The sequence below is a fragment of the Mustela erminea genome, chromosome 5 (assembly GCF_009829155.1).
Source record: "Mustela erminea isolate mMusErm1 chromosome 5, mMusErm1.Pri, whole genome shotgun sequence".
Taxonomy (NCBI): domain Eukaryota; kingdom Metazoa; phylum Chordata; class Mammalia; order Carnivora; family Mustelidae; genus Mustela; species Mustela erminea.
In genome coordinates, this window is record NC_045618.1 from 53,093,034 (window position 1) to 53,165,122 (window position 72,089).

General features: G+C 37.4%; 1 protein-coding gene and 1 pseudogene across 1 annotated transcript; both read left to right on the top strand.

Annotated features, from left to right (window-relative positions):
• Positions 1–16,443: 16,443 nt before the first annotated feature.
• On the top strand, positions 16,444–17,492 carry LOC116590113 (annotated as a pseudogene).
• Positions 17,493–27,718: 10,226 nt separating this feature from the next.
• On the top strand, positions 27,719–33,229 carry LOC116589952 (olfactory receptor 4K14-like). The gene is made up of 2 exons (XM_032341683.1): positions 27,719–28,638; positions 33,119–33,229. The coding sequence occupies exons 1-2, from the start codon at positions 27,719–27,721 to the stop codon at positions 33,126–33,128; spliced, it is 930 nt and encodes a 309-aa protein (XP_032197574.1). The 3' UTR covers positions 33,129–33,229.
• The last annotated feature ends 38,860 nt before the right edge of the window (positions 33,230–72,089 follow it).

Below are 72,089 nucleotides of genomic sequence, written 5' to 3' on the forward strand. Positions count from 1 at the left end.
TACAAGTTCTAGCAGCTTTGGAATAGAGTCTTTCGGGTTTTCCATATATAGTGTCATATCATCTATGAAGACTGATAGTTTGAATTCTTTGCCAATTTTGATGCCTTGAATTTCCTCTGGTTGTCTGATTGCTGAGGCTAGGACTTCTAGTACTATGTTGAAGAGCAGTGGTGATAATGGGCATCCATGCCATGTTCCTGACCTTAGCAGAAAAGCTTTCAGTTTTTCTCCATTGAGAATGATATATGCAGTGGGTTTTTCATAGATGGCTTTGATAATATTGAGGTATGCACCACACCCAGTGGTCCAGGCAACCCGTGCCCTCTATAATACCCACCACCTGATACCCCAACATCCCATCCACCCGCCACTTCACACCCCTCAGATTGTTTTTCAGAGTCCATAGTCTCTCAGGATTCACCTCCCCTTCAATTTACCCAAACTCCCTTCTCCTCTCTAACACCCCTTGTCCTCCATGATATTTGTTATGCTCCACAAATAAGTGAAACTATATGATAGTTGACTCTCTATGCTTGACTTATTTCACTCAGCATAATCTCTTCGAGTCCTGTCCATGTTGCTACAAAAGTTGGGTATTCATCCTTTCTGATGGAGGCATAATACTCCATAGTGTATATAGACCACATCTTCCTTATCCATTCATCCGTTGAAGGGCATCTTGGTTCTTTCCATAGTTTGGCGACAGTGGTCATTGCTGCTATAAACATTGGGGTACAGATGGCCCTTCTTTCCATGACATCTGTATCTTTGGGGTAAATATCCAGTAGTGCAATGGCAGGGTCATAGGGAAGTTCTATTTTTAATTTCTTGAGGAATCTCCACACTGTTCTCCAAAGAGGCTGCACCAACTTGCATTCCCACCAACAGTGGAAGAGGGTTCCCCTTTCTCCACATCCTCTCCAACACATGTTGTTTCCTGTTTTGTTAATTTTGGCCATTCTAACTGGTGTAAGGTGGTATCTCAATGTGGTTTCAATTTGAGTCTCCCTGAGGGCTAGTGATGATAAACATTTTTTCATGTGTGTGATAGCCATTTGTATGTCTTCATTGGAGAAGTGTCTGTTCATATCTTCTGCCCATTTTTTGATATGTTTGCCTGTTTTGTGTGTGTTGAGTTTGAGGAGTTCATTATAGATCCTGGATATCAACCTTTTGTCTATACTGTCATTTGCAAATATCTTCTCCCATTCCGTGGGTTGCTTCTTTGTTTTCTTGACTGTTTCCTTTGCTGTGCAGATGCTTTTGATTTTGATGAAGTCCCAAAAGTTTATTTTACTTTTGTTTCCTTTGCCTTTGGAGACATATCTTGAAAGAAATTGCTGTGGCTGATATTGAAGAGATTACTCCCTCTGTTCTCCTCTAGGATTCTGATGGATTCCTGTCTCACATTGAGGTATTTTATCCATTTTGAGTTTATCTTTGTGTACGGTGTAAGAGAATGGTCAAGTTTCATTCTTTTACATACAGCTGTCCAGTTTTCCCAGTACCATTTAATGAAGAGAATGTCTTTTTTCCACTGTATATTTTTTAATGTTTGGTTAAAGATTAATTAACCATAAAGTTGAGGGTCCATATCTGGGCTATCTACTCTGTTCCACTGGTCTATGTGTCTGTTTTTATGCCAGTACCATGCTGTCTTGGTGATCACAGCTTTGTAATAAAACTTGAAATCAGGTAACGTGATGCGCCCAGTTTTATTTTTGTTTTTCAACATTTCCTTAGCGATTCGGGGTCTCTTCTGATTCCATACAAATTTTTGATTATTTGCTCCAGCTCTTTGAAGAATGCTTTTTCAGCATCTATTGAGAGTAGCATATGGTTCTTGTTCTTTCTTTTATTAATGTATTGTATCACATTGATTGATTTGCGGATGTTGAACCAACCTTACAGCCCTGGAATAAATCCCACTTGGTCTTGGTGAATAATCCTTTTAATGTACTGTTGAATCTTATTGGCTAGTATTTTGGTGAGAATTTTTGCATCTGCGTTCATCAAGAATATTGGTCTGTAGTTCTCTTTTTTGATGGGATCCTTGTCTGGTTTTGGGATCAAGGTGATGTGGGCCTTTTTAAATGGGTTTGGAAGTTTTCCTTCCATTGTTATTTTTTGGAACATTTTCAGGAGAATTGGAATTAGTTCTTCTTTAAACGTTTGTAGAATTCCCCTGGAAAGCTGTCTGGCCCTGGGCTTTTGTTTCTTTGGAGATTTTTGATGACTGTTTCAATCTCCTTACTGGTTATGGGTCTGTTCAGGTTTTCTATTTATTCCTGGTTCAGTTGTTGTAGTTTATATGTCTCTAGGAATGAATCCATTTCTTCCAGATTGTCAAATTTGTTGGTGTAGAGTTGCTCATAGTATGTTCTTATAATAGTTTGTATTTCCTTGGTGTTGGTTGTGATCTCTCCTCTTTCATTCATGATTTTATTTATTTGGGTCCTTTCTCTTTTCTTTTTGATAAGTCTGGCCAGAGGTTTATCAGTCTTATTAATTCTTTCAAAGAACAAACTACTAGTTTCATTGATTTGTTCTATTTTTTTTTTTTTTTTTGGTTTCTATTTCATTTATCTTTATTATTTCTTTTCTCCAGCAGGGTTTAGGGTTTCCTTCTTGTTCTTTCTCCAGCTCCTTTAGGTGTAGGCTTAGGTTGTGTACTTGAGAAATTTCTTGTTTCTTGAGAAAGGCTTGTACTGCTATATATTTTCTTCTCAGGACTGCCTTTGCTGTGTCCCATAGATTTTGAACCTTTGTGTTTTCATTATCATTTGTTTCCATGAATTTTTTCAATTCTTCTTTAATTTCCTGGTTGACTCATTCATTCTTTAGAAGGATGCTGTTTAATCTCCATGTATTTGGGTTCTTTCCAAAATCCTCTTGTAATTGAGTTATAGCTTCAGAGCATTGTGGTCAGAATGCAGGAAATGATCCCAATCTTTTGATACCGGTTGAGACCTGATTTAGGACCCAGGATGTGCTCTATTCTGGAGAATGTTCCATGTGCACCAGAGAAGAATATGTATTCTGTTGCTTTGGGATGAAATGTTCTGAATATATCCGTGACATCCATCTGGTCCAGTGTGTCATTTAAGGTCTTTATTTCCTTGATCTTTTGCTTGGATGATCTGTCCATTTCAGTGAGGGGAATGTTAAAGTCCCCTACTATTATTGTACTATTGTTGATGTGTTTCTTTGATATTCTTATTAATTGGTTTATATAGTTGGCTGCTCCAATGTTTTGGGCATACATATTTAAAATTGTTAGATCTTCTAGTTGGACAGATCCTTTGAGTATGATATAGTGTCCCTCCTCATCTCTTATTATAGTCTTTAGCTTAAAATCTAATATCTGATATAAGGATTGCCACCCCTGCTTTCTTCTGATGTCCATTAGCATGGTAAATTGTTTTCCACCCTCTCACATTAAATCTGGAGGTGTCTTCAGGTCTGAAATGAGTTTCTTGTAGGCAACATATAGATGGGGTTTGTTTTTTTTATCCATTCTGATACCCTGTGTCTTTTGTTGGGGCATTTAGCTCATTAACATTCGGGGTAACTATTGAGAGATATGAATTTAGTGCCATTGTATTGCCTATAAGGTGACTATTACTGTATATTGTCTCTGTTCCTTTCTGATCAACTACTTTTTGGCTCTCTCTTTGCTTAGAGGACCCATTTCAATATTTCCTGTAGAGCTGGTTTGGTGTTTGCAAATTCTTTCAGTTTTCGTTTGTCCTAGAAGCTTTTTATCTCTCCTTCTATTTTCAATGATAGTCTAGCTGGATATAGTATTCTTGGCTGCATGTTTTTCTCGTTTAGTGCTTTGAATATATCATGCCAGTTCTTTCTGGCCTGCCAGGTCTCTGTGGATAAGTCTGCTGCCAATCTACTATTTTTACCATGGTATGTTACAGACTTCTTTTCCCTGGCTGCTTTCAGGATTTTCCCTTTGTCACTAAGACTTGTAAATTTTACTATTAGGTGACGGGGTGTGGACCTATTCTTGATTTTGAGGAGGGTTCTCTGCGCCTCTTGGATTTTGATGCTTGTTCCCTTTGCCATATTACGGAAATTCTTTGCAATAATTCTCTCTAATATACCTTCTGCTCTTCTCTCTCTTCTTCTTCTTGAATCCCAATTAATCTAATGTTGTTTCATCTTATGGTGTCACTTATCTCTTGAATTCTCCCCTCATGGTCCAGTAGCTCTTTGTCCCTCTTTTTCTCAGCTTCTTTATTCTCTGTCATTTGGTTTTCCATATCACTAATTCTTTCTTCTGCCTCATTTATCCTAGCAGTGAGAGCCTCCATGTTTGATTGCACCTCATTAATAGCTTTTTTAATTTCAACTTGGTTAGATTTTAGTTCTTTTATTTCTCCAGAAATGGCTTTTATATCTCCTGAGAGGGTTTCTCTAATATCTTCCATGCCTTTTTCAAGACCAGCTAAAACCTTGAGAATTGTCATTCTGAACTCTATATCTGACATATTACCAATGTCTGTATTGATTAGGTCCCAGCCTTTGGTACAGCCTCTTGTTCTTTTTTTTTTTTTTTCCGTAGGGAATTTTTCCGCCTTGTCATTTTGTCCAGATAAGAGTATATGAAGGAGCAAGTAAAATACTAAAAGGATTGCAAAGACCACAGGAAAATACACTTTAACCAAATCAGAAGACACCCCAAATCATAAGGCGGGGGAGAAAGGGGTTAAAAAGAGGTTCAGAGAAAATAAGAAACAATTAAAAAAAGAAAACGAATAAAGACAAAAATATAAAAAAGAAAAAATATATATATATTAAACTAGTTAAAAAAAATGTTAAAAAAGAAAAGGGTAAAAGTTAAAAAAATTTAGCAGAAGAAAGAAAAAAAAATAGAAAAAACAAGTTAAATTAACTGCAAGACTAATGAATCATGGGGAGAAAGCCATGAGTTCAGTGCTTTGCTTTCTCATCCTCTGGAGTTCCGCTGCTCTCCTTGGTATTGGACCTGCACTCCTTGGTAGGTGAACTTGGTCCTGGCTGGATTTCTTGTTGATCTTCTGGGGGAGGGGCCTGTTGTAGTGATTCTCAAGTGTCTTTGCCCCAGGTGGAATTGCACTGCCCTTACCAGAGACCGGGCTGAGTAATTCGCTCGGGTTTGCTTTGGGGAACTTTTGTTCCCTGAATGCTTTCCGTAGAGTTCCAGAGGACGGGAATGAAAATGGCGGCCTCCCAGTCTCGAGCCCAGAGGAGCTGAAAGCTCAGGGCCCCACTACTCAGTGCGCCCTCAGAGAATAGCGCCCAATAACTCCCGACTCCCTGGCCTCCAGCCACGCTCTGAGTTCACCCAGGCTGCGACCGGTTCAAGGTATCCCCAAGCTGAGACCTCACTCCTCGGCTCTGTCTCTGTAGCTGGCTTCCCCATTCTAGTACCTGCAAGCTCTGTGACACTCAGACACCCCCAATCCTTCTGTGACCCTGCAGGACCTGGGGCCACGCTAACCCCATCTGGGCTTCACCCCCGTTTAGTCTCTGGAGCAATGTCCCTCAGCGAAACAGACTTTTAAAAGTCCCATTTTTGTGCTCCATTGCTCCACCGCTTGCCAGGAGCCGGCCCCTTCCCCCAAGGTCTATCTTCCCGTCGCTTTGGATTTACTTCTCTGCCAGTCCTACCTTTCAGAAAGTGGTTGATTTTCTGTTTCTAGAATTGTTGTTTTTCTTCTCTTCGATCTCCCATTGGATTTTTAGGTGTTTGCAATGTTTAGATAAGCTATCTAGCTGATCTCCTGCTACCTGATGTAGCCTCAGCCCGCTACTTCTCTGCCATCTTGACTCCAATCCTGATATATAAGTATATTAAATTATATTTACCTGTATATAATTATTAATACAGATATATTAATATATCTATATTACATATATAATTATATACATACATAATTTTATTTCTGAACCTTGAGAGTAAGTTATAAACATAGTGTTCTTTTAGCTCTGGCTACCTTGGTGAGTATTTCTCCCAAAAAATATAATTTTCAAATTTTTAATTTTTAATTTTTAATTGTCAATGTATTTGAATTCAACAATGTAATTTTTTCTTAATTTCTTTTCAGTGTAACAGTATTCATTGTTTTTGCAACACACCCAGTGCTCCATGCAGTCTGTGCCCTCCCTAATACCCACCAATTAGTTCCCCGAACCTCCCACCCCACCATCACTTCAAGACCCTCAGGTTATTTTTCAGAGTCAATAGTCTCTCAGGATTCACCTCCCCTTCCAATTTCCCTCAACTCCCTTCTCCTCTCCATCTCCCCTTGTCCTCCATGTTATTTGTTATACTCCACAAATAAGTGAAACCATATGATAATTGACTTTTTCTGCTTGACTTATTTCACTCAGCATAATCTCTTCCAGACCCATCCATGTTGCTACAAAATTGGGTATTCATCCTTTCTGATGGAGGCATAATACTACATAGTGTATATGGACCACATCTTCTTCTCCGTTCGTCTGTTGACAGACATCTTGGTTCTTTCCACAGTTTGGCGACCGTGGCCATTGCTGCTATAAACATTGGGGTACAGATGGCCCTTCTTTTCAAGACATCTGTATCTTTGAGACAAATACACAATAGTGTAATTGCAGGGTCATAGGGAAGCTCTATTTTTAATTTCTTGAGGACTCTCCACACTGTTCTCCAAAGTGGCTGCACCAACTTGAATTCTCATCAATAGTGTAAGAGGGTTCCCTTTTATCCACATCCTCTCCAACACATGTTGTTTCCTGTCTTGCTAATTTTGGCCATTCTAACTGGTGTAAGGTGGTATCTCAATGTGGTTTTAATTTGAATCTCCCTGATGGCTAGTGATGATGAACATTTTTTCATGTGTCTGATAGCCCTTTTTATGTCCTCATTGGAGAAGTGTCTGTTCATATCTTCTGACTATTTTTTTTTATATGATTATCTGTTTTGTGTGTGTAGAGTTTGAGAAGTTCATTATAGATCCTGGATATCAACCTTTTGTCTGTACTGTCATTTGCAAATATCTTCTCCCATTCCATGGGTTGTCTCTTTGTTTTGTTGACTATTTCCTTTGCTGTGCAGAAGCATTTGATCTTGATGAAGTCCCCAAAATACCTTTTTGTTTTTGTTTCCTTTGCCTTTGGAGACATATCTTGAAAGAAGTTGCTGTGGCTAATATCGAAAAGATTACAGCCTATGTTCCCCTCTAGGATTCTGATGGATTCCTGTCTCACATTGAGGTATTTTATCCATTTTGAGTTTATCTTTGTGTACGATGTAAGAGAATGGTCGAGTTTCATTCTTCTACATATAGCTGCCCAGTTTTCCCAGCACCATTTATTGAAGAAACTGTCTTTTTCCCACTGTATATTTTTTCCTGTTTTGTCAAAGATTATTTGACCATAGACTTGAGGGTCAATATCTGGGCTCTTTCCTCTGTTCCACTGGTCTATGTGTCTGTTTTTATGCCAGTACCATGCTGTCTTGGCGATCACATCTTTGTAATTAAGCTTGAAATCAGATAATGTAATGTCCCCAGTTTTATTTTTGTTTTTCAACATTTCCTTAGCAATTCGGGATCTCTTCTGGTTCCATACAAATTTTAGGATTATTTGCTCCAGCCCTTTGAAAAATACTGGGGGAATTTTGATCAGAATGGCATTAAAAGTATAGATTGCTCTAGGCAGTATAGACATTTTAGCAATGTTTATTCTTCTGATCCAAGAGCATGGAATGGTCTTCCATCTTTTTGCGTCTTCTTCAATTTCTTTCCTGAGTGTTCTGTAGTTCCTCATTGCAAATGATTTATATGTAGAGACTTCTAGGGTTTGTGGCTTCTTTTTGTTTTTTTAAGATTTCACTTATTTATTTATTTGAGAAAGAGGGACCACGGCATGGGCAGGGAGGGGAGAAGGTAGAGGGAAAAGCAGACTCCCCACTGAGCAGGGAGCTAGACATGGGTCTTTATTCCATGCCAGAACCTGGGATTGTGACCTGAGCCAAATGCAGATGCTTAACCAACTGTGCCACCCACGTGCCCCTGTGGCTTCTTAAAAGTTTTGAATACCTTCACATTTTGGTAATCCCACTAGAATAACAGTGACTTGCCAATAAAAGATTTTTTTTAAAAGATTCATTTCCCATAACAAATATCATGGAGGACAAGGGGTGTTAGAGAGGAGAAGGGAGTTGGGAGAAATTGGAAGGGGAGGTGAACCATGGGAGACTATGGACTCTGAAAAAAAATCTGAGGGGTTTAAAGTGGCGGGGGGTGGGAGGTTGGGGTACCAGGTGGTGGGTATTATAGAGGGCACGGATTGCATGGAGCACTGGGTGTGGTGAAAAAATAATGAATACTGTTTTTCTGAAAATAAATAAATTGAAAAAATTTTAAAAAATCTAGCTTCCAATCACTTTCAAAAAAAATATTCATTTCCCAAAGTTACTCATTGCCAAGGTATAGGCTGAAAATGAGTCTTATAAATAAGAAGGCTGGAAACAGTCATTCATTTTGCTGGTACCAGCAGCAACAAAATTTATTTAATATGATTATTTTACAACCAACATTTTTAAAAAAGTTAATGGTCTCACAGCCACCTGAAGACAAGAGAAGAAAAAAAAAAAAAAAACCACTAGATCTAAAAATCTCTTTAATCTCTATAGTGGGTGGAACTTTATCCGTCCTTTCAAGCTGTTATTGATTCTAAAAGACAAAACCACCACAAAACACTTTTTGTGTGTTTATCCTCTTCCAGACAGAATTCCGTATTAGAATCACCTATTGAGTATTCCCAAAACTTACTAGACACTACCGAATATTAACAGAAACTGAATTAGGAAGTCCCTGCACTGATACATCTTAGCGATCTGTTCCTTCTTAAAGCACTATGAATTCAGAACTCCTGGCCATCTAGATATTTTCCCATCTGAACACACTCCCTATAACTGCTTCTGGACTGGTAGGCAAAGGAGATGTTGCAAACATAATACAGTCAATACATTTGCCTGTTAAGCTCACACAAAATAGCAAATGTTAACTGAGTTTGTTACAATCAGCAGTGAAAGGCACAATCTCAGGTTTGGGAAAACATGTCATAGGTTATGGATAATAAGACAGGAAGAAAATTTCACTTAGAGTTATGAAAATTAAGAGAGATGTTTTATATTCTGGATAATAAGCCAGAAAGAAAATTGCACTCAGAGCTATGAAAATTAAGTGAGATGATTTATGTGAAGTTCCTAAAAATGTAATCTGACAAATAGCAGAACCCCAATAAATGACTGCATTTATTGTCACAAGATTTTTCTGCCAGGCACTGTGCTAGGTCCTAAGAGGACAATAAATAAATTTTAAAAATTCATAATCTTGTGAGACAGAAATATATAAAAATAACTACATCACTATTAAAAAGGCAAGTAGATACCATGAGGGTACACAGAAGCTGGGTAATTCCAGCTTGGCCTGTTGGAAAAAATCTACTGAGAATCTATTATTTGATACAGGCATTAATGACAAATAGAAGTGAGAATGTCAAGTGGATTCATATATGCAGATGCATTTACTTCTTGATACGGAGATAAATTTTCTGACAACATCCTTTCTAGAAGGCTTTGCAAAAAGTGCACCTGCATCTAAATTAAACTATTAAAACATATAGCCAACTCTCAATAACCCATGTTAATTTAAGAAAATCTAAGTATTTTCTATCCAACAGGTATGTGGGGTTTTGTTTTAGTGCGGTTGCTTCAGTTCTACCAGCTCCAATAAAAAAAAAAAAAATGCTACCATTGCTGATCTTGGACTATTTTTTATGACACTGGAAAGAATAAAGAAGAGCTTAGAAAATATAAGAATGTGCTAGACAAGAAATACAGACCTTTCCTGAACTACTGTTAGAACATGCATAAACACCAGCAATGAGATCACTTGAGATCAGCTGTATTCCAGGGACCTCACCCATAATTACCTCTACTTCTCTAAGCATGGGCTTCCGTTTTTGTGTGTGTGATCTGCTCAACAGCCCTGTCCATTCCTCTCACTAATGGGAAGAGCAAAATTTCATTACTTAATTTCTGTTCATTATATCTTGGGCTAGGAAACAAAAGAAATGGGGCTCTGGTAAGACTGGCTAGGTCGAAGTAAGGAAAAGAAATTAGACCTTACCGTTTATCTAAAGAGGAAAACAATGGGAGTCAATAAGTGGGCATATAATATTTATAGTTGGGTGAGCTTGGTGGGAGGCAGAAAGGGAGAGTTACTGGGAGTGGAGAAGTTCTAGTAAGGAAAGGGATTGAGGAATCCTGAACACTGGTAAGTGTTAGTTCCTTCTTTGGAAACTATGAATTCAGAAATAAAATATTAATTCCTACATTTAAAAACAATACACTAGAGAACACATATAAGATTATCTTAGAGATCCTGAGGTATGGTTCCAGATGACTAAAATAAGCAAATATTATAATAGAGTCACAAGAATTTTGTTTCCCAGTGCATATAAAAGCTATGTTTATATTACAGACTATTCAGTGTGCAACAGAATTGTGTCTAAAGAAAACAATGTCTATACCTTAGTTTAAAAAAACCACTGCTAAAAAAATAATAACCATTATCTGAGCTTTCAGCAAGTTTTAATATTTTTGCTGGTGGGCAGTCCTGCCTGCATGTTGATGGCTGCTGACTGATCAAGGTGGTAGTTGCTGAAGGCTGGGGTGGCTGTTACAATTCCTTAAAAAAATACAATAGTGAAGTTTGCTACATCAACTGATTCTTTCATTATCAAATTCTCCATAGCATACAATTCTGTTTGATAGCATTTTACCCATAAGAAGACTTCTTTGAAAATTGGAGTCAATTCTTCCCAACTCTGCTGCTTTATCAACCAAGTTTATGTAATATTATAAATCCTTTGTTGTCATTTCCATAACCTTCACAATAGGTTATGTAGATCTTTATCAGGAATACACAGTAGATAAAGTAGATCTTTACCAGGGGTGGATCCTTATCTAAAGAAACCACTTTCTTTGCTCATCTAAAAGAAGCAACACCTCACCTGCTAATGTTTTATTAAGATTGTAGCAATTAATTCACTTTTTAAGACCCCTCTTATAATTCTATTTCTTTTGCTATTTGTATAATATCTATAGTTACTTCCCCCACTGAAATCTTAAACCCCTCAAAGTCATCCATGAGGGTTGGAATCGACTTCTTCCAAATACATGTTCATGTTGCTCTTTTGACCTCTTCCCATGGATCACAGATATTATTAATGGGATAAAGAATGGTGAATACTTTCCAAAAGGTATTCAATTGACTTTGCCCAGATCCAACAGAGGAATCAATATCTACAGTAGCTATAGGCTTATGCAGTATATTTCTTAAATATTAAAACTTGACACAGAAGGGAGGAGGGTGGCGGATAGGTAACTGGGTAATGGATATTAAGGAGGGCACATGCGGTGATGAAGACTGGGTGTTATATGCAACTAGTGAATTGTTGAACACTACATCAAAAACTAATGATATACTATATGCTGGCTAATTGAACATGATAATAAGAAAAAGACTTTAAAATTGAAATTACTCCTTATCTGTGAGCTGCAGAATGCATGTAGATCTAACTAGAGAAATGTGACCAAGATCTAAGGTAACAGACTTATGATTGAAAGTGAAAACAATAAAGCAGAGACAATCTGTCTCCCATGGGATATTTGGCAATCTCTGGAGACATTTTTGGTAGCCACAGTGAAGAGGAGCTGCAGGTAACTAGCAAGTAGAGACTAGGGATAGTATTAAGTACCTTACAATGTAAAAGACAGCCCCTGTAACCAACAATTATTCAGCCCCAAATGTTGTGAGAAATCCTGATGTGTAAGAATATAATAGAGTGAGGCATGAAAATATGGGTATACTGAGCTGTTTTAGGTGGAATCTTAATTAAAATACTAGTTAGGGTTTCACAATCACATTATATCAGAGAAAAAAATTTGTATTTTAAAGAAGTGGATTATACATTCGACATCAGCCACAGCAACTTCTTTCAAGATATGTCTCCAAAGGCAAAAAAAAATAAGTCAAGCAGACAGAGTCAATTATCATATGGTTTTGCTTATTTGTGGAGCATAACAAATAGCATGGAGGACATGGGGAGTTAGAGTGGAGAAGGGAGTTGGGGGAAATTGGAAGGGGAGGTAAACCATGAGAGACTATGGACTCTGAAAAACAATCTGAGGGTTTTGAAGGGACGGGGGGGGGGGGTGGGAGGTCGGGGTACCAGGTGGTGGGTATTATAGAGGGCACGGATTGCATGGAGCACTGGGTGTGGTGTAAAAATAATGAATATTGTTACGCTGAAAATAAAAAAATAAATTAAAAACAAACAAACAAACAAAAAACAAAAACAAAAATAAACTTTTGGGACTTCATCAAGATCAAAAGCTTCTGCACAGCAAAGGAACAGTCAACAAAGAGGCAACCCATGGAATGGGAGGAGATATTCACAAATGACACTACAGACAAAGGGCTGATATCCAAGATATAAAGAACTCCTCAAACTCAACACACAAAAAATGAATAATCATGTCAAAAAATGGGCAGAAGACATAAACAGACACTTCTCCAAAGAAGACATACAAGTGTCTAACAGACACATGAAAAAATGTTCATCATCATTAGCCATCAGGGAGAATCAAATCAAACCCACACTGAGATACCACCTTACACCAATTATAATGGCCAAATCTGGGGAGCCTGGGTGGTTCAGTGGGTTACACCTCTGCCCTTGGCTCAGCTCATGAGCTTGGGGTCCTGGGTTCAAGCCCTGCTTCCCCTCTCTGCCTGCCTCTCTGCCTATTTGTGATCTCTCTATCTCTGTCAAATAAATAAATAAATCTTAAAAAAGAATGGCCAGAATTAACAAGACAGTAAACATGTGTTGGAGAGGATGTGAAGAAAGGGGAATCCTCTTACCCTGTTGGTGGAAACGCAAGTTGGTGCAGCCACTTTGGAAAACAGTGTGGAGATTCCTTAAGAAATTAAAAATAGAGCTACCCTGTGACGCTGCAATTACACTACTGAATATTTACCCCAAAGATACTGATGCAGTAAAAAGAAGGGCCATCTGTACCCCAATGTTCATAGCAGCAATGGCCACAGTCGCCAAACTGTGGATAGAGAACCAAGATGCCCTTCGACAGACGAATGGATAAAAAAAGATATGGTCCATATATACTATGGAGTATTATGCCTCCATCAGAAAGGATGAATACCCAACCCAGCTTTTTATCAACACGGACGGGGCTAGAAGAGATTATGCTGAGTGAAATAATTCAAGCAGAGAGCGTCAATTATCATATGGTTTCACTTACTTGTGGAACATTAGGAATAACACAGAGGACATGGGGAGATGGAGCAGAGAAATGAGTTGGGGGAAATTGGAGGGGAAGACGAAAGATGAGAGACTGTGGGCTCTGAGAAACAAACTGAAGGTTTTGGAGGGGAGGAGGATGGGGGTTGGGTGAACCTGGTAGTGGGTATTATGGAGGGCACGTATTGCATGGAGCACTGGATGTGGTGCATAAGAAAATGAATACTGGAACACTGAAAATAAATAAAATAAAATAAAATGGAAAAAAATTAAAAAAAATAAAGTAGTGGATTATAAAAAGCATTTTTTAATGATTTTGAGTTGCCACAGATACTTGTTTTGAAGTGCACATGCAAGTTGGCAGAATGAAGACTCTTCAGAAAGGAAGTCATTGTGCACAGCCACACTTGAAGTAGATCCTCTATGACCACCAGTTAGGGTAAGGGAGTATAGACAGGTAATATGGGACACATACAAAAAAATGTGTCAACCAAAAATCTGTGTTAATTATTATTATATTATATTTTATTTATTTATATTTATATTTTTATTTATTTATATTTTATTTTATTTTATAATAATTCTATATGTAAATATTTCTAATTACACTTAATGTCTACAAAGTAAGATTATACTATGCAAAGTGCATTGTAACTTGCTTTTTTTTTTCATTTAAATAATAAAATAAGTCCACTCCCTTTGCTGGATCTTTCTCCTTCACTTACTGGGTAGAACTGAAATGGAACTTTTGGTCTTCATAGCACATGAGAGATATGTGGCTATTTGTAAACTCCTACATTGCACAACCATCATGAACAGGAAGGTGAATGTTCTGCTGGTAGTGACCTCATGATTCTTAGGTCTTCATTTAGGGCTTTAGATACTCTGTTGTGAATTTGCCTTTCTGTGGTCCCAATGTGGTGGACAGCATTTCCTGTGATCTCCCTCTGTTTACTAAGCTTGCCTGCATAGATACCTACAGATTATCATTGTTGCCAGCAGTGGGATAATCTCTGAGCCGGTTCATGAGTTTGCTTATCTCCTCCAGTCTGTTCCTCATAACCACTAAGAGTGACTCTTCTACCAGAAATCCAAAGCTCATTCCACTTTGATCATATCACAGTGGTAATTCTCTTTCTTGGCCCATGTATCTTCACCTGTATCTGTCTCTTCAGCAACCACTCTGAGGATAAGTTCCTTGCTGTATTTTACACCACTGTTACCCCATCTTGAATCTAATTATCTACACTGTGAAACAAAGAAATGAAGACAGCCATGAAAAAATTCTGTCATGATTTTGTGAATTCAAGAGAGAATAGTTAGATTAAAATTTAATTTTTAAAGGAAACTTTAGATCTTTTAAAAACTGTTATTGATATGATACAGAGTATATAAGACTTAAAAAAGTCAGACCTTCAAGGATATTTTAAATCTAGTACCAACAACAACAACAAAATAAATTAATGGCATTAGATATTTTATACAATTCCAAATAATTATTAAAATTGTCCATTAAAAATTCACTCTTAGGGATGCCTGGGTGGCTCAGTCTAAGTGTCTGCCTTTGGCTCAGGTCATGATCCTCAGGTCCTGAAATCAAGTCCCACATCTGGCTCCCTGCGCGGCGGGGAGCCTGCTTCTCTCTCTGCCTGCTGCTCCCCCCTGCTTGTGCTTGCTCACTTTCTCTCTCTATGACAAATAAACCAATAAAACCTTAAAAAAATTCACCTGTATTTAAGATATATCATATATATGCTTCATTTGGGTATAAGAATGGCATTGGTTGAAAGGGAAAATAAAGCAAATCTCCAGAAAGTCTACCATATTTTTCTGTATAGTCAGAATGTTTTGGCACTTACTGTGCACCCAAGGTTGGTTCTCTGTCTCCTCAAGAATTTTAAGGTCTGAGTCAGCACTTACACGTGGTGCTTCCTAAGAACACAGTAACTCTGAGTTTCAGTATCTATGGATATACCACCACAGTACACTCATTTTTCTTGTGCCTCCAAAATGAGTTTTCATAGATACTTTTAAGGCTCCTAATATCATTAAAATTTATTTCCATCTTCTCACTCCAAAATTTCTCAGTTTCAGAATCTATGTCCCTGACTCAAAGAAAAAAAAAAAAAAGTTACCAAATTCAGGATACACCCATGGTTTCCTTAAGAGTAAACTGAATTTACAATATGATATTAAATAATAAATTACATTTTGCATGTTACCATTCTCCAGGAAACTAATGTAACAACATTTGGATATCATCACATCACTACTAATTCCCACTGATAAGACACAGTTCAGTGGAGTTTCTGTAGCTGTGAATTTGAATAGATTCATTCACAACTTGTCATTAGTCCTCTTTATAAAACATGCATTGACACATGAAATTTAAAAAAAAAGTGGCTATAAGAAGTTTTGTTTGTTTGTTTGTTTGTTTGAGGGAGAGAGGAGGGCAGGGGAAGGGCAGATGGGGAGAGAGAATTCTGAAGCAGACTTCCCACTAAGTGCAAAGCCCAAGACAGGGCTTGCTCTCAGGATCCTGAGATCATGACCAGAGCTTAAATCAAAGGCGCTTAACTGAGCCACCCAGGTACCCCAAGAAGTTGTGTTTTATGTTTTCAACAAATCTAATGTAGACACAAGTAGAGTTTTGACAACAAAGAAGATCAATAGCTATCTTTAGACAATTTTCTCCAACTTACATATCATATAACCACAATCACAAAAACCAGAATTTAATGATTACCAAAAAAAAAAAAAAAAAAAAAAAAACTTGAAATCATGGGGAAGAAATTTAAGGTAGTGGCAGCAAATGTGGTTACAGAGACAAAAAGAAATAGGAAAATAACCCTGTGTATTCACTCAATGAAAACTAATAATATGAATAACATGACAATAATCAAATGTTTTATTTAGCTTTAATGATGTCAAGTTGAGAACAAGACAATGTTTATAATAGGTAAGTCTATTATACAATGGTAAAACTGTCTCAAAATATATTTCTGATAAATTCCAAATTTCTCAGAGATTATTTCCTTATGTTCTATTGTGGAGTGGAGCCATGAGGCCATGTGCAGTGTGGCAGTCACTGGTATCACCTGCCTACCACCAGCTCCTTCACCTGCAGGTTTGTGCCCTTGCCTGGCCTGCCTGCACTGCTCCCACAGCAGCTTCAGCACCTGGGCCAAGAACAGTGTGTAAAGTAGTTGTGCTAGGACTTTTGGAGGAATAGGGCAGGCCCTTTCACTTCTCCCCAAAACATACCCTTGGTAAGCCTCCTGAATGTCTACAGTGTTGCTCATTTACCTGAGTAGCCACAGATCAAAGCCACATTGAGATCAAAGCAACTATGAAAGGCTACCTTGAACCTAAGCAGTTGTCAGACTGCCTGAAAGATTGTGATGTGGTAGTTATTCCAGTAGGAGTCTTGAGAAAACCAGGCATGACATAGGATATCTGTTCCAGACCAATGCCACAGTTGTGGCTACCCTGACTACTGTCTGTGCCCAGCATTGCCCTGAGACCATGAGCTGCACCACTTTAAATATGATTAACTCCACCATCCCAATCACAACAGCATTTTCAAGAAACATGGAACATACAACCCCCAAAAAATCTTTGGGGTGACAACCCTGGGAATTATCAAAACCAACACTAATTATAGAACTGAAGGGTTTTGGATCCAATTCCAGTCATTGTTCATGTCACTGGTGGCCATGCTGAGAAACCATCATCCCCCAACCACTCTACAAATGGACCTTTCCCAGGACCAGCTGACAGCTGTCATTGGGAGGATCCAGGAGGCCAGCACCAGGGTAGTAAAGGCCACAGATGCAGCAGGCTCTACCACACCGTCTGTGGTGTATGCTGGAGCCCAATATGTCTTCTCCCTTGTGGATGCAATGAATAGAAAGGAAGGAGTTGTCAAATGTTTATAAGTCCCAAGAAATGGAGTGCCCCTATTTCTCCACACCATTACTGCTGGGGAAAAAGGGCATCAAAAAGAATCTAGGCATCAATACCACTTTCCTTTCCCAGAGAAGATGATACTCGAAGTCATTTCTGAGCTGAAGGTGTCCATCAAAAAAGGAGAAGAGTTCATGAAGAACATGAAATGAGAAAGCAGTTAGTGATTAGTCTATTTCCCCAACTTATTAAGGCATCATGTCACTGTAAAGACATATCAGACCCCTTTGTGTTTCAGTTGTGTTAATGATGAGTATTATATTAATGTTGCTGTCCCTTCCAAATCACAGGTCTATCTGTTGATGGATCAATAAAAGTAGGCTTTATCTTTTCTTTTTTTTAAAGATTTTATTTATTTATTTATTTGACAGACAGAAACCACAAGTAGGCAGAGAGGCAGGCAGGGGGGCGGCGGGGGGGTGAAGCAGGCTCCCTGCTGAGCAGAGAGCCCGAGGCAGGGCTCGATCCCAGGACCCTGGGATCATGACCTGAGCCAAAGGCAGAGGCTTTAACTCACTGAACCACCCAGGCACCTTGCCTTTATCTTCTTCAAAATGAAACAAAACAAAACATACATGCACACACACACAAATGTAGACATATTTGCTGATGTGTTCAGTGGGACCTGAAAGAGTCCCTTGCCCAAAATCTTCACTCAGTATAGCTTGTCACAGGACCTGAAATTACACTATATTTTTTCATTCTTTTAGTGATAAAACCATTTGCTTTTAATAAATTCATTATTTAAATATACAAAAATACAAATGGTAACATACCTGCTTGTTTTCAGTCATGTGTATCATACCATGAATGAGTTTAATTATTCTCTTCTATGACAACCAGCTGAGGTCAAACCCTTGCAGAAATGGTGGCCTGATGGGGGGTAGATACTAAGAACAGGGAAAAGATAGAGAAAGACAGGAAAAATGGCCTAGGAAGCACAAAGGTTTTACATATTTTCTAACTTTTTTAGACAAGCTTTGCTCATAGTATAATGAATTGAAGAGCACTGGCCAAGAGGTGAGAACAACTTTGAAGTTCTATTTGTGTAACAGGAAAATGAGTCTAACTCTAAGAAACTGCACGTGAAGATCTGGGGTCCTAGTGAGAATCCCAGACTCTGCAGACACTGCTATTTGGCACATTCACATTAAAATGTACTGATTACAGCTGACCCTTGAACAACATGGCTTTGAACTGCCTGGGCCCACCTATATGCCAATTTCTTTTGAAAAATAAAGTATGTTACTATAAATATATGTTCTCTTCCTTATGGCATTTTCTTGTGTTTAGCTTACTTTATTGTAAGAATATAGTATATAATGCACAAAACATACATGATACATGCTAATCAACATTTTATGTTATTGGTAAGGCTTCCAGTCAACACTAGGCTACTAGTTGTTGGTTTTTAGAAGACTGAAAGTTATACATGGATTTTTGACTATGCAAGGGGTTAGCACCCTTAATCCCTGCTTTGTTTAAGGTTCAACAATATTATATTGCCTCTATTCTACACAAAGACTTTGCAAATGTTGATAGAAGCTCAATTCATAATCACCAACATCTGTAAAAACATAAATGGATAAGCAAACTGTGACATATCCATATGTTGAGCAATAAAAAGGAATAAAATAGGATTTGAAAATCATCTTCCAAGAGAAACAGCAATAAAACTGGAAAAAGTTTTCAGACAAAAGTACCCAAAACAAAATAAAACCCTTAAACTTTTTCAAGTCTAAGGAAAATACCCAGATGGCATACAACAAATTGAGAAATATTTATTCAAGAATCTCAGTAATAACAGAGGAAGTCTCTGACATTAAGCCAGATTCTGCACCTATTTCTCCCATCTCTACTGTCAAAGTTCTCTGCTACATAGGTGCTGCATCCCATAAGGAAAAGCAGCTCCCATTATCCTTCTAAGCTCCAGAACTGAGACAAAGAGATTATATCCCAGATGGTACTAAGGCTGGCCATGATAACTGATGGCTCCCATCTCCCCAACTTGGCTCTGGCTCCACACTGTGGAGATATGCCCATGGTGTGGAGATATGCCCAGGTGAGCATTGCAGGAAAGAAAAACATGGAAGCCCTGCCTGAGGAAGGTGATTTTATTTGGAGAGCAATGCAAAAAATCTATGTCTGTGGCCTACTATTTGAAATGATTGGGTCACAGTGGAAACATCTCTAATGATCCTAAAAAATTAAAAATATATATATATTTTAAAGGAATACTCTGGAAAACTATGTACCAACAAATTAGATAACTCATATGAAAGGGACAAATGCCTAAAAATATACAATAATAGAAAATCTAAAGAAACATATAAGAAATAGACATTGTTAGTATTTTTTTAAATTTCCCAAAGGAAAACTCCAGGCTCTGATGATGGCTTCATTGGTAAATTCTGCCAAATTTTTAAAGAAATAGTACCAATTCCTCTAAAACTCTTCCAAGAAATGGAGAAAGAGGAAACATTTTACAACTCATTCTATGAGGGCAATTTTACCCTGATACCAAAGCCAGACAAAGACAGCATAAAAATAAATAAATAAACAAACAAACAAACAAACTATAGACCAACACTTCTTACCAATGCACATTCAACTATATACTACAGACCAGAAACACATTTTAAATGTAAAGTCATAGATAGGTTAAATCTGTGAGGATGAAGGAAGAGAACGAAGTCAAAGAACAAACACTACTCACATTCAGAACTTAACTATAAAGCTACAGTAACTAAGATAAAGTGGTATTGACATATATCAATGGGATGAGATAGAAGGTCCAGAAATAGACTCACATAAATTTAGGCAACTGATCTTTGAAAGGAGCAAAAGTAATGCAGGGGAGCAAAGAGAGTCTTTTCCACAAATGCTACTTGAGCAACTGGACATCCATGTGCCAAAAAATAAAATATATATATATATATATATATATATATATAGAGAGAGAGAGAGAGAGAGAGAGAGAGAGAAGAAGAAGAAGAAGAAGAAGGAGGAGGAGGAGGAGGAGGAGGAGGAGGAGAAGAAGAAGAAGAAGAAGAAGAAGAAGAAGAAGAAGAAGAAGAAGAAGAAGAAGAAGAAGAAGAAGGGAGAAAAAGAAAAAAGAAAAGAAAAGAAAAGAAAAGAAAAGAAAAGAAAAGAAAAAGAGAAACCAACATACACCTTACACTTTTCACAAAATTTAACCCAAAAGGATCACAGACATTTTGTGAAGTGAAAAATATAAATCTCCTAGAAGATAACATAGGAAAAAGTCTAGATGACCTTGTATGTGGCAGTGGCTTTTAAAATACACCACCGAAGGCACAATCCATGAAAGAAATAACTGACAAGCTGTACTGCGTGAAAATTTAGAACATTTTCTCTGCAAATGACAATGCCAAGAGAATGAGAAGAAAAGCCACTCTGGGAAAAAATATTTACAAGAGACCTATCTGATAAAGTGTTGCTATCTAGTATACTCAAAGATCTCTTTAAACTCAACAACAAAGAAACAACCTCATTAAAAAAAAAAAGTCATCAAGACACCTGATTAAAAACCTCACTAAAGAATATAGGGGTGCCTGGGTGGCTCAGTCAGTTAAGCGTGTACTCTTGGCTCAGGTTATGATCCCAGGGTCCTGAGATCGAGCCCCATACGGGCTCCTTTCTCAGCAGGGAGCCTTCTTCTCCCTCTCCAGCTGCCCTGTGCTTGTGTTCCCTCTCTTGCTATCTCTTTGTCATAAGTAAAATATTTTTTAAAAAGAATATATGCAGATGACAAATAAGCATGTGAAAAGATGCTCAGCATCATGTATCATCAAAGAATTAAAAATTAAAATGAGATCCACTATAAACTTATTGGGATTACTAAATCTAAAACATTGATAACATCAAATGTTGGCAAGGATATGGGGCAACAGGGACTCTAATCCTGATGGGAATCCAAAATGGTACACCTACTTTGGAAGACAATTGGCAGTTGCTTACAAAACTAAATAAACACTTACAATTCAGTCCACCAACTGTGCTGCTTAGCATTTACCCAAATACATTGGAACAAAAACCTCCATACTGAAGATCTCCTTCAGAAGGTGAATGGGTAAATAGACCATTGTATGTCCAGACAATGAAATATTATTCAGTGCTAAAAAGAAATAAGCTACAAAAAGACATGTAAGAAACTGAAATGTATATTACTAAGGGAAAAAACCCAATGTATGTTGTATGATTCCAACTATATGCCATTCTGGAAAAGGTCAAACTATGCAATCCATAAAATTAGTAGTTGCCAGGGATTTCACTATTGGGTATTTACCTCAAAGATACAGATGTAGTGAAAAGAAGGGCCATCTGTACCCCAATGATCATAGCAGCAATGGTCACAGTTGCCATACTGTGGAAAGAACCAAGATGCCCTTCAACAGATGAAAGGATAAAGAAGATGTGGTCCTCATATACTATGGAGTATTAAGCCTCCATCAGAAAGGACGAATACCCAACATTTGTATCAACATGGACGGGACTAGAAGAGATTATGCTAAGTGAAATAAGTCAAGCAGAAAGAGTCAATTATCATATGGTTTCACTTATTTGTGGAGCAAAGGAATAACATGGAGGACATGGGGAGATGGAGCGGAAAAGTGAGTTGGGGAAATTGGAGGTGGGGATGAAAGATGAGAGACTGTGGATTCTGAGAAACAAACTGAGGGTTTTGGAGGGGACGTGAGAGAGGGGTTGGGTAAGCCTGGTAGTGGGTATTAGGGAGGATATATATTGCATGGAGCACTGGGTGTGGTACATAAAAAATGAATTCTGGAACACTGAAGAAAAAAAAAATTAGTAGTTGCCAGGGATTAAGAAAGAGGGGAAAGTAAATAGGCAGAGCACATATGATTTCAGGGCAGTGGAACTATTCTGTATGACATTACAATGGTGAATACATGTTATTATATATTTGTAATAACCTATAGTGTATACAACATCAAAAGTGAATCCTAATATAAACAATGGATTTTGAGTGATAGTGATATGTCAGTGTGGGTTCACTGATTGGAAAGATGTATCACTGTGGTATCAAATGTTGACCATGAGGGAAGTTGTGCATATGGGGAGTGCTCAGGAGGTATATGAAAACTCTTTGTATGTTCCACTAAATTTTGGTGTAAATCTAAAACTATTCTAAAGGAAAAGGCTATTTAAAAAAATTAAAAAAAAATAAAGGACAGAAAAATATAGAAAAAAGATATATCATATGAACACAGATCAAAAGATTTCATCAGAGGCCATTTTAATATCAAAGTACATTTCAGAGCAAAGAATAATACCAGGGATAAGAATGTCATTTCATGGGGTGCTTGGGTGGCTCAGTCAGTTCAGTGTCTCCTGTAGGCTCAGGTCGAGATCCCAGAATCCTGGGATTGAGGCTACCTCCCCCTGCCACCCAGGCCCCCTGCTCAGCGGGGAATCTGCTTCTCCCTCTCTCCTTTTGCCCCTCCCCCACTTAGGCTCTTGCATGTGTTCTCTTTCTCAAATCTTTTAAAAAAAGCAATTTCATATTGAGAAAGAAATCAATTAACCAGGAAGTAGTAATGATTTAATTATTTATGTCCCTGATATCAGACTTAAAAGCAAAAACTGAAAGAGTTGCAAGGAGAAATAATTTTTTTTTATTATTATTATTTTTTAATTTTTTATTTTTTATAAACATATGTTTTTATCCCCAGGGGTACAGGTCTGTGAATCACCAGGTTTACATGGGGGCTTAAGTGGGTAGGAGAAGAATAAATTAAACAAGATGGGATTGGGAGGGAGACAAACCATGAGAAATAATTTTTTAAAAATATAATCAGCAAACTGGAGGGGAAGGTCATAAAGAGGATGTGACCATCAGTTCACCCATGAGCTGGACCGGGGCAACTGGAGGTTTCTCACCACCTACACTGTCCTTGGAATGTGCATTCTACTTGCCTACCCTGCTCCCAGAAGCTGCCTGAAGGATACAGCCTTTAGAGAGTGATGTGGTGTTGACACTGTCTGTACAGTATACATGGCTGAACCCACTTAAGGCCTCTAAATTAACCTAAAGATTTGGCCAGTGGGTACAGAGATCTACTCGTCTTGTAGCCACCCATGATGGTGGTTATAGAACGCACTAGTCAAGATATGACTTCCCTTGCAACTAGCACTAAAACCTTAACTGAATTTGATGACATAAATCTAGTTAGAGAATAAGATTGCAGAAGACATCTTCTTGGTACTTATATGTTAAATGATAAAAATTTAAAACTTCACTAATGTTTAATGCATAGCTGCTTTATATGTGATTTTTCTTATCTCCTTGTTCTGATTTCTAGAATATGGAAAGGTCATTCCCAAGAGATGTCCAACAGAAATTATTTTCATAATTTTTGTCTTACCCAGGATACAGAATAGGAAAATTTCACCCAAGGGATTCCTCTAGTGATGAATATATGTCAGGCTGAGAGAAAGTGCTTCTACAGATACTGTCTCCACCCAACTGTGGATGTCATCTCAAGCATACATCAGAAGAGAAGAGGAAAAAGCAATTTAGTCTTAGAAAAAAATTCATATTTGGTAAGCTATCTCGTGTTCCCTGTGACTCTCTTCTTTAATTTTTAAAAAATCTGTATGTATCTGTATTGCCCATGCTCACCCATGACATCTTGAGTGTGGCTTGTTTAACTCCTGACCTTTAAAGAGGGTAATACAGGGGTGCCTGGGTGGCTCAATGGGTTAAGCCTCTGCCTTCGACTCAGGTCATGATCTCAGGGTTCTGGGATCAAGTCCTGCATTGGGATCTCTGCTCAGCAGGGAGCCTGCTTCCTCCTCTCTCTCTCTGCCTGCCTCTCTGCCTACTTGTGATTTCTGTCTGTCAAATAAATAAATAAATAAATAAATAAATTCTTTAAAAAAAATAAAGAGGGTAATACAGTTTTTTTCCTCCCATCCTATTCCTATGGGAGCTTCTATGGTTCCTTTAACAAAGGTGTACAGACCACCATCATGCAACCCCACAGAGATGTTCTCAGGTCTGCTTTAGATCTCTGTTCTTTAATGGCTACTTGATATTAGCAACTTCCACTTATCTTGGCTCAAGTGGATCTTGCCATTTAAGAGAATTAAGTTTTATCATATAGGTTAGAGTATTATATGCTAAGATAACTTTTAACATAGAGATAGAAGTAAAAACAGTTGGGGAGCCTGGGTGGCTCAGTGAGTTAAAGTCTCTGCCTTCAGCTCAGGTCATGATCCCGGGGTCCTGGAATCAGGTCCCACATCGGGCTCTCTGCTCGGCAGGGAGGCTGCTTCCTCCTCTCTGCCTGCCTCTTTGCCTACTTGTGATCTCTGCCTGTCAAATAAATAAAATCTTTTAAAAAAAATTAAAAAAAAAGAAGTAAAAACAGTTATATATCCAGTGAGAAATGACATAATTCAGTTACTAGAGAAGTAAGATAAAACTACAATCTGAAAGAAAAGGAAGGCATCTTAAGCTGGAAGAAGGAACTTGGACTTTCTCCTTGTGCACCTCACCCAGTGTGTATCTCAGGCAATTCATTAAATTATTTGAGTCCAAGTTTCTCTTGTAAAAACATAAATGTTGAGAATCTCAGTTTTATGATGATTATTGTTTAAAAAATCTTAGTGGATGAACATTGAGTCTAGAAGACCATGAAAAATGTGTTGCCATATTTAATACTCCTACAAAAGTAGCTCAATTTGTCTCCTTTCCCTGATTTCTCAATTTTAATAATCCCAAGGTTGTCATTACTTCCTTTATGAAAATTCTCCAAGTTAAAGTTAAGAATTTCAAAGGTGCTTTAATAAAATGTGCTACTGCCTCATGTATGGTTTCTTAAAATGTGAATAACCCCTCTCAGACAAAAGCAGAAGTGAAAAGTAAAAAAGATACAAAGCTACTGAAAGCAGGTAGCAGGTCTGAACTTCTTTTGCATCTGTATAACCTGCTAAGAGTGTGCTTGTTAATGTAGAAAAAATATTAATTTGAATCTCCCTGATGGCTAGTGATGATGAACATTTTTTCATGTGTCTGATAGCCATTTGTATGTCTTCATTGGAGAAGTGTCTGTTCATATCAGAACAGTGTGGAGATTCCTCAAGAATTTAAAAATAGAGCTTCCCTATGACCCTGCAATTGCACTACTGGGTATTTACCCCAAAGACACAAATGTCGTGAAAAGAAGGGCCATCTGTACCCCAATGTTCATAGCAGCAATGGCCACAGTCACCAAACTGTGGAAAGAACAAAGATGCCCTTCAGTGGACAAATGGATAAGGAAGATGTGGTCCATATACACTGTGGAGCATTATGCCTCCATCAGAAAGGATAAACACCCAACTTTTGTAGCAACATGGACGGGACTGGAAGAGATTATGCTGAGTGAAATAAGTCAAGCAGAGAGAGTCAATTATCATATGGTTTCACTTATTTGTGGAGCATAATAAATAGCATGGAGGACATGGGGAGTTAGAGAGGAGAAGGGAGTTGCAGGAAATTGGAAGGGGAGGTAAACCATGAGAGACTATGGACTCTGAAAAACAATCTGAGGGTTTTGAAGGGGTGGGGGATGGGAGGTCGGGGTACCAGGTGGTGGGTATTATAGAGGGCACGGATTGCATGGAGCACTGGGTGTGGTGTAAAAACAATGAATAATGTCATGCTGAAAAAAAAAAAAAAAGAATGTCATTATTATACTTACATAGTATTTGTACAAAATAAGAAATTATAAATATTTATTGGGGTGCCTGGTTGGCTCAGTGTGTTAAAGCCTCTGCCTTCAGCTCAGATCATGATCTCAGGATCCTGGGATAGAGCCCTACATTGGGCTCTCTGCATAGCAGGGAGCCTGCTTCCCCCTCTCTCTGTCTCTGCCTGCCTCTTTGCCTGCTTGTGATCTCTGTCTGTCAAATAAATAAATAAATAAAATATTTTGAAAAAGAAATTATAAATACATATTATATTTAGAGGTATATAACTGATGATCTCAAATTTTATCTTTGTGCTCACTCAGCGCTAAGAGTCAAAGATGTACTTTATTTCCATAAGTCTACAATATATTTACATCCTAGAAATGACACATAGATATTTCAAACCTGTATGGCATTATTTGAAAACCTAGGGATTTCCTAGCATCCATGAATACATAGCTGACCCTTGAAAAATGGAGTCAAAAATTTGTGTACAACTTTTGAATCATCCAAAATTTAACAATAGTCTACTGTTGACCAAAAAGCACTACTGACAACAAAAATACTTTGTATATGTATTATATATTGAATTATCACAGTGAAGCTAGAACAAGGAAAACATTTAAAAAGTCATAAGAGAAAATATATTTACAGTACTGTACCTACTGAAAAAAATCAGCATATTAAAAAACCCCCGCACAGTTCACCTGGGTTGTTCATAACACCTGTGTCGTTCAAAAGTCAACTGTAAATGAACACAAATATCTTATATTGATAAATTTGAATATTTATTATATTTTGGTTATATATTTGCTATCATTCAGATTTTCTGTTAGACTCTGAGTCGGAGTTATCTTCCTCTTTGGTGAATCCCTTTCTCAGACAACTCTCCAAATTTTTTTCTAATACATTTAGTTCACTAAATGCATTTCATTTCATTGTGGTGTTAATAATAAATTATGTGCCTCATTTTGCATTTGAATTATCATGCCAAGATATTATAAGGCTTTCTATAACTTCTCTCCAACAGATTGTTCCAACACATATTTTATAGTAATAAAATAGTTTTATGATATTTTATAAAAGAGGTTCAACTGAGGTTTGAAGGAATCATTATGCATAATACAATGAAACTAATTTCGTACCATGTCAATTGCTCTGGATTTGATACCTGCTCACTATAATTTTCTTAAATAGATGACTTAAATTTTAGTTATTTCGTGTAATGGTTATTGGTAGTACCCCACTCAGATGCTTTTTACTGGAGTGGTGGACTGAAGCTAATTTCCAGATGACACCATAACTATTTTTTTTTTAGCATTTTCTTTAGCTGTGCTGCTTTCCTCACTCACTTCTTACAAGAGCACCCTCTCAATAAATAATTTACATGAAAATCCCATCTCAGACTTTGCTTTTTGGAAAGTCAATCTTAGACATTTAGCTTCTTTTAAAAGGCATAGTGGCATAAATATTTTGCCAAGAATTGTCTTTCCAGTTATATTTTCACTCTCAGATATAAATTCTCATTTTCAGTGAAACTTAACTTTCAATGAAATTAATTTCCAACTGAATTCTAAAAATTAAGTACTCTTTCCCATGCCAGTAACTGACAATCTATCCTTTTCTCTAGGTTATTTTAGAGGACACACTGAATAAAATGGATAAAGGAAATGTGTCTACAGTGTCAGAATTTGTGCTTCTGGGACTTTGCCACTCATGGAATATGCAGGTCTTATTCTTAATAATATTTTTTATACTTTACCTGATTATCATATCTGGAAATCTTGTCATTATGATCCTAATCATCACTGACCCCCATCTTCATTGCCCCATGTACTTCTTGTTGGCCAACCTGTCCTTTGTTGATATGTGGCTTTCTTCAGTCACCACTCCAAAGATGATCACAGACTTTCTTAGGGAGAACAAGACTATTTCCTTTGGAGGGTGTATGTGCCAGATCCTCTATGTACATTTTGTTGGAGGGGGTGAGATGGTGCTATTAGTGGTAATGGCCTATGACCGCTTTGTAGCCATCTGCAAGCCACTGCACTATTCAACCATTATGAGCCTGCAAAAATGCACTGGGCTGGTGGTGACTTCCTGGACCATTGGCTTTGTGCATGCTATGAGTCAAATGGCTGTGATTGTGCAATTGCCCTTCTGTGGCCCCAGGGAAATTGACAGCTTCTTCTGTGACATACCCCTGGTAATCAAGCTTGCCTGCATAGATTCCTACAATTTGGGAATATTAATGAACACTGACAGTGGGGTTCTGGCCATGACCTGCTTTATTCTGTTGTTGATATCCTATACCTATATTCTTCTTACTATCCGCCAAAGCTCTAAAGCTGGTGCATCTAAGGCACTATCTACCTGTACTGCTCACATCACAGTGGTGGTGCTTTTATTTGGGCCTTGCATCTTCATCTATGTCTGGCCACTCAGCATCACCTGGGTGGACAAATTTCTTGCTGTCTTTTACTCTGTTATTACACCTCTCCTAAACCCAGCTATTTATACCCTGAGAAATAAAGAGATAAAAGATGCCATGAAAAGATTCAGACACTACTACATGGATTCCAAGGGAAATATTTAATGCCCAGAAAACTTACTGTAAGCACTTCAAATTGAAAATACATTGACATTTTAAAATAGGTTGAAAATCTAGGAATTCAGTTCATTTCTATATGTTATGGCTGTCTCCAAGAGCAGGAATAGGGTTAGTATAATTTTAAAAATCACATTTATTTACTCAACCAGTAGACCACCACCAAAATATATTCCTAAAACCCCACATTAGTGATCCTTCTTTCTGAGGGAATTATCTAATCAGCCTTCCTGTGCCTTTAACTATGTTAAATGAGAACCTAAAATTCATTGCACAAAGCCATCCACTCATCCTGATGGATAGTGTATCTTAATAAACCTTCTCCTAACTTCATTTGAGAAGTATTCCTCTGACATTGACTTCTTCCCTTAAAACTTTATCTAACCTCTTGTCAAGAGGCAACTGAATTATTTTTTAACTTAACTTCCTAATCATATACTAATAAGAAGGAGTGGGAGAAAAAAATAGAGATAATGCAATGAAAGTGGAAAATATGTAGGGAATAGAAATGGAGGGCATTCTGTGTTTCATTTCCATTAACTCAGTACCCATAAAAAATGGTAAAAGCTAATATTTCCCTTGGTTATCTTAGTCTTAAGGACCAATATTTATTATGTCTTACACTGTTATTAACCATTTGTGTGAAAGTCATGAAATGTAAGCTCAAGGGCAAGAGCCATGCTTTTGCTTGATTAATTCCTAAAATGGCAGTACCTAATACATGGGTTAATATATAGTAAACAATAGATTTTAATGAACATATAAAGGACAATTTTTCCATTCAAAACTTGTAACATGTATTGATTATGGCATACTGAAGTACAGTCTTTTGTATTTAAAAAATTTCCTAGGTTTCCACTTACAACTAAAATTTACCTTCTTTCTTGTAGAATTATAAATTAAGTGGATTGAAATTCATTTCTAATAATCAACAATAAAAGTCATAAAATAAATATTTGATATATGCACAGGTTTTTTCTCTTAACATGGAAACAAAATACAAAGTGACAAAAATAATGCACTTATCCTTGAAAGTCTACTCTATACCTTTGTGTTATATGTATTAATTTAAATGTTATTATTATTTCCAATGTATGACTAAGAAAATGAGACTCAGATATGTGAATTAAAGTTCTTCAGATAACACAGCCTTGTTTTTTTCTTCACTCAGGATTCAAAGATCAATTTTAATTCCAAGACTGTTCATTTAATAAATAACACTACCCAATATGATAGAAAATTATTTTCAACAAAGAAAGTGAAAGAGTGAAATATGTCAAGAATACCAGAGTATTTCTATTAACCTAACAAAATAAACAATATATTGGAAATAGCATAATTTGCAATCAATTTGACCACGCAATATAAACTGGGACTGAGAGATACATCTCCTAAAGACAAGCCCACACACAAATGGTAGAAAAGTATTAATAGTCAACCACTTACTTGTCTCTATCTTGGCCTATAGCCTCAATTCATTCTCATGAGTACACCATTCATTCACTATACTGTCACCACTGTATGTTTTAAGCAGTCTTTATTTTTTTCTGCTCAGAATACTGAGAATCTTTTTTCTCTGTCTATCCTTATTAGATAAACCTGAGTGTTAAATATGATTTTTATTGATTTCCTAATATTGCAAAAGTAGAAGGGCTTAAGAATATAATCTGCCATAACAAAATCCAAGATCTACATGCTCTCAACTCAAACGTTTTAGTCACTTTCTTCCATGCTATCCAAGTTTAGTATTTATCTCCTTAATTCTGACTGGTTTCTATTAGAATCAGCTTCACAGACATTAATCTAGAGGACTTGTAGTTAAGCATACTCTCTCGTCAAACTCAAATGGCCAATAATGAGTCTTAATTTCCACTTAATGAAAATGTTATCTACTCTGGTGGAAGCATTTCTTCCTTAGGCACCAAGACCTCCAACACAGTAGAGCTTAGAGTGATAGAGATGAGAAGCAAAAATTTTTGAGTGAATTGTTATGTGTAACAGTGAGAGGATCTACCATATCTACAGTATGATACCCAAATTCAGAGAAGAAAGATCTCATCTTCGTAAAGAGCCATAAAGTCTTCAGTATACCATTCTACCATTCTATTAGACCATTTTTTTGTGAGTGAACAAGTGTTAATATCAGTGCATTCCATGGTCATGAGACCACTGCTGAACCTGTTTGGTTATAAAATAAATTCCCTGATCAGATACAGTGTTATTCAGAATACCACCATTGTGATAAAGCATTTTTAAATCCATGGATGGTATAGTAGCCTATGATATTGGTAGAGTAGCCTGTGATATTTGGTTGGGAAAAAACTTCATACCCATAATACATGTTCATTTCAGTAGTCAAAATTGTACTTCTTCAACAATGGAAATGTCTCAATACATTTTTTTTTTAAAAGAAGTTATTTATTTGACAGAGAGAGAGCATAAGCAGTGAGCAGCAGAAGGAGAAGGAGAAGGAGGCTCCCTACTGAGCAAGAAGCCCAATGCAGGACTCGATCCCAGGACCCTGGGATCATGACCTGAGCCCAAGGCAGATGCTTAACTGACTGAGACACCCAGGAACACTCTCAATAAAATTAACTTACCACCAGGACATTGGTGGATCCCCACAGTAAATTGTGTCACTTAGTTGCTCAACATTAAAGGGGTAAATCATACTAACAGCCAGATCAAGCTTTGTAAGGAATTTCAGGTTGTTTAGCAATGAGTGATCTCCAATCCTGGTCATTTTGCATAGCAATTCATTTGTCAAGCACTGAGATGGCTGAATAAAGAGGTTAATGTGGTCATAATTTGTTTTTTGTCTACCTTACTTCTAAAGTTTCCTCTCTAGTAGATGCCCAGAAGTATATATTCACATGGGACGTCTATATTTCCAAAATGTGTGCCCATTCTGAAAGATGTATCACCAGAACTCTCCCCCAGGAATTCTCTGTCAGTAGACTTCCAATTCTATTCATTACAAGCCCTGACTATCTAATCACACCATTAGTAACTATTCATGGACAAATATATATCCATGCTTCTAGTCAAACAAAGTTGACAACCAAAGGTACTGCTTGAAATTCTTCCCAAAGGGAGAATTTCTCCTCATCACACTCCTTCAGGGACATAATCATAATACTACCATAGCTAACAAATACCTAACCATATTACTCCACTAAACTGAGGCAGTAAAACTGTGGACTTTCACTTTTAGTTGCTGCTAATTATATCAAACAAAACCAACTGTATATTCAGGTCCAAATTTTTAAATTTTTAGTCCATGGGTTTTAGGGAAAGCCCCATGTAGCCAAAGATGTATAATTAATAAGAGAAGGAAATCAGACAGTAGTAGTTGTTAAAGGACTTTACTCTAATCTGATGTAACTTCTTAGGCCTCTGGACCTTCTAAGCCCAACTTCTTGCCATTTCCACATAATGATATCATGTTGTTTCTGCATCTTAATTTTGTGCCTTAAAGAATAAAACAGCATTCAGTTTGTGATGATGGATAGCAGAAAGCACACAATCACTTGAAGCCCAAATTTAGGCATTTAATAACTACTAGAGCTCAGTGGGATGCTAGCCGCTGGACCCATTGAAACTTTACTAAGGTGGTTTATTTCCCAGTATCTACTCAGATAGGTCTATAGCATCCACAAAAAATCCACTTGCATTTTTTTCCTTTCACTGGGTCTAAACAGAATTACCCCATCAATGTAGTAGACTGGTATGATGTTTGATGAGATATCAAAATGATCAAAATTTCTGCAAAACACAACAAATGGATGAATTTTATGGTATGTGTATTATAGCTTTATAATAAAGATTATATATATATGTAGATATAATACATCTATATAAAGATTATATCTATATATGGTCTTTATTATAAATCTGTAATACTTATAAATTCGAAGTCTGTTAACTATACAAACAAAATGTATACCTTCAAGTGAATAAATATACAAATGTAAAGCTGCCTCCATGAAACAATCCACAATATAGTTTACTTATTATATTAAGTTAATCTCAAAACAATTCTCTTAATGTAATACTGAAAGTGATATTTGGCAAAAGGAAACAGACACATTCCTCTGACCTGGTTCCACACAGTAATGCAAAAGGCAGATTATAAGATTATTTTCTAATCATAAATGTTATAGTCATTCAGAAAGACAGACAACACCTTCATTCACAATCCTTCTACTCCTTTCTTTTCCTTCCTTCTCTTCTCATCTTTAATGGCTCTGTGCTGGTCAGATTATATTTAGAGTATTAAACTTCGTACCAAGAATCTAAAGTCCATTCAAAGAGAGTAAGGAAACAGAACCATATTATATGAGGACCACTTCTAAAAATTTAGAAATGCTTAGCCTAAAGAAAAAAAAATGTGGAAAAAAGAATGTGGAATAGTAGCAAAGAAAACTATAATTAAGATCCTTTTGGGGCACCTGGGTAGCTCAGTCAGTTAAGTGTCTGCCTTCCACTTGGGACATGACCCCATAGTCCTGAGATAGAAATCCAAGTCGGGCTCCCTGCTCAGTAGGGAGCCTGCTTCTCCCTCTCTCTGCTTGCTATTTCCCTTGCTTATGTGGGCTCTTTCTCTCTCAAATAAATAAAATCTTTTAAACAATTATATATATATATATATATATATATATATATATATATATATATATATCCTCTTCCCCAACTCCTATGCAGTGGTACAAAGGCTCTCTTTGGGTGAGAGAAAGGCTTTGAAGACAAATCCCCCCTGCAACCCTATCTGAGATAACTGACTTCATTTGGACCTTGATATGGAGAATTCCATAATGAAGGGCATTCTCAAAAACATGGGTATCTTGGTGAAGAGCAATTAAAAAGGTGTTGGAATTTCCATGATACTGGCAGCCATAAACAAAACAGCAGAGAAGCTAGACATTTGACAGAAGGAACCAGCCAAGAAGAACCCTCCTGAGATCATAAACCTGGGGGACAGGAAGGCTTTTTATGTGCTGAGCTGTACTCACTCAGGAGGAATGACTCCAGCTTGAAAGCATCTCCCAACCCACACAAAGATCCAATGAAATATGAAGGTTCATAGGGCATGGGGATGGAAGCATAACTTCTGAAAAATAAGCCACTCTGATCTACAAGCAAATCCTAGGAAGCCAGCATTAAAAAAAAAAAAATCACACACATTTCTGGATGTTTGGAAGGCTCTATGCATGTTAAATCCAAATATGTTTCCACTTCTTACAAAGCAATGTCCTTAATTTCACAAATTAAATTGTAATTCTGCAAACAACAAAATTAAATTTTGTGGTTGATTTCAGCAAGATTACATCTGTAACTACAAAAGCAAGATATTTAAAAGCTGCCATAACATTTTTCTGGTTCTCGGACTGTAACTTGAAATGAATTTCTAAAAATCTGAGTTTGTCATTTCTTTCTGTAAGTATTCAGAAGAATCCATCACATACTGTGCTCCTTATCTGCAATTAATGTTATCATTAAGTAACAGAATGGCCAAGTACAACAGCCACACTTGTTCAGTTGGCACTTCAATACAATCAACACAATTATTCATAAGACCACTACCTGCTGGTAATGGGCTTACTAGCATGCCATTTCACGTTGGCAATAATTTCTGGCTGAGTCCATTTCCAAGCACAAGACCAAGCTAATTCCCAAATCCCATCCTTAAGGATCTACTTCCCTGGGACCATTCTGTTACAAATTTATGAATTAGGAGACAAAAGACCTATCTATTCTTTCAATAAAATAATATCATTTAAAGATGTATAAGTAGGTCATGAATAATGAAAAATAATAAACCTTTTAAAACACTAAGAGATCATTTTAAAAACAGCCAAAGGACAAAAAAAGGGGGCCCCTCAGGGCTGGAGGAATAAAGGGGAGAATTCAGCATTATTAAAACTTAGAAGCTTGCAAAAGAACTCCACAGACTTGAAACTAAGACCTATGAAAAGAGGTATGTAGCTGGTGCTACTTCTCTAAAACAGTTTCTGTAAAATATCACTTCATTCTCATAACATGTTACAGATATAATGTGTATTTTTGTAAAACATTTAACAGCGTCTTACACATAGTAAACATATATACTACAACAGCTACCAGAGGTCATCCATTATTGTTAGCATAAAGTTCAAAACTTGATGTTTTTCAAGATCTAAGGCCCTGCATAAGGTTGTTTCTTTCTGCAGAAACATCCCCAAAACGCTCTCCTCCTTATCATCTCAGTTTCTTCAGGCCATGGATAAGGAACACAAACAAATAAAAACAACAACCACAGATGATACAATCCTAGAAATATATAGCATATTCCCAAAGAACATATATATTTATTATTTGCTGTCTGTTTATTCCAGGCAATGGTTTCTTTAAAACAAAACCCAAAGCACAATCCACAAAGAAAAAAACAGATACACTGGACTTCATCTAAACTATTTGTGTGTCAAAGAATACACTCAAGAAAGTGGAAATAAAACCTACAGATTAGAGGAAGTAGTGAGGAAGAGTGATATCTCTGATGAGGGTCTTGTAGTCCATTGAATGGTGGCCCTCAAAAAGATATGTCTATATACTGCATCACAGCTCCTAAAACTGTTAATGTGACCTTATTTGAAAAAAGAAAATCTTTACAAATGTAATGAGTGTTTTGAGATGACATTATTTTGGAGAAGGTAGGCTGACTCTAAATCTAGTAACAATTATCCAAATAAGAGACAAAGAAGCAAAGTTAAAGAATACAGAGAGTAAGACCATGTGAAGATGGAAGTCCAGGATGACATTATGTAGTCACAAGCCACAGAATACCTGCAGCCACCAGATGTTGGAAGTGGCAAGGAAGGATTCTTCCCTAGAGTCTTAGGAGGGTACTTAGCCCTGCCAATGCATTGATTTCAAACTTCTAGCCTCTAAAATTGAAAGAAACTGAATTTCTGTTTTAAACTATGAAAATGGTGGTAATTTGTTATGGCAGCCCTAGAAAACGAATACAGGTCTAAAAATAAAGAACACTTAAAACTCAACAATAAAAACAATCTAATTTTAAAGTCAATGTGATATTTGAAAATACATTTCTCTTGAGAAGATAAACAAATGGCCAACCAAGAAGCACATGAAAAGATGTAACATCATTAGTCATTAGAGAAATGCAAATCAAAAACTGCAATGTAATCTCACTTCACATCCACTGGATTGGCCATAATAAAAAAATAATAAAATAACAAGTACTGGTGACAACATGGAGAAATGAGAATGTGCATACACTGTTGGGGGAAAGGAAAATGGTGCAGCCCCTGTGTAAATAATCTCACAGTTCCTCAAAATGCTAAACATAAAGTTACAATGTGACACAGTGTGTGTGTGTGTGTGTATATATATATATATATCTATATCTATATATATATATATATCCCATATGAGCTCCACTCAAGAGAGCTGAAAACAGGTTTTGACAAAAATTGTGCACAAATGTTTGTAGAAACACTTTCACAACAGCCAGCAGTATAGACAACCCAAACTTCCACCAATTGATGAATGGATAAACAAAATGTGGCATTTTTACATAGTGGAATATTATTTAGCCATAAAAGAAATGAAATTCTTATACATACTACAAAATAGATGAAACTTCAAAACATTATGCTCAGTGAAAGAAGCCATACACTCAAAAAGCTATGTAAGATTCCATATATATAAAATGTCCAGAAAAGTTAAATCCATAGAGACAGAAAGTAGATTCATGGTTGTCAGGAGGTATGAGGAGAAGGAAACTGGGGTTGACTACTAAAAGGTATGAGGGTAATTTCTGTAATGAAAATGTCCTAAGAAATAGAAAATAGGAAGAGTTACCTTGGTCAAAAGTTATAAAAGGCCAGGAATACAAATTCACTCATCACAAATTAGTTCCTTCTACTTACTGGTTTTGTGTTTACATAAAAGAAAAAAAGAAACTAAAATTAAGTATGTTAGAAATGTTGAAAGAATATTTAAATTGGTTTCCAATTGTGGGCCATTTTAAACAATCTTTACTATCAGGCACTAGGTGCTTTTAAAAATTCATTCATTCAGTTAGTTTTTATTACCCACCTACTGAAAATACTATTAAAATACTATACATCAGATACTATGTCAAGTTCTGGCATAAAATTCCCACCTGCCTTCAGGAAGTATACTCCTTAGTGAAGTAACTTGACATTAAATAACCAATCACTGGTGTTTCCAGTTATGTTAAATGTATACTTAAATAATGTATTGTATTGTTATGCTATAAAATCTGATCAATATTCATAGACCCACCAGGTGGTGGGTATTATAGAGGGCACGGATTGCATGGAGCACGGGGTGTGGTGCAAAAATAATGAATACTGTTATGCTGGAAATAAAAAAAAAATAAAAATTAAAAAAAAAATAAAGCAGCAAAAAAAAAAAAAATTCATAGACCCAAAATATCTACCTTTGTATAATTATATTATTTGAAAAAATTTTTTTTCTGCTTCTCCTCCTTCTAGCCTACTTGTGCTCTCTTGTGCATGCTCTCTCAAATAAATAGATAAATAAATAAATAAATAAAATATTTTAAAAAATTAAGTTCCTTATTTCTTTTAATCCAAGTAACTCTATTTTTTACATACCATATTTGTTTGAGGGGATTTTTTTTAAAATGTTAGTCACCATACAGTACATCATTAGTGCTCTATGTAATATGTGCCCTCCTTAACACCCAACACTGGGCTAACCCATGCCCCCAATCCCCACCCCTCTGAAACTCTCAGTTTGTTTCCTGTAGTCCATAGTCTCTAATAGTTTGTCTCCCCCTTCATTTTTCCATCCTTCTCCTAATGTCCTCTATGCTATTCGTTATATTTCACATATAAGTGACACTACATGATAACTGTCTTTCTCTGTTTATTTCACTTAGTATAATTTCCTCCAGTTCCATCTATGTCAGTGCAAAAGGTGGGTATTCAACCTTGCTGATGGCTGAGTGATATTCCATTGTAAATAAGGACCACATCTTCTCTATCCATTCATCTGTTGAAGGGCATCTCAGCTCCTTTCCACAGTTTGACTATTGTGGACACTGCTGTTATGAATACTGGGGTACATGCACTAAGATACCTTAGAATAAACCTAACCAAAGAGGTAAAGGATCTATACTCCAGAAATTACAGAACACTCATGAAAGAAATCAAAGACGACAGAAAAAGATGGAAAAACATTCTGGGCTCACGGATCAAAAGAATAAATATTGCTAAAATGTCTGTGCTGCCCAGAGCAATCTATACTTTTAATGCCGTCCTGGTCAAAATACCATCAGCATTTTTCAAAGTGCTGGAACAAACAATCCTAAAATGTGTATGGAACCAGAAAAGGCCCTGAATTGTGAAGGAAATGCTGAAAAAGAAAAACAAAGCTGGGGGCATCACGTTGCCACATTTCAAGCTATTTTACAAAGCTGTGATCACCAAGACAACATGGTAATAGCACAAAAACAGACACACAGATCAATGGAACAGAGTAGAGAGCCCAGATATGGACCCTCAACTTTATGGTAAAATAATCTAATACAAAGCAGGAAAAAATATTCAATGGAAAAAAGACAGTCTCTTCAATAAATGGTTCAGGGAAAATTAGACAGGTACACACAACAGAAGATGAAACTCAACCACTCTCCCACACCAAACATAAACATAAACTCAAAATGGATGAAAGACCTCAATGTGAGAAAGGAATCCATTAAAATACTAAAGGAGAACATAAACAGTAACCCCTTTAACATCAATCATGACAACTTCTTTCAAGACACATCTCCGAAGGCAAGGGAAACACAAGTGAAAATGAATTTTGGGGACCTCAAGATAAAAGGCTACTTCATAGCAAAGGAAACAGTCAACAAAATAGCATTTCTTTCATGTACCTTTCCCTTTCTTTTACTTTAGCCAACCTATAGTGTGACATTCAAGGGAGTTTCTTATAGCTTATACTTGGATCATGTTATTTTATCCATTCTGGCAATCTTTGCCTTTTAATTGGTATATTAATTAAGAGCATTTATATAAATGATATGTTTGGGCTTAAGTATTTTCATTTTCAACTGTTGATTTCCCACTTGACCAGTCTCAGATTGAACACTGATAGGCATTGATAAAAAATACATTTGTCTTACTTTGTTTATAGTCTTACTTTTGGTTTGTTTTGTGCTATTATTAACATGTCCTCTATAGTACTCTCTCCTTTACTTGCCGTTCTTAATTTTTTGAAATTTATTTTTATATTTTTTGGTATAAAACTTTATAACTTATTTTATCATCTATCTTTCTGTAATATGCTTAGTTACCTCACACATACAAAAATGGGCTTCAATTTTTGGGTTGCCATTTTCATTATATTTTCTGACTCCTACTGATGAGAAAAGTCAACAAATCATTCCAGGTTTTACCTATCTCCCCGAAGTCTGTAACATACAATGGTAAAAATATTAGATTGGCAGCTGACTTATCCACAGAGACCTGGCAGGCCAGAAAGAGCTGGCATGATATTTTAAGAGCACTATCTGAGAAAAACATGCAGCCAAGAATACTATATCCAGCTAGGCTATCATTGAAAATAGAAGGAGAGATTAAAAGCTTCCAGGACAAACAAAAACTGAAAGAATTTGCAAACACCAAACCAGCTCTACAGGAAATAGTGAAAGGGGTCCTCTAAGCAAAGAGAGAGCTTACAAGTGGTAGATCAGAAAGGAACAGAGACCATATACAGTAACACTCACCTTACAGGCAATACAATGGCACTAAATTCATATCTCTCAATAGTTACCCTGAATGTTAATGGGCTAAATGCCCCTGTCAAAAGACACAGGGTATTAGAATGGATAAAAAAACAAAACCCATCTATATGTTGCCTCCAAGAAACTCATTTTAAGCCCGAAGACACCTCCAGATTTAAAATGAGGGGGTGGAAAAGAATTTACCATGCTAATGGACATCAGAAGAAAGCAGGAGTGGCAATCCTTATATCAAATCAATTAGATTTTAAGCCAAAGAGTATAATAAGAGATAAGGAAGGACACTATATCATACTCAAAGGGTCTGTCCAAAAAGAAGATTTAACAATTTTAAATATCTATGCCCCCAACGTGGGAGCAGCCAACTATATAAATCAATTAATAACAAAATCAAAGAAACACATAAACAATAATACAATAATAGAAGGGGACTTTAACACTCCCCTCACTGAAAAGGACAGATCATCCAAGCAAAAGATCAGCAAGGAAATAAAGGCCTTAAACGACACACTGGACCAGATGGACATCACAGATATATTCAGAACATTTCATCCCAAAGCAACAGAATACACATTCTTCTCTAGTGCACATGGAACATTCTCCAGAATAGATCATATCCTCGTCCTAAATCAGGACTCAACAGGTATCAAAAGATTGGGATCATTCCCTGCATATTTTCAGACCACAATGCTCTAAAGCTAGAACTTAACCAGAAGAGGAAGTTTGGAAAGAACCCAAATACATGGAGACTAAACAGTTTCCTTCTAAAGAATGAATGGGTCAACTGGGAAATTAAAGAAGAATTGAAAAAAATCATGGAAACAAATGATAATGAAAATACAACGGTTCAAAATCTGTGGGACACAACAAAGGCAGTCCTGAGAGGAAAATATATAGCGGTACAAGCCTTTCTCAAGAAACAAGAAAGGTCTCAGGTACACAACCTAACCCTACACCTAAAGGAGCTGGAGAAAGAACAAGAAAGAAACCCTAAGCCCAGCAGGAGAAGAGAAATCAAAAAGATCAGAGCAGAAATCAATGAAATAGAAACCAAAAAGACAATAGAACAAATCAACGAAACTAGGAGCTGGTTCTTTGAAAGAATTAATAAAATTGATAAACCCCTGGCCCGACTTATCAAAAAGAAAAGAGAAAGGACCCAAATAAATAAAATCATGAATGAAAGAGGAGAGATCACAACTAACACCAAAGAAATACAAACTATTATAAGAACATACTATGAGCAACTCTACGCCAATAAATTTGAAAATCTGGAAGAAATGGATGCATTCCTAAAAACCTATAAACTACCACAACTGAACCAGGAAGAAATAGAAAGCCTGAACAGACCCATAACCAGTAAGGAGATTGAAACAGTCATTAAAAATCTCCAAACAAAAGCCCAGGGCCAGACGGCTTCCCCAGGGGAATTCTACCAAACATTTAAAGAAGAACTAATTCCTATTCTCCTGAAACTGTTCCAAAAAATAGAAATGGAAGGAAAACTTCCAAATTCATTTTATGAGGCCAGCATCACCTTGACCCCCAAACCAGACAAGGATCCCATCAAAAAAGAGAGCTATAGACCAATATCCTTGATGAACACAGATGCGAAAATACTCACCAAAATACTAGCCAATAGGATTCAACAGTACATTAAAAGGATTATTCACCACGAGCAAGTGGGATTTATTCCAGGGCTGCAAGGTTGGTTCAACATCTGCAAATCAGTCAATGTGATACAACACATCAATAAAAGAAAGAACAAGAACCATATGATACTCTCAATAGATGCTGAAAAAGCATTTGACAAAGTACAGCATCCCTTCCTTATCAAAACTCTTCAAAGTGTAGGGATAGAGGGCACATACCTCAATATCATCAAAGCCATCTATGAAAAACCCACCGCAAATATCATTCTCAATGGAGAAAAACTGAAAGCTTTTCCGCTAAGGTCAGGAACACGGCAGGGATGTCCATTATCACCACTGCTATTCAACATAGTACTAGAGGTCCTAGCCTCAGCAATCAGACAACAAAAGGAAATTAAAGGCATCCAAATCGGCAAAGAAGAAGTCAAATTATCACTCTTCGCAGATGATATGATACTATATGTGGAAAACCCAAAAGACTCCACTCCAAAACTGCTAGAGCTTATACAGGAATTCAGTAAAGTGTCAGGATATAAAATCAATGCACAGAAATCAGTTGCATTTCTCTACACCAACAGCAAGACAGAATAAAGAGAAATTAAGGAGTCCATCCCATTTACAATTGCACCCAAAACCATAAGATACCTAGGAATAAACCTAACCAAAGAGGCACAGAATCTATACTCAGAAAACTATAAAGTACTCATGAAAGAAATTGAGGAAGACACAAAGAAATGGAAAAATGTTCCATGCTCCTGGATTGGAAGAATAAACATTGTGAAAATGTCTATGCTACCTAAAGCAATCTACACATTTAATGCAATTCTTATCAAAGTACCATCCATCTTTTTCAAAGAAATGGAACAAATAATTCTAAAATTTATATGGAACCAGAAAAGACCTCGAATAGCCAAAGGGATATTGAAAAAGAAAGCCAACGTTGGTGGCATCACAATTCCGGACTTCAAGCTCTATTACAAAGCTGTCATCATCAAGACAGCATGGTACTGGCACAAAAACAGACACATAGATCAATGGAACAGAATAGAGAGCCCAGAAATAGACCCTCAACTCTACAGTCAACTAATCTTCGACAAAGCAGGAAAGAATGTCCAATGGAAAAAAGACAGCCTCTTCAATAAATGGTGCTGGGAAAATTGGACAGCCACATGCAGAAAAATGAAATTGGACCATTTCCTTACACCACACATGAAAATAGACTCAAAATGGATGAAGGACCTCAATATGAGAAAGGAATCCATCAAAATCCTTGAGGAGAACACAGGTCAAAATCCTTTGACCTCAGCTGCAGCAACATCTTCCTAGGAACAACGCCAAAGGCAAGGGAAACCAGGGCAAAAATGAACTATTGGGATTTCATCAAGATCAAAAGCTTTTGCACAGCAAAGGAAACAGTTAACAAAATCAAAAGACAACTGACAGAATGGGAGAAGATATTTGCAAACGACATATCAGATAAAGGACTAGTGTCCTGAATCTATAAAGAACTTAGCAAACTCAACACTCAAAGAACAAATAATCCAATCAAGAAATGGGCAGAGGACATGAACAGACATTTCTGCAAAGAAGACATCCAGATGGCCAACAGACACATGAAAAAGTGCTCCATATCACTCGGCATCAGGGAAATACAAATCAAAACCACAATGAGATATCACCTCACACCAGTCAGAATGGCTAAAATAAACAAGTCAGGAAATGACAGATGCTGGCGAGGATGCGGAGAAAGGGGAACCCTCCTACACTGTTGGTGAGAATGCAAGCTGGTGCAGCCACTCTGGAAAACAGCATGGAGGTTCCTCAAAATGTTGAAAATAGAACTGCCCTATGACCCAGCAATTGCACTATTGGGTATTTACCCTAAGGATACAAACGTAGGGATCCAAAGGGGCACATGCACCCGAATGTTTATAGCAGCAATGTCCACAATAGCCAAACTATGGAAAGAACCTAGATGTCCATCAACAGATGAATGGATCAAGAAGATGTGGTATATATACACAATGGAATACTATGCAGCCATCAAAAGAAATGAAATCTTGCCATTTGCAACAACGTGGATGGAACTAGAGCGTATCATGCTTAGCGAAATAAGTCAAGCAGAGAAAGACAACTATAATATGATCTCCCTGATATGAGGAAGTGGTGATGCAACATGGAGGCTTAAGTGGGTAGGAGAAGAATAAATGAAACAAGATGGGATTGGGAGGGAGACAAAGCATAAGTGATTCTTAATCTCACAAAACAAACTGAGGGTTGCTGGGGGGAGGGGGTTTGGGAGAAGGGGGTGGGATTATGGACACTGGGGAGGGTATGTGCTTTGGTGAGTGCTGTGAAGTGTGTAAACCTGGCGATTCACAGACCTGTACCCCTGGGGATAAAAACATATGTTTATAAAAAATAAAAAATTAAAATAAATAAATAAATAAATAAATAAATAAATATCTCTCTTTCTATGTCTCTGTCTCTGTCTGTCCCTGTCCTCTTCTCTTCCCTGAAAACCCTGACTTACACCATAAATATCAAGCTAGTAATAGAAAAATTCAGAAAGCAAAATAACAATATACAAAAATATGTAAACATTTTTAAAACCTTTGTATTTTAGGAAGCACCGCAATAAAACGTAAATCCAACTATAAGCTTGTAAACTCAATTTCCAATCCTATAATCCACAAAATCACTATATAGAGTTGTGCAGACTTTAAGTGTTCAAGGCCAACTGGCCAAAGGGTCAGTTAGGGCTGACATCCACCCTGTGCTCAACCCATCCAAGAAACAATATATGCTAACTAGGCATGGGTTTGTCCCTTAGAAGCCCTTTTTCCTAATTCACATAAAGTTCCATTGCGATTATTTTAGCCCTATGACAAAGCCCTAATATCCTTAACATAGAAAAAGTATTTATAAATCAGTAAGTGAAGGAAACCTGAAGGGAAAGAAGAGGAAAGAATTTAGGAAAATTATTTTTTAAAAGGAGGAGGACAAATAGGCCAAAGAGCATTAAAAAGTTATCCTCAGTAAGCAAAACTTAACAAGGCATACTTTTATCCACATATCAGATTTGGAATAAATACATCAAACTCAGTCAGGTCTCATGAAAATGCATAATTTTGAAATAAAAGTAACAATACAAATTTAAATAACACCTGACATCTCTTGAGGACTTTCTCTATGCCGGTGCTATGTAAGGTTGATTCTTTCAATTAATCTTCACAACAGTCTAATGAGAAAAACACCATCATTACTGGTTTATAAATGAGGAGACTGAGGCTAATGTGTCTGGACACACATTGCCAGTAGCAGAGTTGATGTTCTAACCAGGTGCATGGACTCTAGAATCTCTATTCTTAAAGCTGTGTAAGGCCACCTCCTTCACTGTTAAGAGGAATGTAAGTCAGTACAACTTTTAGATAGACACTTGAGAAATATAAATCAGGCTCCCTGAAAAATACCAATACACCCTTACCTAGTATTTCTGTGATATAAAATGTCTATGATAGAGTTGGGTTAATATATAAAAAATATAACCATTTCATTTTGCCCAAATACATAAAATGAATTAATGATCGGTGTGATAGAATATAATAATAAAAATAATATTTTCGGGGCGCCTGGGTGGCTCAGTGGGTTAAACCGCTGCCTTCGGCTCAGGTCATGATCTCAGGGTCCTGGGATCGAGTCCCGCATCGGGCTCTCTGCTCAGCAGGGAGCCTGCTTCCTCCTCTCTCTGCCTGCCTCTCTGCCTACTTGTGATCTGTCTCTGTCAAATAAATAAATAAAATCTTTTAATAATAATAATAATAATATTTTCAACACATATTTCAACATATTAAGAAAAGTTCATGGTTGTTTTTTTTTGTTTGTTTGTTTGTTTGTTTGTTTGTTTGTTTTTTGAAAAAGGACACCAAGCGGGGCACCTGGGTGGCTCAGTGGGTTAAAGCCTCTGCCTTCGGCTCAGGTCATGATCTCAGGGTCCTGGGATTGATCCCCGCATCGGGCTCTTTGCTCAGCAGGGAGCCTGCTTCCTCCCCTCTCTCTCTGCCTGCCTCTCTGCCTACTTGTAATCTCTGTCTGTCAAGTAAAATAAATAAAATCTTAAAAAAAAAAGAAAGAAAAAAGGACACCAGGCTATACATGTAGTACACATTCTTCAAAGCATTGTTGAATGAAATTGACCATTGTCTCCCTCAAAGTATTTACATTCTCACAGAAAGTGCAGAAACATAAACCAAAACAAGATGGTAATTTACAATAAGGCTATGGAAAAAATCAAGCAGGATAAGAGATAGTGGGAATGCCAGAGTTTTTTTTTTTTAATAGGATGTTAAGAATAGGTTTCATTGAGAAGGTAACTTTTGACCACATACTTAAAGGAGGACATGGGAGCATCCATGTGTACATCTGGGGAAAGCAAAACACAGAGAGAACAGCCAGTGCAAAGAACTCAGGTGGCTGCTGCCTGAGGTTGTTAAACAACTCATGGGACTGAAGTGGAGTAAGATGGAGAGTGGTTTGGATGATAAGCAATTATGTGTAGGGCATAAGTCCTATAGGGCCCTGTAAGACACTACCAGCACATGGCTTTCTCTTCTGAGTGAAGTGGTGAGTGTGAGTTTTGAGTAGTGGACAGGTATTAGAACAGCTCTAACTGCTCTTGTTGGAAAACACAAGGATGGAAGCTAGGAGGCCAGATAAAGAGCAATTTCACTAATTCAGACCAGCTCTGATAGTGGCTCATTCCACAAATGTACACTATAAGACAGAAGCAGTCAGACTGCAGATACATTCTGAAGTTAGAGCTAACAGGACTACCTAAAGATTATTATAGGTTGTAATTATAATAGAGAAGTCAAACATGATTCCAAGGATTGTAGCCTAAGAAACTCTAAGGACAAAGTTGCCATTATGTAAGATCATAAAAACCGTATTTGTAGACAGATTGGGAGGAAAACTGAAAGGGTAAATCTGAATATATTTTATATACATATATAAAACACATATACACATTATATATACAAATATATGTATGTGTATAACTTCTAAGCTACTTTCTATGGTGCCCCACAGATCTCTAAATCTGAGTTCTTTACTTTGGATTCAGTTTTTCTTTCTGTTCCTCAGATTGCAGAATCTCAGTCAACAGTCCTCAAGTTCACTGATACTTGCTTCTAACAACCAAAACTGAGTTGAGCCCTCCTAGAGAATGTTTTGTATCTGTTATTGTACTTCTGTTCTACAATTTCTACTTTTTATTTTTTCCATCTCTTTATTAATGATATTCCCTATCATTCTTCTGCTTCAGTAGCCTTCACCCATATGATACAATGTAAGCAAAATACCAGGCCACAATCAAGCCTGTCTTCTTATAGCAGATCTTATTTTCCAAATATGTTTAAAATCAAAATCTTCCATTCTACATATTCTTCTATACTATGACCATGTTTCCCCTTATCAGGATTTACAGTAGATATGCCAGACAAATAGTTGAGTGAAGAAGCCATCTTGAAAATGGGTTCTCCAAGTCCCAGGTGAGTTCAAGTCTAAATTATGCTAACATGCATATTATAAAAACATTAAGATTGCATATTAAATCTTCCCACTTATTACAAAGATACCAGGTAATAAAGTAAATAGTTAAGGTTTTAGCCATATTATGTTTATTTAGTACACTAATGACATAAATATAAAGAAAAGAAGATACATTCCTTTTACCAAGAAATGATTGCCCCTAACACATGGTATCCTTCTTCTAGTCCTTTCCCTCTAAGTGCAGTGTGCATGTGTGTGTGTGTGTGTGTGTGTGTGTGTGTGTGTGTGTGTGTGTGAGATAGGGTGGGGAAGGGAAGGTTCCACAGCTAGGTTCTTGTTCTGCCTGAGGTACCCACAGAGGACATGCACTGCTGCTCCTGTCCCCTTGGACATTTTCAGTGATCACACATCATTTACTCAGCAGCACCACCTATTAAACAATTGGACATTTTAAATTATTTGAGTGTCATAAAATGAAGAGTACATCTTTGCCATAAATCTCTTTTTCTTTAGGACTGATTCCTATAAGCACAATTTCTGGAACACACTTCTCACATTGTTGGGAGTATTGGCTGCAGGATCCTCTATCTCTGCTCTCTTTATTTAAAAGGAGCCTTGTTCAGGAAAGGAGGGACCTCAGAGATAACAGATGAGCCCTGAAATGATGAGGAGGACAAACAAGCAGGGAGACCATCAGGGTACCTGGGAGTGACCCATGGAGCAGGGAAGAGCCTGCCTATACTGACCTCATGGGTCCTTTCCTGACAAGCATCCTTGCACCATGTCCTGGAATAAACTCATCCAAGCCCCATCCCAAGACACACCCCAGCCACTCCAGGCCTTCCTGCTCCATAACTCAGCTTCTAACTAGAGCAACCAGGCCCTCTTTCCAGGCCAGCAGAGGGGTGTTGGCTGGGCCACACCTGTCTGCTTGCTCCCTGTCCATCCTGGTTGGGCCCTTTCTTCTCAAGAAGAAACCTCTATGGTAGCACAGATCAGGGCATTACAGACATGACCTGAATGTGTTCATCCAAATGTACATTTAATGGCAACAGCAAGAACCACTTGAACCTCCATGAGCAAGAGAGAGATTTACAAAGCACATTGGGTGCTCATGGATGCTGCAGGATGGACAGAGCCTCAGCAAGGGGTTTTGGCACTGAGCATAGCCCCTCCACACCCCTCAGGCTCCTCCAGAAGTGACCCCTCCCCCCACTCCTGCCATCCCCAACCTTGATATCCCTCAAGTTCAGTTTTTGTGACAGAGGGGGCTATGTTTTCTGCTCAAGACATAAGTGAATAGAAGGGAGAGACCTCTCTCCTCTCAAAAGTCAGCTGAGGGGGAGTCCACTTGATCTGAAGCTGTAAGAGAGGTCATGCTCAGCCATCCCTGTCCACTCTGCCACAAGATGAAGCTCCCCAGGCAGAGAAAATAGATCATCAGAGAGAGGACATTTTGGGCTCTCCCTGCAAGAGAGAGAAACACCACTGAACGGGGATGAGGTGAGAGAGGAGAGCTCCAAACACTAGGGGAAGGACTGTTATGGGCTGGGACACTGCCATATTGGTCAAGGGCACAGGTTCTGTGTGGGTTTATATCAAGTGGCCAAGCTTCATCCTATCAATGTTCCCAACAAAAACCATGTTCACCTTCAGAAAATACTTTTGACACCAACCACCAAAAGGCACTGGGATCCTGACAGCCAAGGAGCCCTAAGATGCTCAGTACCAATGATTACACAGTGGGAGGAGAGGGGCAACAGGCATGATGGAGCTGAGGGCAGCTCACTTTGCCTGCTTTGGAGGGAAAGAGTACTGGTCCCCAGGCATCCCAACACCGTGTCTGAAGAACAGCCAAAATTTCAGGGACCTATGGAGTACTGGTCTCAACACTGAGGATTATCCAGGGGCCACAGACACAAGCTCTGAGTGATGTCGAGTTCCAGGGCTGGTGTGGGTCTGATGGGTGAAAAACAGTGTTGTGGGAACCCAGCTGAAGGACAGGTCACCCATACTGGCAGTGATGAAGGCTTTCTGGAAGGACAATGGAGTCAGAGGAAGCAAAGATTGCCAGACTGAGAAGAAAGAGTATGGCAGAGACCCAGAGCCCATGATAGTAGTGGGCTCACAGTGGGCTACCTTAAGCAGGTACACCTAAGGATTACTGAGTGTCTTTTGGGAACATGGATCATGTCACTCAATCCCTGTAATAATTCCATGAGGAGGGCTGAAGTGCTGTCACTGTTTGACTAATGAGGAAACTGAGGCTTTAAGAAACTGCCCCTTCCTTTTACCACACTGAAACAGAGGAAGGAGTTGAATTCAGACTTGCCACCCCTGTGGGCCCCACCTGATATGAAGGCTGCATCCAGATGCTGCAGAAGGGACTTCTCAACTCTTGGGTTACATGAACCTTTGTTATTGGTACCCAGGGAGAAACCTCCTTCTGCCCAGATAAAGGTTGGCTGGTAGGGAGAACCCAAGGCCTGCCATCATCAGACAACAGACCCTGGCCAAGTCCCTGTTGTAAGGTGCACCACTGCCCCCAGAGTTCAGTGAGGTTTGGGGATTTGGACGTGGAGCAGTTGGGTTTGGACATGGAGCAGTTGCACACCTCTGAGTTCTAGCGAGGAGCCATGGGGATGGAGTACAGAGTCCAGTGGCAGCGGGATAGCAGTTCTAGCCCCTTCTTAGCCTCCTTATAGCTGGGTGACCCGAGGCAGGGCTCTGAACCTCTGGACCCCATCTCTGAATTGGAGAATGTAACCAGTGCCACTGAGTGGGTTGTGGGAAGCAATGACTTGTACAGTTCCTGCCTGGTGCCTGGAGCACATGGGGAACCAAGTGGAAAGGCAGTCATGTTGGTGACCAATTTATCCTTGTAACTGTTTTCCACTTATTGATTTTGGTGTCATCCTTAAGAAACAGATGCCAAACCTAAGGTCAGGAAGATTTCTTCTTCTGGCTTTCTTCTGTGAGATTTATAGTTTAGCTCTTCAATTTAACTCTTTGATCCTTTTAGAGTTCACTTTCTGTCATATGAGGTGAGAGTCTAACTTCATTCAGTCATTTATAATTTCATGTATCTGCATGTGTAAGAAGGGACATCTGTGAGCCCGTGTAGTACCGTAGGTTGTTACTTGTAGGGAATTGTCAATAGGTCCCAAAGAAATGGAAGAATAAATAATCCTTAAGGCATTTCACTAAAATTGTAAAGCAAGCCCTTAAGGAGATAAACTTGCATCTTCTGTTGAGGTGGAGAAAGGTCCTTGTCACGAGCCCTCTGGTGCACAGGAGACATTGCAGGAGTGCTGTGGGGCTCCCAGATCCCTCAACAAAAGAAGCCACATTCAACGAAGAACATCTTCAAGGAAAACAAGGCAGATCAAAAACGATTCTGTGGAGCATAACAAATAACATGGAGGACATGGGTTGATGGAGAGGAGAAGGGATTTGAGGGAAATCGGAAGGGGAGATGAACCATGAGAGACTATGGACTCTGAAAAACAATCTGAGGGTTTTGAAGGGGTGGGGGTGGGAGGTTGGGGGAGCCAGGTGGTGGGTATTATGGAGGGCACATATTGCATGGAGCACTGGGTGTGGTGCAAAAACAATGAATTCTGTTACATTGAAAAGAAATAATAAATAAATAAATAAATAAATAAAATGATTCTGTAAAGTTCAATGTTTTTTCTTGGGGGGGGGTGTCCTCTAGGAAATCTACAAAAAAAGAGGCCTTTCCCAAGTGCAGTATTTTGAGAGGTATTTACTGAGCAGCTCAGTCAAGCACTGGCCTCTAGGACAGAATAATTGAGACAAGGTGGTATTCTCCCTAAACACACAGAGTGGAGGGTGGGAAAGTGTTGGGAATAATCGGTCTATGCCAGAGCTCTGTATATCTGGCTTAATGAAAATATTAAATTTTATGGATTCATTTGATTACATTCACCACATATTATTTTCAAAAATTTGAAAGCTATCACTCAGCATATCTGTATATTTTCATCTAAATCAGATTGCATCATCCTATATTGCCAGTTGTTTTAGTTATTAACAGAACATGATAGGATATAGACAGTATTATACAAAAATACTCATATAACAGATGAGAGGGAGGCAAGAGGGAGGAAGAATGGGGGACTTCATTTTATCTGGTGCCCTAAATTTAGCTAGAGAATTATCATATCATCCTGAATGCTTAAGAAGTCCACCTGAGATGTAAGAAAAGAATGGCTAAAATTCTACAACTAAAAAGCGACCATTTTTGCAAAGCAGGAGTGTGGAGAAGTGAACTGAGTGGAGATATGGGAAGACAAATGGTGGGGGGAGGGAGCCTAAGTCAGCCTGCTACCAGAAAATGATACAGCTCTGGGAGCAAAATCGAAACCTTTAGAAACCTCCCTCAGTGAGAGATGGCCCCGCCTGAAAGGTGCTCAGTGGTAAAGAGATAGTATCCCAGGTGGGACCGTGTGGTCTCAAGAACCCCAGAATCACAGGAAGAACAGTGGTGTCTGATCCTGCAGAGTTCCCAAGCATTGGAGCAGGGAATCCTGTCAGGCTCAATGAGCCCTGAAAGAGGCTCTCAACTCACTTCAGCATCCACTGTAAACTGAGGCCTGATCAGGTGACTGCTGTCCTTGTGGGGGGCCCAGCAAATTGCAGGAACAGGGTGACCCCCTACGCCTCCCTCAGGGAGGATGTGTGTGAGTGCACACTGCAGGAGTCTGCAGAGTTTGGTACACACTGTGATCTTTCAGTTCCAGGGTTAGAGATCAAGCTGGCCATTTTAATTTTCACCCTCTAAAGAGGTGTGGAAAGACATCAGGGAGCAAAAGCCATGGAGAGCAACCGACTTATATTGAGCCTGGCCCCACTCCTTGGCAAGGGGTGGTGCAACTCTACCCAAGCAAAAACACCTGAGAATCAGCATATCAGGCTCCTCCCCTGGAACACCAGCTGGAAGAACAGGACAACAGCAAGTTAATGGACCAAATAGGACTGCAAAACTGCAGTGCTACGTGAAAATAGTATATAGAACTTGATTTCCCTCATGATTCTTTTGTCTTTTCATTTAAATTTTTCCATATCTTTTTTCTCCCTTTTTCCCTGTTCAACTAGCTTCTTTGATTTTAAGTCTTTTTTAAACTTTTTTAAACTTTTGTTTTTTTACTTCTACATTTTACAGGTGTGTGTGTGTGTGTGTGTGTGTGTGTATATATATATATATATATATATATATATATATATATTTTTTTTAATTTCCAGCTTCCTTTCACTGTATTCAGTTTTACTTTTGTACATATTTAAGTTCTGTTTTTTGTTTTTGCTTTGTTTTTTGTTTTTATGGGTTTTTTTGTTTTTTGTTTTTTGTTTTTGTTTTTGTTTTTGTTTTTTACAATTTTGGGATTTAGCGTCTTCTAACACACAGATCAAAAGACATTCAGGACCAAGTGGATCACCCTGTTTTGTCCACCCTGGGAGATCACAGTCTCTCCCCCATCCATTCTTCTCTGTACCTGTAAAATAACTAGTGGGAATTCACAACAAAAGAACTAGAGGTAATACCCTCTCCCACAGATATAAAGGCAACTAGCTGGGCTTGAAAAAAGCATAAAAGTACTAGCAAATCTCTTGGTGTAGAAATTAAATCTAATCAGGCTGAAATAAAAAAAAAACTCTATCTGAGATACAGTCTAAATTGGATGCTCTGACAGCTATGGTAAATGAAGAAGACAGAGTCAGTGAAATAGAACACAGTTTATGGAAAGAAAGGGAGCTGAAGAAAAGAGAAAAACAATTGACAGACCATGAGGGGAGGCTTTGAGTAATCAGCAATGTCATAAAATGAAACAGTATTAGAATTACTGTGGTCCCCAAGGAGAGAGAGAGAAAGAAAGAGAGAGGAGGTATATTTGTGCAAATCATAGCTCAGAACTTCCCTAATCTGGGGAAGGAAACAGGTATTCAAGTCCAAGAGGTAGAGAGGACCCCTCCCCAAACTAATAAAAATAGATACACCCCAACATATAATAGTGATTCTTGCAAATTTCAGAAACAGAGAGAAAATCCTGAAGGCAGTGGGAGACAAGAGGTTCTTAACCTACATGGGTAAGAACATTAGACTGAAAACACACCTATCCACAGAGAACTGGCAGGCCAGAAAGAGCTGGAATGATCTATTTCAGGTACTAAATGAGAGAAACATGAAGCCAAGAATACTTTATCCAGTAAGGCTGTCAATCAGAATGGAAGGAGAGATAAAAACCTTCCAGGACAGAAAGAAACTCAAAGAATATGTGACCACCAAACCACCCTACAAAAAATATTTAGGAGGATCCTGTAAGTGAATGGAGAGCCCAAAAGTAACAAAGACCAGAGAAACAGTGACAATCTCCAGAAACAGGGATTTTACCATAATACAATGATACTAAACTCATATCTTTCAATAGTTACTAGGATGTCAATGAGTTATATGATCTAATCAAAGAACAAAGGTTATCACATTGGATAAAAAGAAAGGCCCATCCATAAGTTATGTACAAGAGACTCATTTTAGAACTAAAGAAAAGTCCAGATTTAAAGTGAGGGTGTAGAGAATCATTCATCATACTAATGGACCACAAAAGAAAGCTGGGGGTACTAATCCTCATAATAGACAAATTAGATTTATACCAAAGACCATAGTAAGGGATGAAGAGAAACACTATATCATACTTAAAGGGTTTGTCCAGCAAGAAGATCTAAGAATTATGTGTGAGTGCACACTGCAGGAGTGTGCACTCACATGGGATTTATGCTCCTAAATTGAGATCAGCCAATTATATAAACCAATTAATAACCAAATTAAAGAAACACATTGATAATAATACCATAATAGTAGAGGACTTTATCACCCCACTCACAACAATGGACAGATCATTGAAGCAGAAGATCAACCAGGAAACAAGTGTTTGGAATGACACACTGGGGTAGATGGACTTCATAGATATAAACAGAACATTCCAATTCAGTGGAAGAGAATACGCATTCTTCTTGAGTGCACATGGAACATTCTCCAGAATGGATCATATCAGAGTCATGAATCAGGTTTCAACCAGTACCAAAATATTGGGATTACTGCCTTCACATTTTCAGACCACAATGCTTTGAAACTTGAACACAATCACAAAAGAAAACTTGGAAGGAACACAAATACTTGGAGGTTAAAGAGCATCCTACTAAAGAATAAATGGGTCAACAGAAAATTAGAGAAGTACTAAAAATAATTCATAGAAATGAATGAAAATGAAAACACAACTATTCAAACCTTTGGGATACAACAGAGGCAGTCCTATGAGGGAAGTACATTGTAATACAAGCCTTTCTCAGAAAATTAGAAAAATCTCAAATACACAAGCTAACCTTACATGTAAAGGAGCTGGGGGAAAAAAAAAACACAGAAAATAAGGGCTAAACCAAGAAGGAGAAAAGAAATGATAAACATTAGAGCATAATCAATGAAATAGAAACCAGAAGAACAGTAGAACAGATCAATGAAACTAGAAGGTGGTTCTTTGAAGGAATTAATAACACTGACATCTCCCCCCTGGACTTCTCAACAAGAAAAGAGACAGGACCTAAATTAATAAAGTCATGAATGAAAGAGGAAACATCAAGACCAACACCAAAGAAATGCAATTATAAGAATATATTATGAGAAAATAAATGCCAACAAATTAGGCAATCTGGAAGAAATGGATGCAATCCTAGAAAAGTATAAACTACCAGAACTGAAACAGAAAGAAATATAAAACCTTAACAGACCCATAACCACCAAGGAAACTGAACCAGTAACCAAAAATCTCTCAACAAACGAGAGATTGCTTTCCAGGGAAATTCTACCAAACATTTAAGGAAGTAATACCTATTCTTCTGAAGCTGTTTCAGGAAACTAGAACTGTAAAGAAAGCTTCCAAACTCACTCTATGAGGCCATAATTACCTTGATTCCAAAAACAAAGACCCCACCAAAAAGGAGAATTACAGACCAGTATCCCTGATGGACATGGATGCCAAAATCCTCACCAAGATACTACCCACTAGGATTCAACAGTACATTAAAAGGATATTCACCATGACCAAGTAGGATTTATTCCTGCTGTAAGGTTGGTTCAACATTTGCAAATCAATCAATGTGGTACATCATATTAATAAAAGAAAGGACAAGAACCAAATGAGTCGGGGCGCCTGGGTGGCTCAGTGGGTTAAGCCGCTGCCTTCGGCTCAGGTCATGATCTCGGGGTCCTGGGATTGAGTCCCACATCGGGCTCTCTCCTCAGTGGGGAGCTTGCTTCCCTCTCTCTCTGCCTGCCTCTCTGCCTGCTTGTGATCTTTGTCTGTCAAATAAATAAATAAAATCTTTTAAAAAAAAAAAGAACCAAATGAGTCTCTCAATCAATTCAGAAAGAGTATTTGACAAAATACTGCATCCTGTCTTGATTAAAATTCTCCAGAGTGCAGGTAAAGAGAGAACATATCTCAATATCATGAAACCCATCTACAAAAAGCCCACAGTGAATATTATTCTCAATGAGGAAAAACAGGATATTTTCTCATAAGGTCAGGATCACAACAGGCATATCCACCATTGTTGATCAACACAGTACTAAAAGTCCTAATCTCAGTAATAAGACAATAAAAAGAAATAAAAGACATTCAGGCTGGCAAAGAAGTCAAACTCTCACTCTTTGCAGATGACATGATACTTTATGTGGAAAACCAAAAGACTCCACCCCAAAATTGCTAGAACTCAGACAGCAATTCAGAGAAATGGAAGGATATAAAATAAATGCACATAAACCAGTAGCATTTCTATACATAGGAACAAGACAGGAAAGAAAAAAAAAAGAAACTAAGGATTCATTTCCACTTACAATTGCACCGAAAATTTTAAGATTGCTAGGAGCAAACCTAGCAAAGATGTAAAGGATCTGTACTCTAATAACTACAGAACATTTGAAAGAAATTGAAGAAGACACAAAGAAATGGAAAAAACTTTCCATGATCATGGATTGGAAGAATAAATATCATTAAAATATCTACACTATCTGGAGAAATCTACATATTCAATGTAATTCCTAACAAATACCATTAAGGTTTTCCACAGATCTGGAATAAATAATCCTAAAATTTGTAGAGAAAGATAAAAGACTTGAAGAGAAATGATAAAACTTGAAACCAAAGAGGCAGAATCACAATTCCCTATTTCAAGCTCTATTACAAAGCTTTAATCGTCAAGACAGTAAGGTATCAGCACAAAAACAGACACACATATCAATGGAACAGTATAGAGAAATCAGAAATGGATGACCAATTCTAGGGTTAACTATCTTCAACAAAGCAGGAAAGAATATTCAGTGGAAAAAAGACAGTCTCTTCAATAAATGGTGCTGTGAAAATTGGAGAGCCACATTTATTAAAATAAAACTGGGCCATTTTCTTACACCATACATACACACACACACACACACAAAAACCCCTCAAAATGGATGAAAGACCTAAATGGAGACAGGAATCCATCCAAATCCTAGAGAAGAACACAGTCAGTAACCTCTTCTACCTCAGCTGCAGCAACTCCTTCCTAGAAACATCTTCAGAGGCAAGGGAAACAAGGGTAAAAATGAACTCTTGGCACTTCATCAAGATAAAAAGCTTGTGTGCAGCAAATAAAACAGTCAACAAAACTAAATGGCCACCTAGGGAATGGGAGAAGATATTTGCAAATGTCTTATTGGATAAGAGGCTAGTATCCAATATCTATAAAGAACTTATCAGGGGAGACAAGATGGCGGGGAAGTAGGAGGAGGCGCCATTTCAACCTGTACCCTAAAATGAGCTGATTACCTACCAAGGAACTCTGATCACCCATGAAATCAGCCTGAGATTAGAATTATACACTTCTAGATCTCTACAAAAGGAGAAGATGCCAGCAGTGGAGTGGGAACATGGGACTGATATTGGAAGATAAACAAAAGGGGGAGGAAGCCACCAGAAGCAACCCATTGGAAATTAATACCCCAACAAAAGAGTGCCCTGCAATTGGGGACCAACATTAACTTGGAGTCTGGTTGAAAGCACCCAAAAAGAGCAAGGATTGTGGGGGGAAATTGTGGGAATCGGGTAGTTAGGGACAGGGGCTTAAGTCCGCCAACCCAGGACAGCCACCGCTGATGCTGAGCCAGAGAAAGTGCAGCAAAGAAGCCAGGTCTTGGTCCCTGAGTCATCGGCACACCTGAGAGTGTCTGGGTGGTAGCTCCCGTGAGGGTAAGGGAGCCTCGCCAGCCGGCAGAACCACAACCTTTTGCATTCTTCATGCATGCGCCACACCACCAGAGTCTGAGTCACGCCCCACACACACCGCCCCCCCCCCCAAAAGAGGTGCATGCAGGTGCCAGCCGGCACTCTTTCAGACTGTGGAGAGTCTGAGCACTCCCAGCCCGGGCCAGAGGGAAAATCTCAGTGTGCTATAACTGCTCAGGACATCTCTGGCAGTCTAGAACTGCCCAGACAACTGCAGCTATCATGGTTTGGGGCACAAGCGGGAGTTCCTGTGACCCCAGAGACCATGGCTGGAGATGTGTTTTATCAGTGGCAGAGCGGGAATTTATGTGCTCTGGAACACCCAGAGGGGAACAGACTGAGGCTGAGTTCCTCTAAACCTCCAAAAACCATCAAAAGCCACCAAGGGAAGAGAAAACAAATGAACAAACAAACAAAAAACCTCCAGAGATCAAAAGCCTGAAAAAAGTTTCCTCAGAGCCCACCCCTTGATCCGGGCAGGAGGACTTAATTCTAGCAAGACTCTCTGAAAACCCATGTGGCAGGCCCCGCCCCCAGAAGGCCAACCCCCCACCCCCCCAAAAAAAAAGACAAGAGGACAACCACCACTACTTCATAGATAAAATTTTTATTTTTAATTCATTCCCACTATTCTGGTTCATTTTTTTATATATAAATTTTTAATCTATTTACCATCACAGTGAGATGTCCAGTTTATCAAATTCCGTAATAACATTTTAACCTGAACTTTTTGATACATATATCTGTGTTTTTCTATTTTTTTAATTTTTAATTTACTTTTATGTTAGTTTATTCTTTTTTTTTAATATTCATATAGAGATAAGCTTCAAGGTAATCCCCTTTCCCCAATCAATGCTACCCCTATAGGCAAACCAGTTTTTAATCCCCCTTATCTTAGGAAAGTTGAGTTCTTTAACAAATATATCAAGGTGCATCCAGGAAGAATCAAAATAACCTTCCTCACCCACACTGAGAGTTTATAACCACTCTCCCATATTTTTTTTCTGCCAGTGTTTCAGTATATTTGTTTTTGTCCTGGTAGTATATAAATCTTATACTTGGGGTTCTTATTGACAAGATTCTTTTTTTGTTTTTATTCATTAATTTTCTTTTCTCTTGTCATCTACTTTTGTCAGTCTTTTTGTTTGTCTGTTTTTGTTTGTATACTTCATAAATTTTACCTTGGAAACCATTTGTGCTGGGCCTTCTATTTTATTATATCTTTCTCCCCCCCCCTTTGTTCTTTTTTTTTTTCTTTCATTTGGGTGGGGACTCTTGATTGCTCAGAAGTGTTCCAAGGTGCACCTTGCCTGCATCACAGTCAATACATTCAGCTACACATCTGTTCAGCCATCTCTCACCAAAATGAGTAGGAAGAGGAATGTCCAACAGAATAAAAATTCAGAGACGGGGCCTTCTGCATCAGAGCTATTGGATATGGACATAGACAGTATGTCAGAAAGAAAATTCAGGCTAACAATTATCCAGGCAATAGCTAGGTTGGACAAAGCCATGGATGACAAAATGTAATTGATTAGGGCAGAAGTGAAAGCCACCAGGGATGATGTTCACAATGTTCTCAATGAGTTCCAATCTAATCTAAATTCTCTAAAAGCTAGGGTAACTGAGGCAGAAGATAGAATTAGTGATCTGGAGGACAAACAGAAAAAAAGGGTCTGGAGGAAGCCTGGGACAAACAGCTTAGAAGCCACAAAAATAGAATTAGGGAAATAAATGACACCATGAAACGTTCCAATATCAGAATTATTGGAATCCCTGAGGGGGAGAGGAAAGAAAGAAGACTAGAAGATATAGTTGAACAAATTCTCCATGAAAATTCTCCCATCTGGTGAATGGAACCAGCATTCGTGTACTAGAGGCAGAAAGCCCTCCCCCCAAGATCATAGAATCTAGAAAGACCTCAAGACACCCGATAGTGAAAATAATGAATCATAATTGTAGACATAAGCTCTTGAAAGCAGCTAGGGCAAAGAAATCCCTTACGTACAGAGGAAAGCCCCTCAGAATAACGTCAGACCTGTCTTCAGAAACCCAGCAAGTCAGAAAGGGCTGGCAAGACATATTCAGGGCACTAAATGGAAAGAACATGCAGCCAAGAATACTTTATCCAGCAAGACTGACATTTAAAATGGATGGAGAGATAAAGAGCTTCCAAAACCAGCAAGGTTTAAAAGAGTATGCGACCACCAAGCTGACACTGCAGGAAATTTTAAGGGGGGTTCTATAAAAGAGGAAAAATCCTAAGAATATCATTGAACAGAAATATATGGAGACAATCTATAGAAAAAAAAGACCTCACAGGTAACACAATGTCAATAAAAACATATCTCTCAATAATCACTCTCAACATGAATAGTCTAAATGCACTCATAAAATGACACAGGGTTGCAGATTGGATAAAACGACAGGACCCATCCTTATGTTGTCTACAAGAGACCCATTTTGAACCTAAGGATACAACCAGACTGAAAGTGAAGGGATGGAGAAGCATCTTTCATGCCAATGGGCCTCAAAAGAAGGCCGGGGTAGAAATTCTCAGATAAATTAGATTTTAAACTAAAGACTGTAGTCAGAGATACAGAAGGACACTACATCATTCTTAAAGTGTCTATCCACCAAGAAGATCTAAAAATCGTAAATATTTATGCCCCCAATATGGGAAAAGCCAATTACTTAAGAAAACTATTAATCAAGATAAACAGTCATATTGATATGAATACATTAATAATAGGAGATCTTAACATGGCACTCTCAGTAATGGACAGATCATCCAAGCAGAAAATCAATAAAGAAACAAGAGCGTTGAATGACACATTGGACCAGATAGACCTCATACATGTATACAGAACATTCCACCCTAAAAAAACAGAATACTCATTCTTCTCAAGTGCACATGGAACCTTCTCCAGAACAGACCACATACTGGGGCACAAATCAGGGCTCAACAGGTACCAAAAGATTGAGATTATTCCCTGCATATTCTCAGATCACAATGCTTTGAAACTGGAGCTCAATCACAAGGAAAAGGTCGGAAGAAGCTCAAACACCTGGATGCTAAAGACCACCAAGCATTAGAATGCTTGGATAAACCAGGAGATCAAAGAAGAACTTAAACAATTCATGGAAACCAATGAGAATGAAGACACTTGGGTCCAAAACCTATGGGATACAGCAAAGGCAGTCCTAAGGGGGAAATAAATAGCCATCCAAGCCTCCCTCAAAAAAGTTGAAAAATCCAGGATACACCAGCTGTCTCTACACCTTAAAGAACTGGAGAATCAACAAAAAATTAAGCCAATCCACACTAAAGAAGGGGAATAATCAAGATTAGAGCAGAATCTAATCAAAATTATATTCTGAGATAGAAACTAGAGATACAGTAGAATGCATCAATGAAACCAGAAGCTGTTTTTTTGAAAAAATCAATAAGATCAATAAACCATTAGCCAAACTAATCCAAAAGAAAAGAGAGAAGGCTCAATTAATAAAATTATGAATGAAAAGGGAGAGATCACAACTAACATCAAGGAAATATAAACAGTCATCAGAAGTTATTATCAACAGTTATATGCCAATAAGTTAAGCAAGCTAGATGAAATTGATGCATTCCTAGAAAACTATAAACTTCCAAAATTGAATGAGGAAGAAATTGACTACCTGAATATACCAATATCTAGTAATGAGATTAAAGCATGATCAAAAACCTCCCAAAAAAAGAGAGCCCAGTACCTGATGGATTCCCTGGAGAATTCTACCAAACTTTCAAAAAATAAACAACACCTATTTTCCTGAAGCTGTTTCAAAAAATTTAAGCAGAAGGAAAACTTCCAGACTCTTTATGAAGAGTGATCCCCAAGGCAGGCAAAGTCCCCACCAAAAAGGAGAATTTCAGACCATTATCACTGATGAATATGGATGCTAAGATTCTCAACAAGATCCTAGCAAATAGGATCCAATAGCACATTAAAAAGATTATCCACCATGACTAGGTGGAATTCATCCCTGGGTTGCAAGGATGGTTCAACATTCGTAAATCAATCAATGTGATAGAATAAATCAAGATGAAAAGAGAGAAGAACCACATGGTCCTCTCAATTGATGCAGAGAAAGCATTTGGCATACAGATGCCAATGTTTATAGCAGCAACGGCCACGGTCACCAAACTGTGGAAAGAACCAAGTTGCCCTTCAGTGGACAAATGGATAAGGAAGATGAGGTCCATATACACTATGGAGTATTATGCCTCCATCACAAAGGATGAATACCCAACTTTTGTAGCAACATGGACAGGACTGGAAGAGATTATGCTGAGTGAAATAAGTCAAGCAGAGAAAGTCAATTACCATATGGTTTCCACTTATTTGTGGAGCATAATAAATAGCACGGAGGACTAGGGGAGATGGAGAAGAGAAGGGAGTTGAGGCAAATTGGAAGGGGAGGTGAGCCATGAGAGACTATGGACTCTGAAAACCAATATGAGGGTTTTGAAGGGGCGGGGAGTGGGAGGTTGGGGGAACCAGGTGGTGGGTGTAGGAGAGGGCACAGATTGCATGGACCACTGGGTGTGGTGCAAAAATAATGAATACTGTTATGCTGGGAAAAAAAAAAAAAAACATTTGGCAAAATCCAGCATCCATTCCTGATTAAAACACTTCAAAGTATAGGGATAGAGGGAACATTCCTGAACTTCATAAAATCTATCAATGAAAAACTGACAGCAAATATCATCCTTAATGGGAAAAAGCTCACAGTCTTCCCGTTGAGATCAGGAGCACATCAAGGATGCTCACTCTCAGTACTCTTGTTCAACATAGTATTAGAAATCTTAGCAACAGCAATAAGACAGCAAAGAGAAATAAAAGGTATCCAAATTGGCAATGAAGAAGTCAAACTCTCTCTCTTCACAGATGACATGATACTTTATATGGAAAACCCAAAAGACTCCACCCCAAAAACTACAAGAACCCATACAGCAATTCAGTAATGTGGCAGGATATAAAGTCAATATACAGAAATCAGTTGCTTTCTTATACATTAACAATGAAAACACAGAAAGGGAAATTAGAGAATCGATTCCATTTACTATAGCCCCATAAGATACCTGGGAATAAACCTAACCAAAAGGTAAAGGATCTGTACTCGAGGAACTGCAAAACACTCAGGAAAGAAATTGAAGAAGACACAAAAAGATGGAAGACCATTCCATGCTCTTGGATCAGAAGAATAAACATTGTTAAAATGTCTATACTGCCTAGAGCAATCCATACTTTTAATGCCATTCTGGTCAAAATTCCACCAGTATTTTTCAAAGATCTGAAGCAAATAATCCAAAAATTTATATGGAATCAGAAGATACCCCAAATTGCTAAGGAAATGTTGAAAAAGTAAAACAAAACTGGCGGCATCATGTTGCCTGATTTCAAGCTTTACTACAAAGCTGTGGTCACCAAGACAGCATGGTACTAGCTTAAAAGCAGACACATAGACCAGTGGAATAGAGTATAGAGCCCAGATATGGTCAAATAATCTCTGACAAAGCAGAAAAAAAATATGCAGTGGATAAAAGACAGTCTCTTTAATAAATGGTGCTGGGGAAATTGGACAGGTATGTGTAGAAGAATGAAACTTGAACATTCTCTTACACCATCCACAAAGATAAACTCAAAATGGATAAAAGACCTCAATGTGAGACAGGAATCCATCAGAATCATAGAGGAGAACACAAGCAGTAACCTCTTCGATACCAGCCACAGCAACTTCTTTCAAGATATGTCTCCAAAGGAAAAGGAAACAAATGAGAAAATGAACTTTTGGGACTTCATCAAGATCAAAAGCTTCTGCACAGCAAAGGAAACTGTCAACAAAACAAAGAGGCAACCCACAGAATGGGAGAAGATATTTGCAAATGACAGTACAGACAAAAGGCTGATATCCAGGATCTATAACAAACTTCTCAAACTCAACACACACAATACAGATAATCATGCCAAAAAATGGGCAGAAGACATGAACAGAAACTTCTCCAATGAAGATGTAAAAATGGCTATCAGAAACATGAAAAAATTCATCATCACTAGCCATCAGGGAAATTCAAATTAAAACCACATTGAGATACCACCTTACACCAGTTAGAATGGTCAAAATGAACAAGACAAGAAATAACGTGTGTTGGAGAGGATGTGGAGAAAAGGGAACCCTCTTAACTGTTGGTGGGAAAACAAGTTGGTGCCGCCACTTTGGAGAACAGTGTGGAGATTCCTCAAGAAATTAAAAATAGAGCTTCCCTATGACCCTGCAATTGCACTCCTGGGTATTTACCCCAAAGATACAGATGTAGTGAAAAGAAAGGCCATCTGTACCCCAATGTTTATAGCACCAATGGCCACGGTCACCAAACTGTGGAAAGAACCAAGATGCCCTTCAACGGACGAATGGATAAGGAAGATGTGGTCCATATACACTATGGAGTATTATGCCTCCATCAGAAAGGATGAATACCCAACTTCTGTAGCAACATGGATGGTACTGGAAGAGATTATGCTGAGTGAAATAAGTCAAGCAGAGAAAGTCAATTACCATATGGTTTCACTTATTTGTGGAGCATAACAAATAGCATGGAGGACAAGGGGAGGTAGAGAGAAGGGAGTTGAGGGAAATTGGAGGGGGAGATGAACCATGAGAGACTATGGACTCTGAAAAACAATCTGAGGCTTTTGAAGGGGTGGGTGATAGGAGTTTGGGTGAGCCTGGTGGTGGGTATTATGAGGGCAGATTGCATGGAGCACTGGGTGTGGTGCATAAACAATGAATTCTGTTACACTGAAAAGAAATTTAAAAAATTAAAAATAATTAAAAAAATTAAAAAAAAGAACTTCTCAAACTCAACACCAAAAGAACAAATAATCCTGTTAAGAAATGGGCAGAAGACATGATCAGATATTTCTCCAAAGAAGACATTCAAATGGCCAACACATGAAAAAGTACACAAGAACACTTGGAATCAGGGAACTAGAAATCAAAACGAGAAAAAAGTATGATCTTACACATTTCAGAATGGTTGAAAGTAACAAGACAGGAAACAACAAATGTTGGTGAGAATGCAGAGAAAGTGGAACCCTCCAACACTCTTGGTGGGAATGCAAGCTGGTATAGCCACTCTGTAGAACAGTTTGAAGGTTCTTTAATGAGTTAAAAATGGAGCTTCCCTAGAAGCCATCAATTGCACTACTAGGTATTTACCCAAAGATACAAATGTAGTGACCCAAAGGGGCACCTGTACTCCAGTGTTCATTGTAGCAATGTCCATAATAGCCAATCTGTAGAAAGAGCTGAGATGTCCATCAACAGATGGATAGATAAAGAAGATGGTAAATATTTATACAATGTAACATTACTTAGCCATCAGAAAGGATGACTACTTACCATTTACATCCACATGGAGAGAACTAGAGGGTATGATGCTAAGTGAAATAAGCCAATCAGAGGAAGACAATTACATGTTTTCACTCATATGTAGAATATTAAAAAACAGGGCAGCAGATCATAGGGGAAGGAAGGGAAAACTGAATGGGAAGTCATCAGGGAGGGACAAACACCATAAAAAACTCTTAATGATAGGAAACAAACTGAGGGTGGCTGGAGGGGTGGTGGGTGGGGGAATGGGGTAATTGGGTTATGGGCATTAAGGAGAGCACATGATGTGATGAGCACTGGGTATTATATGCAACTGATAAATTATTAAATACTACATCTGAAACTAATGATATATTATATGCTGGTTAATGGAATTTAAATATTTTTTAAAAAAACAGATGGAGGAAAAAATATTATGTTTAGAAAAACAATTTTAAGAATGGTAACTGATATTGTCATTGGAATTAATGCAAGCAGAAAATAGTCAAGGAATATATTTAAAGAACTGCAGACAAAAAAAAAAATGCCACCTTAGAATCCTATATGCATCAAAAATATTCCAAGAGCAAAATACTGTCTTTTTCAGAAATTCCAAAACTGAAAGAATCTTATTAGACATACAATGCAAACAAGTTTAAAGGAAATCCTTGAAGGAAAAGAAAAACGATACCATTTGTGGAAATCTGGATTTACATTGTACATTAAAGGGCACTGGAGAAATATGAGGGTAAACATAAAACTTTTTATATTTTCAAGTTTTCTAAAAGATAACTGAACATTTAAAGAAAAAACAGTAACAAGGTAATATAGGACTTCAACATATGAAAAAGCAAAATACACAATAATACACAAGTGCTTGAATAGGAAAAAGGAGTACATATAATATTTTAAGGTTCGTATACTATATGTGAAGTGGTATAAAGGTAGATGTGTTGAGTTAGAAACATTATATACTAACAAAATAAACAAATATAATAAGCTAACTAAGGATATAAATTAGGATAAAAGACATATTCAAAAATCAAGAGGAGGTCAAAAAAAGAGAGAAAGAAAGAGAGAGAGAGAGAGAGAAGGAAATAACAACAAAGATGAAATAAAAAATAAGAAGATGATGAACTCAAATCTAACCAAATCAATCATCACATTAAGTGAAAACAGTCTAAACACACTTATTGAATTTCAAATTATCAGACTGGATTAAAAAACAGGTATTAAAATGACTAAATAAAACCAGTAGTCGATGTGGAGAAAATGAACCCTTGTACACTGTTGGTGGGAATATAAATTGGTACCACCACTATGAAAAACAGTACGTTTCCTGAGAAAATTAAAAGGTATAACTAACATATGATTCAGGAACCCCACTTCTGAGTATATATCCAAAGGAATAGAAATCAAAATCCTGAAGAGATATATGTACTCCAATGTTCACTATAGCATTATTCACAATAACCAAGAGGGACCTAAATATCCACTGAATAAAGAAAATATGCTATATACAAATAAGAAATAATATTCAGCCTTAAAGAAAAAAAGAAATCCTGCCCTTTGCAATAACATTGATGAACCTGGAGGATATTATGTGAAGTGAAATAAACCAGAGACAGAGGACAAGTATGACCTGATACCACTTATATGAAGAATCTAAACTAGTCAAAATCATAGAAGAAGAAAGTAGAATGGTGGCTGCCAGATATCAGGGGGTGGGGGAACAGGGAAGTATTAGTCTAATCAAAGGTTACAAAGTGTCAGTTATAAGATAAATAATTTCTGGAGTTCAAATGTACATCATTACAACTACTGTTAACAATGATGTGTTGTACCTTGAAATCTGCTTAGAGAGTAAATCTTAAATACTCTCACCATACATCCACAAAATGGTAACTTTGTGAGGTGATGGAGATTAACTAACTTTATTGTGGCAATCATTTTATACATTAAAATAATCACCATGTATACTTTAAATTCAAAAAATTATAAATTTTATTTTAATAAAATTGGGAAAAAGTAGTGAAACTTATAAGGAAAAAAGCAAGTTTCAGTTAAATAAGATGAGTAGGTCCTAGAAATCTACTGTATACCTAGCACCTATAGTCAACAATACCACAGAGTATACTTAAATATTGCTAAGGGTAGCCTTATGTTGAGTGTTCTTACCATGAAAAGTAATAATAAATAAAGTTGGGTAGGAAGAAACTTCTGGAGGTAACAGACACATTTATGGCACAGATTGTTGTGATTGTTTCATAGGTGAATAATTACCCCAGACTCATCAAGTTGCATAAATTAAATATGTAAAAGTTTTATATGTCAATCATACTTCAATAAAATGGGTTTTTTTAAGATTAAAGTCCTATATTTAACAAAAGCTTAGAGCCTGTCAAAATAAATTGAAGGAAATTTATTGTATTGTAATTATCTTGAAAATGATATAATACTTAATAAATATCTTGCATAAAAATTTTTTAAATATAAAAAATACTATTTATATGGGAAATGTTACCATACAGTTTAATAAAATGGAAAATAAAGGTTATATGGCAATTTTAAAATGTAAAACACAATCATGGGTGGAAATGAAATGAGAGACTAAGAAAAAAATTTCAACAGAGGGCATGAATCATCACATTAAGTGATGGGAAAGGAGCAAAAATAGACAAAATAGAAAAACATAACAGGATGTACATAAGCTGTTCATCAAATTAAATAATTACATTACCTATAAATGATCTAAGGACTCTACTAAAAGGCAGATATTGCCAGAATGAAGCACAAGCAAGACCCAGATATTTGCTCTCAACAAGGAAGCCACTTTAAAGACACAGACTGCCAAAGTACAAGGATGGAGGAAAGATCAACAATGCAAACTGTAATTAATAAGGGAACTCAGGCATTCAAATCAATATTTGACTCTGAAGACTTCAAATCAACAAATTATCAAAAATAAAGAGAGACATATAATAATGCTAAAGAGCTTAATCCTTCAAGATGTTCAAATCTTAATCTGTTTGTACCTAAAATCCAAGCTTTAAAATACATGGAGGCAAACCATTTCTTATCAAATTAGATTTCCCAACTGATTTGAAAGGTATCTACACAAAACCCTACATATAAATGTTTACGGAAACTATTCATCACCACCAAAACAAACAAAAAAGAAACAACTAGGATGTCCTTCAAGTGATAAATAGGAAAATGAGCTGAGGTACATCCATACAATGGGATACTATACCATAATATAAAAGTCTAAGCTTCTAATCCATTTAACCAAATGGAGTCGTCTTAAATACATATCACCAAATGAAAGAAGATATTTGAAAAGGTACACTTGCTACACACTAAACATATGATGTCTGGAAAAGGAAAATCTATGGACATAGAGGACACATTAGTGATTGATAGGGATTTGTGGAGGGAGAAGTGGTCAAATACAAAAGGAACTTTTTATGGTGATTGACCTGAAGGGTACTAGAGTCAGGAGTTCTGTGTTATGAATCCAGAGACTCATAAATGTTCAAATGCTTGATTCCAATAATTTTATCTTCAAGAAATTATCCTGAACTCAATTAGAATTATTAAAGATGAAAAAAAAAAAAAGATGACTTTTAAATAAGTTATTTTAAATCACACTTATTCTCAACTGGAAAAAAATCTACAATGTGGGAATAAGTATTTTATTGATAAACTGGAACATAATGCAACCATTTAAAATCAAGGCTACAAGTTATATGTGACAATGAGAAAAAATGTTCATGATTCATGTTTAGAGAAAATGAACATTAAAAAATCTAAATAAACAGTGTGAACCCATATATTAGATAAATTTGGGAATTAAATATAGGGATATGAGAGAGCTAGACATCATCTATCATACTGATTTAAGCCTGGATGTTTCAGAGTATGACAATGATGACATTAGCAGAGTTGGTATTTACAATAAAAGAAAATGTGCTGATTTGGGGGATATTAAATTTGTGGTGCACTGATGTCATCTGATACATATGAAATCTTAGAATTAGAGGTGTACACTTAGGCTCTTTCTCATAAAGATGTAAAGTCATTTGAATGTATTTAATCTCCCAACAGGAGATCCTAAGGAGAAAAGAAATTCCAAAAGACAGAGTTTTAGGGATTATCTACAATAAAAGGGCAGTAGAAAGAACAGGTAACAAGGAAGAGTCCTGGAAGTAACTGCCAAAGAGTCATTTAGGAGTACTCTAAATTCACGTGTTTGGGAAAACATGAAGATTCAGTTTAGCTCTAATCATAAACTTAAAATAATCCAACTTGTGGAAGATGCATCAAGGGAGAGCAGGAGAGGTGTTAGACAAAGTATTAGAAGATATATCCCCACACTGGAAAGTACAATCTGAGTAAAGAAACTAACTCCTCAAGAACTCATCTAACTTAACTATTTAGAATGTTGGACTAGCTGATTTCTAGTGTTCATATCAGCATCAAAATTCTATGTGAGAAAAAAAAAACTTTATCCTTTTATATTCTGGTCTTCAATATAAACTAACCTCAGGGAAGGAGAAGATCAGAGCTTCATGTGACAGCAATTTTTTTTTTCTAAAAATTTCAGCTAAAAAAAAAAATTAAATTTTTGGAGATTACTTTAAGTCACTTCACTAGAACCTACTCTGTAGGATACAGTCCTTCTACTGTAAAATGGCTCTCACTGCCCTACACTAGAAACCTTGACTTGGAAACTAAGCATGTAGCTCTTTTAGAATAATTAAAATACCAAGATGTTTGCATTGCTGTGTATCATGCAAAGTCACAAGTATCTTCTCATCAATTTTTGACTCTCCTGGGACCTAAATGGTGCTAAACCTCTCCTGAAAGGAATAACCAACAGAACTATTCACTGCTTTTTTCCCACCATGTTAAATTTTTCTCCAACAGGACAAAGCATTTCCACTAGTCCTGTTCCTTTCTCCATTTGTGAAATCCTCAAGGTGATGCACTGTATCTCTGTGCACAACTCTGTCACATAATTAGCCCTAATACACGTGATTTCTACTACCACGACCCTCCTCTATCACCAATACTACACTGCAATCCAGTGATGTCATATAACTAACTAGCTTCTAACAATTTTAATGGCTTTTCTTAGATCTATGCGCTGAGGTTACTTCAAGGTATAAATGACAGAGATTAAAGTCTGGAAAGACATTTGTTCCTCTACATTTCCACTCTACCCAGTGGATCCTGAAGAATGTTGTTCCTCCCAGTTGGTGCAATATAAGGCTAGGGACAACAAGAGTCCTGTTGTTCTGCAGCCTCCTAATTCAGTCACAACAGAGAACAGGAGACAGACGATTAGTCCTCACCCTTTCAATTAATCTTTGAATATTTTACATCAATTGTACCTTTTAGCTGACCAAGTATCTGTCTGAGAAGCAACTGAATTTTTTTTTTTTTTTTTTTTTTTGCTAAAACCAGGATGGGTTTCGCCTTTTGACTGAATATAGTTTTATTTAACTGCAACCTTTTATAATTTTATCTTTGAATTAACATTTAGGGATGGGTCATGCTTTCAAAAGCCAGAGGATTGAAGAATATTAAAGTTAGGAGGGAGACTTCTTCCCCCGTTTTTTGAAGAGACACGGAGCACTGTGAAGGGTATGTGATTTGCCTAAAATTGTGAATTTATTTATTGAGAGGCAGAATTTGAATAGATATTTTGTATAACTCAGACTACTACTTCTCTTATAGTCCACAATGTCTTTGAACATCATCTATTGATCTGGATATCAGGCTATTTTGTTAATTCGTGACTAAAAAATACAAGTAACATGAAAATCCAAATATCTTGCTTGATACATATTCTACTTGTGAGAAAAAAAAAAGAGGAAAGCCCATATATGATTACTATCTTTTATAATCTTATTAATACTATGGTGAATTCTTTATATTGCTATTACACAAAATGTTTGATTCTATTATCTGATGATCATATATAACACATATCTGAGAAGCAGGGAACAAAGTTATCTATACTTTGAATGAAGGAGAATTGAGATGAAGAGAAAAAAAAAAGCCTAAATATTACCTAAACATGGTTTTGATTAAATGATACAATATTCTTTCTGATACCTCTCTTTACAGACTCCAGATCATGTAACAATTACTATTCCAAGTGATACCTTCTAAAAAATATTCTTGCTGATCTTTAAATGAAAGCTTATATGAAACTGCTGTAGATTGTTGCTGAAACTTCCCCTTATGAATAATGTCTAAATCTCTGAAGAATTTCATCCATTCTTCTGGACTTATCGGATGAGGTTAGGTTGAAAAAAAAAAAAGCATTTTTCTAACATATGAGGGCAAATACGCTATATTTGAAGCTGCAGTGGAGACTAAGAAATAATCCTCTTCATGTAATCCTGAGTTGCCAATGATTGGTATTGATTTCTAGAGGTCTCTGAAAGTTATTTGTAATCATATAGTTTACTGCTACCAAAAACAGAAGCAAGATAGCTACAGTCAGGCTGAATTCTTTGCAAAACGTGAAACAGGAAATATTGCTTTAGCATGTCTTCCTTTTTGTCTACTCCTTTGTCTCTTAGATTCCTGAGATCTCCAAGTACTACCCCAGCTACTCTAGACCTAAATTCAAATACTGCGTTCAGCCTTCTCTCATCTCTATGAAGATAGTCCATCCTTGCTACAGACACCCTCAGTCTATTTCCTTCTTATTTAAAAGCAAACTTTATGGTTCATCTCTACAGAGCCAGGTCTATTTTCTTAGGAGATGTGGAAGTAACAACTAATTCTTATCAAGTGTTAATGACTACAAATTATAGGATATATCATACACACCCCATTTCATCTTAGGTAAGTGAAAGTGTTTTGTCAGTATCCTTACAAAGACCACACTCTAGCATTTGTCTCCAGTGACTGTTACATCTCTGATCAGGATTTAGAGAGGGTAAAGGCAGTGGCAATACTGGAAAACTTGTGAAAGATGGATCTTTGACCTGAGAGTGTTTGCTGGCCTCTTGTAACCAATACTTTTACTTACTTCACTTAATCCACCAGTCATAATATCCAAGATAAAAGTATTAATAAAATATCTGACAGAATTTCAAAAAGAAGGTGCCTGAGAGTTACCTAATGCAACCCTGTATAAATGCATTAATTTACTTTCAAATAGTAAAAGAAATGAACGATTGATCTTTCAAAAACACATGTACTAATTAGAGACTCATTCTTAGCTGAGTCAGGTCATATAAACTATCTTTGAGCATATAAAATTATCAGAAAATACTCTGATTTGAAAAAAATACGTTATTATTTTTGAAGATTTGTTTATTTGACACAGAGAGAGTGAGAGAGCACTAGTAAGGGAAGCAGAAGAGGGAGAGGGAGAAGCGGGGTCTCTGCTAAGGAGGGAGCCTGGCTTGGGGCTTAATCCCTGGACCCGGGATCATGACCTGAACTGAAGGCAGATGATTTACCAACTAAGCCACCTAGGTGCTCCTATTTTTTTATGTATTTACTTTTTTTGAGGGAGACAGTGTTTATGAGTGGGGAGGAGGGCCACCCAAGAAGCCCCTGACATGGAAGCATACAACTTTGCAGAAGATTTATTGGGAGGATGATTCCTGTGATTTTCTCACATAAGTGGATTATACATTTTA

Excerpts from the sequence above, each read along its gene's own strand:
- LOC116589952 (XM_032341683.1), top strand. The coding sequence starts at position 27,719 with ATGGATAAAGGAAATGTGTCTACAGTGTCAGAATTTGTGCTTCTGGGA.